General features: G+C 51.1%; 1 protein-coding gene across 1 annotated transcript; it reads right to left on the bottom strand.

The window, feature by feature from the left end:
* Positions 1-14,512: 14,512 nt before the first annotated feature.
* Positions 14,513-42,337, bottom strand: LOC149427413 (mitochondrial inner membrane m-AAA protease component AFG3L1-like). Its single transcript, XM_089668067.1, is given in 10 exon segments — positions 14,513-17,499; positions 17,963-18,157; positions 19,836-20,036; positions 23,999-24,114; positions 25,426-25,536; positions 28,953-29,078; positions 35,557-35,664; positions 41,869-41,934; positions 41,937-42,021; positions 42,317-42,337. Coding segments are annotated over 10 exon segments (1,233 nt in total). The 3' UTR covers positions 14,513-17,295.
* Positions 42,338-53,897: the final 11,560 nt, after the last annotated feature.

The raw sequence follows: 53,897 nt of genomic DNA, 5'->3' as shown, positions 1-53,897 counted from the left end.
CCCCCACCTCCATCAATGAGCCTTCCCTCCCCACCTCCATCAATGAGCCGCCCCCCCACCTCCATCAATGAGCCCTTCCCTCCCTCCACCTCCATCAATGAGCCTTCCCTCCCCACCTCTATCAATGAGCCTTCCTTCCCCCACCTCCATCAATGAGCCTTCCCTCCCTCCACCTCCATCAATGAGCCCCGCCCATCAATGAGTCTGTCCTCCCCCCACCTCCATCAATGAGCCTTCACTCTGCACCTTCATCAATGAGCCCCCCCCCACCACCATCAATGAGCTGCCCCCCTCCCACCTCCATCAATGAGCTGCCCCCCCTCCCACCTCCATCAATGAGCTTATCCTCCCCCCACATCCAGTAATGAGCTGCCCCCCCTCCCTCCTCCATCAATGAGCCTTCCCTCCCTCCACCTCCATCAATGAGCCTTCCCTCCCCACCTCCATCAATGAGCCTTCCCTCCCCCCACCTCCATCAATGAGCCTTCACTCTGCACCTTCATCAATTAGCCCCCCCTCCCACCTCCATCAATGAGCTTATCCTCCCCCCACATCCAGTAATGAGCTGCCCCCCTCCCTCCTCCATCAATGAGCTTATCCTTCCCCCACATCCATCAATGAGCCTTCGCTCTGTACCTCCATCAATGAGCCCCCCCACCTCCATCAATAAGCTGCCCCACCTCCATCAATGAGCTTATCCTCCCCCCACATCCATCAATGAGCCCCCCCACCTCCATCAATAAGCAGCCCCCCCTCCCCACCTCCATCAATGAGCTTATCCTCCCCCCACATCCATCAATGAGCCTTCGCTCTGTACCTCCATCAATGAGCCGCCCCCACCAATGAGCCTATCCTCCCCCCACATCCATCAATGAGCTTTCCCTCCCCCCACCTCCATCAATGAGCTTTCCCTCCCCCCACCTCCATCAATGAGCCTTCCCTTCCCACCTCCATCAATGAGCCTTCCCTCCCCACCTCCTTCAAAGAGCTTTTGACCCCCTTGGTCATCCATGACCCTGTCTCTGGTTCTCCAGTTTTCCTTCCTTGGACCACTTTTGGTTGGTCCTGACCACTGCAGACTGGGAACATCCCACAAGAGCTGCAGTTTTGGAGTTGCTCTGACCCCGTCATGTAGACATTACCATTTGGTTCTTGTCAAAGTGCCCCCATTCTGGAGGAAGGAGCACAGGGGGCACCACTGAACAGGAGCATGTCAGTCTGGGAGTGTTAGATGGACTAGCAGATTTAGATACACTAAACACATTGAAGCCGAACTCCAGATCACACTTTACCATCCGTTACAGCAACAGTTTTGTTCCTTTTGGGATGAAAGTTTTCCATCAATAGATAAAATCTGATCATTGTAAGCACCCCTGTCAGTGGGAAATGGTTTGTCTCATCCCTCTAACTGATACACATGCAGGACAGATTGTTCTTTTGAAAAACAACAGACTTATGCAGGCCATAGATGGATCGTAATTCGGCCGATTTTTCGTCCGGAAGAAAAATCTACCGATTATCTTATCGTTAGTGGACGATTTCGTCGGCCGTTTTTCGTGTATTTTGGCCTTTCAGATTATCGGTGATGTTGGAAAATTTTCGGAAAACGCCCGACTTTATCCTCATTGATGGTCAAAAACGGACGATCGTTTTCCGAAAATTTTATGCGCATGTGCAGTGACCTGGAAAGAGAAGTTTGCAGCGTACAAAGTTTCGTTTCCGGTACAAATTAAAAATAAAAATGACATCATTTCCCGTTATAGGTTACTCATTAATCGGCCGATTTTCGTAATAATTGGTGGTCAGGTAGGTTTTTTAGACCGACCGATAGTTCGTTAATCGACCGAAAATCGGCCGAATTACGATCCATCTATGGCCTGCATTAGTCTATATAATTTCTCTCTGTGTCCTTTATATTGCAGCTTACCAATTCTCAGATGTGATTTTGTTTTTTAGGCTTTCTTTCTTTTCTTTATTTTACCTGGTGATCCTGATAGTAATGCAGGCCATAGATGGATCGTAATTCGGCCGATTTTCGGTCGATTAACGAACTATCGGTCGGTCTAAAAAACCTACCTGACCACCAATTATTACGAAAATCGGCCGATTAATGAGTAACCTATAACGGGAAATGATGTCATTTTTATTTTTAATTTGTACCGGGAACGAAACTTCGTACGCTGCAAACTTCTCTTTCCAGGTCACTGCACATGCGCATAAAATTTTCGGAAAACGATCGTCCGTTTTTGACCATCAATGAGGATAAAGTCGGGCGTTTTCCGAAAATTTTCCAACATCACCGATAATCTGAAAGGCCAAAATACACGAAAAACGGCCGACGAAATCGTCCACTAACGATAAGATAATCGGTAGATTTTTCTTCCGGACGAAAAATCGGCCGAATTACGATCCATCTATGGCCTGCATTAGGCCCCCTTAAGACGGGTGGGGGGGGACGACTCCATCAAGGGGGTCTGCCTGCTCAGTGGGGGGGATCTCTCCGATGCAGACACACCCGCTGACCTCTATGGGGCGATCGGATGGAGACGGGCCTCCTTTCTGCTTCCACCCGACTGTCATCTGAAGCGCCGGACGGCTGGGGAACGGATCTCCAACTGTCTGTTTTTAGTGGACAGGATCGGATCGGATGTCGGCGGGTGTCAGTGGACACGTCCGCTGACACCCTCCCCTCTATACAGAACTATGGATGGTATGATAGGGTCCGCCTGAAAAACTGACCCAATCAGACCGTCAGCTACAGACTGATTGCACTGTTGGGGGTTCAGGAACACATTAATAACGTGCAGCAACAGCCCTGAAGAAGGGGAGTCTTTACTCCTGAAACGCGTTGGCTCCATGTACTTGTTATTCTCAATAAATGCCTCCCAATCCTCCCTCAAAAGTACGTTCGTCCGGACATCGGGCGCTCCTTGTTATCTACTATTCCAAGTCTGCGTGATATTCGGCACAGAGGAGCAGGAGGCAGACGACCCGCAGGAAGAACAGACACAGGAGCGGGAGGCAGACGACCCGCAGGAAGAACAGACACAGGAGCGGGAGGCAGACGACCCGCAGGAAGAACAGACACAGGAGCGGGAGGCAGACGACCCGCAGGAAGAACAGACACAGGAGCGGGAGGCAGACGACCCGCAGGAAGAACAGACACAGGAGTGGGAGGCAGACGACCCGCAGGAAGAACAGACACAGGAGCGGGAGGCAGACGACCCGCAGGAAGAACAGACACAGGAGCGGGAGGCAAACGACCCGCAGGAAGAACAGACACAGGAGCGGGAGGCAGACGACCCGCAGGAAGAACAGACACAGGAGCGGGAGGCAAACGACCCGCAGGAAGAACAGACACAGGAGCGGGAGGCAGACGACCCGCAGGAAGAACAGACACAGGAGCGGGAGGCAGACGACCCGCAGACCTGCAGGAAGAACAGAGACAGGAGCGGGAGGCAGACGAGCCGCAGGAAGAACAGACACAGGAGCGGGAGGCAGACGACCCGCAGACCTGCAGGAAGAACAGAGACAGGAGCGGGAGGCAGACGAGCCGCAGGAAGAACAGACACAGGAGCGGGAGGCAGACGACCCGCAGGAAGAACAGACACAGGAGCGGGAGGCAGACGACCCAAAGACCTGCAGGAAGCACAGACACAGGAGCGGGAGGCAGACGACCCATAGACCTGCAGGAAGAACAGATACAGGAGCGGGAGGCAGACGACCCATAGACCTGCAGGAAGAACAGATACAGGAGCGGGAGGCAGACGACCCAAAGACCTGCAGGAAGCACAGACACAGGAGCGGGAGGCAGACGACCCGCAGGAAGCACAGACACAGGAGCGGGAGGCAGACGACCCGCAGGAAGCACAGACACAGGAGCGGGAGGCAGACGACCCATAGACCTGCAGGAAGCACAGACACAGGAGCGGGAGGCAGACGACCCATAGACCTGCAGGAAGCACAGACACAGGAGCAGGAGGCAGACGACCCGCAGGAAGCACAGACACAGGAGCGGGAGGCAGACGACCCGCAGGAAGCACAGACACAGGAGCGGGAGGCAGACGACCCATAGACCTCCAGGAAGCACAGACACAGGAGCGGGAGGCAGAGGACCCGCAGGAAGAACAGACACAGGAGCGGGAGGCAGACGACCCGCAGACCTGCAGGAAGAACAGAGACAGGAGCGGGAGGCAGACGACCCGCAGGAAGAACAGACACAGGAGCGGGAGGCAGACGACCCGCAGACCTGCAGGAAGAACAGAGACAGGAGCGGGAGGCAGACGACCCGCAGGAAGAACAGACACAGGAGTGGGAGGCAGACGACCCGCAGGAAGAACAGACACAGGAGTGGGAGGCAGAGGACCCGCAGGAAGAACAGACACAGGAGCGGGAGGCAGACGACCCGCAGGAAGCACAGACACAGGAGTGGGAGGCAGAGGACCCGCAGGAAGAACAGACACAGGAGTGGGAGGCAGAGGACCCGCAGGAAGAACAGACACAGGAGCGGGAGGCAGGCGACCCGCAGGAAGAACAGACACAGGAGCGGGAGGCAGACGACCCGCAGGAAGAACAGACACAGGAGCGGGAGGCAGACGACCCATAGACCTGCAGGAAGCACAGACACAGGAGCGGGAGGCAGACGACCCATAGACCCGCAGGAAGAACAGACACAGGAGTGGAGGCAGAGGACACATAGACCTGCAGGAAGCACATACTCAATGTAGCTGAGGATGCAGGAAATAATCTGCCGTCTGTCTCCGTTCACATCTCTGCGTTTCCCCCCGCTGCATTTTTTTGGAAAGGGTCGGGGACTTTTTTTAAATGCAAAACATTGCGTATTTGGTTCAATAGACTTCAATAGAGACTGTGCAGAAATGCTTGTAGTGTGTTTTTGATGCATTTTTTATGTGTTTTTGACACGTTTTGTGTTTGAATCTGCCCAGCAAGTTGAAAAAATAAAATGCAAAATGCTTAAAAAACGTGGCAAAACCGCACCGCAGAAACGGATCAAACGCAAACTCTAGGTGTGACGCTAGCCTTACACAGTTCCTGCTCCATCCTAAACTGAAGAAAATGTTCCATCTGGAGAGGAAGAAGAATCTGTATGAACAATCGGAGTTCCGTTGAAGGACCGTTCATCTTCCACAGCCGCTGGATGAAACGTCTCTTTGGCTCCTCGGCAATTGTTACCAACGCATGTCCTTCTCCTCTTCCGACTCGGAGACTCTTGACGCGGCCTCCCTGGACGCTCGCAGCCAAAGGCGGCGCATTATTTCCGGGCGCGTTGAGGCTCTGTGCGCACAGGGACGTCACCGATGCATTAGCAGCCCTCCTGGCAGTGATGTGCTGAACTGTGGCATCTCCGCAGGGAACCATCACTTGCGTCAGCTCCATCTTCCCTCCGCCTGCAGCTGAAATGACGGTGAGAGCGGCAAAACGCGGAGGCTGACGAATATTCCACTAATCGCCGGGATTTACATGCTTATTAAAATCTGCCAACTTAACCTCGAAGCCGCAGACATCTATAGGAAGCAGATTGAGGGGGGGGGGGAGGGGCGCTCATCGCTGATCTGATTCACGTTGCATGAGCCGTCCCCAGCAAAGCGGTTCATGAAATGTCCAATCGATGTGACAGACGCCTGAATCAGCAGTTTGATCCGCGAAAGGACTTTCCCAGCAAGCAAAGGCCAAAAGCTCATCAAAGTGACTCACGGTGTCACCAAGGATGGGAAAAGCCGATTTCTGGGGTCAGGGGGGAGCGGGGGCTCCTGCTGCGGCCATCGACTTCTTGTATCTCCGGAGAGGTCCTTCAATTAGACGGAATGTCAGGACAGAAGAGCGGGAGTGATAGGAGTCACCAGTATGATCCCACACCCACTTCTTAGGCCCCTTTCCCCCAGGTGTTCCGTATGTCCGTTTATATCTGTCCGTTTACGGATGAAAACCAGACCCCCACGTATTTCTATGGACTTGCAGATGTAAACGGATGATCGTCTTTTTACATCTGTTAATGTCCACATCTGTTGACATCCGTTTTTTGAATGGAAGAAAACCCTATTTTTCTTCCGCAAAAAAACCCGGAATGGACAAAAAACTGATATCATCGGATGTAAACGGACCAAAAACGGATGTAGATGGATGAAAATGGATCTAAACGGATGTAAACCAATGTAAACGGATGACAAAACAGATGTGTATTCATACGTTTTTTTTTTCTTTGAAACTTTCTTTTGAGACTGAAGAAGAAAAACGGAGCGCCCGTGTGAACAGACCCTTAGTGTGCATTGTGTTGAGCATAAAGCCACGGAGCCACGGAAACAGGACAGCAGCCCTTTAAATATGATGACATCCATTAAAAGAAAAGAGCAGGAATATAAACAAACATCACCTATGCGGACGAATCGTTGATCCAACGCTGCAGCTGTACACCAGGAACTGAGCGATCAGAGAACACAGACTGCTCAGGTCTTGGGTCCACTCTGAGCACAGAGCTGGGACTGTCAGCCACCGGCTCTCTACTCCTCCAGTGCTCACTGGAGCGCAGATCTGTGATGGGGGTGGCTGGCTCAGGCTCTCAGCAGCACAGAGCCAGCTGCCGTTCAGGAATCTGGGTGGATCCTGACACTATTGTCAAGATCCTTGCAGAGTCTGGACCGTCTTTGTGACATCAGCCAACAGCAGACTTTAGCCCGCTGTGAGCTGAATCTTGGTCAGAGGAGTGCAGAACAAAATGCAATCTTGTGACCCACAGATGTATGGCCAAGAGAGCTTTGCCCAAACTTCTCCTTTAAACTGGTGCCATGGCCGCTGCCCCAGGTTTCCTGTCTCAGGGTGGCTCCTGTTTCTGGCAGCATCCTATGAAGCCACCTTTGTATGCAGGGACTACATTGGTGTCTCCCTGCACTGTGTGCATCAATAGAAACACAGCCCATAGCCTAGGATAGCATAGCAATCCCAACCCTTCTCCAAGCAGACAGATGGGCTTCAGCTCGCACTGTGCACTGTTAGCTCTTTCCTGTGAAAACTGGAAGTTCAGGGAAGCAGCAGTGAAGGCCCTTTTCACATGGGGCTGATCTGTCAGCATGATCTGCCTGCTCAGTGGGGGGGGGGGGGATCTCTCTCCACTGATCCCCACTGAGCAGGCAGATTCCAGGTCTCTGTCCACTCTGCCTGCTGATTTCAATGGGACCGACTGTCCGTCTCCACCTGGTTGTCATCCGATCCGATCTGCTGGACAGATGAACAGATCTCCATCCGTCTGGATTGGATGGGATGCTGGTGGGTGTCAGTAGACTACTGTCCGCTGGCACCCGCCGGTCCATAGAAGTCTATGGATGGACTGATCGCGGTCCGCCTGAAAAGCGGACAGGCGGACCCCTTCGCTCCGCTTGTGTGGAAGGGGCTGAAAAGCTGCAATTGCGGGGTAAGAATTCTAACACATTGTTTACTGCAGAATGTTTATTGCGCCCGGTGTGCAAGGCTCTGTTCCCACGAGTGCAACTCCAAAGTTGGGCAATTTCGAGTGCAACTTTGGAGCCACTTTGACGTAACTTTACACTCTCTGCCACTCAAGTCGCATCAAAGTAGTGCAGGAAGCTTTCCAAAGACACTGCGACTTTAAGTCGCATAGATTGGAACGGGTGTCATTGAGATCAATGGCCTGTGACTTGTGATAGGATGTTGTGTCCGAAGTCGCATGAAAAGTCGCATTAGTGGGAACGGAGCCTTCAGCTAAAAACACTGACGGCTGAAAATAAAATGTTAATAAAGAAATAATCGCATTGATTGGTGTTTTCTTGTCTGGAGGTTTCTCTAGGAATTGGAACATCCCCACAACACAAATCGGAAGCCATCCAATGCCAACTGGCCTGCCATAAAAAGCATCTGCAATCCCGGACTTGGCACCTCTCCGCGGCCAGCTTGGAAGGGACTTCTCTCTGTGAATATTAAGAGCTCACAAATCATTTGATTTCCAGCAGGGTCGGCCAGTAACAGTCGCAGCTTGGTATTGATACAATGCTTGTCTTGTGGAAGCTTCAGAGCGCCATTCCCTTCCTCTCCGAACCGCCACCGTGTTGCTGTGAACGACCGGGATAGCGGCTTTTGTTCGCGCTCAGCCACACAGAAGCAATACGAGGCAAAAAAAAGAGCTTTTGGGTCTTATAAATAATTACTGGCAATGTTGTGAGGACAGGAGCAGTTCTTGGATCCGGAGGGAGGGGGGGGGACATGACTTATTAATGGATGACTCAACAGGAGAGGAAGGTTGTGTAAGGCCCAGGCTGGGGGCTCAGATTCGAGTGACACCACCATAAAGGAAGCGCTCTCCTCTTACAAAGTGGAGATGAAGAGTTATCAGAGGAACTCATCTCAACGCTGGGAACTCTTCTATGTATAATTCACAAGATCCTACAGGCTCATGCATGATAAAGGCCAAGCTTCGGGGACCTGTTCTGTATGAGCGGCTCGTTCCTTCCATGGAGGGGGACTTCTTCAATCCTCTCAAACTCAGATTGCCTGGTTATGAAAATAATCCACTGCGCCGGGATTTATGGGGTGATGGGGAGTAATGATGACATTCCAGAGAGAGCTTAAAAGGCTTTTGGTTTGCGACGGCAAATTAATCATGGATGACTCTGTCGGAAGTGGAGTGGGATTAGGTGAGGGGTGATGGGATGCAGAGCTGAACGATGGGGGCTTCTTATTGTGCTGGTTGGACAGCTGTGTGTCTAAAGAAGAAGCGAACTTATACATTCAAAATCATTCTGCTCTCTTCCCCGGCTCTGTGCTCTACTAAAACACAGCCTGGGCCACGATGACCCAGAGATGTGAACACGCTCCTGATTTCTGAAGTATACTGGTGACGCAACAATGTAGCATAGAAGAACCTTCAGAAAGGTATTCACCATAACATACAAAGATATCTGAGATAACTGGGAGCTTCCCGTCTTGTGGAAAGTTTGGTGAAGACCCTTTTCTGTCCCCTGTACAAAGCCAGCTCCATAAAGACATGGTCTGAGAGTTTGGTGTGGAGAAAGTAGAGTGGCCTGCACAGAGCCCTGACCTCACCCCACTGAACACCATTGGGGTGTATTGGAAAGCCAATGATGATCCAGGCCTTCTCATTCAACATCATTACCTGACCTCACAAATATTCTTTTGGCTAATTGGACACGATTTCCTACAGACAGACTCCAAAATTTTGTAGGAAGTCTTCAAGAGTTAAATCAGCTCCATAAAGACATGGTTTGACCAATTTGGTGGGGAGGAGCTTGAGTGTCCTGCACATTTCCTACAGACTCCAAAATTTTGTAGGAAGTCTTCTCATAAGAGTTGAGTCAGCTCCATAAAGACATGGTTTGACCAATTTGGTGGGGAGGAGCTTGAGTGTCCTGCACATTTCCTACAGACTACAAAATTTTGTAGGAAGACTTCTCATAAGAGTTGAGTCAGCTCCATAAAGACATGGTTTGACCAGTTTGGTGGGGAGGAGCTTGAGTGTCCTGCACATTTCCTACAGACTCCAAAATTTTGTAAGAAGTCTTCTCATAAGAGTTGAGTCAGTTCCATAAAGACATGGTTTGACCAGTTTAGTGGGGAGGAGATTGAGTGTCCTGCACAGAGCCCTGACCTCAATCCTACTGAGCACCATTGGGATGAACTGGAACACCAACTGCAAGTCAGGCCTTCTGCATACAAAGCCAGCTCCATAAAGGCAGGTGGAAATGGATGCTGTTCAGACCAACCAACATGGATTCAATGATGAATGTCCATGTTGGCCTCAGCCCTCGATCCGGCCATGCCCTCTGACACATTTCACCCTTCCCATCGGGGCTTGGTCAGAGTGAGGGCTGAGGCTAACATGGACATTGCTCATTGAATCCATGTTGGTCGGTCTGAGAGGCATCCATTTCCCTGTCTTCACACTCCTGGATTAGTATCAGGATGCCCCCTCCCATCTTCAGAGTACCGTTGGGGTTATCCCACACTGCCCAACTGTGAGCGGTGCCACAAGCGTGTCACATCTCCATCACATCTCCATATAGACATGGTTTGACCAGATTGTTGTAGAGAAACAGAAGTGTCTTATACAGGCCTTGATCTCAACCCCACTGAACACCTTTGGGATGGATTGGAAAGCCAATGATGATCCAGGTCTTCTCATCCAACATCAATACCTGACCTCCCAAATATTATTTTGGCTCACTGGACACAAATGCCTACAAATGGACTCCAAAATGTCGTACAAGTCTTCCCGGATACGTCAAGCCAGCTCCATAACAACGTGGTTTGGTGTAGAGGGAGTGTCCTGGACAGGGCCCTGAACTCAACCCTACTGAACACTGTTGGGATGGATTGGAAAGTCGATGATCAAGTTTTTTATTTTTATTATTACAGGTACTTATATAGTGCCGTCACTTTACATGTATGTACACACGGCGCACAAAAATGAAAGGAAGACTTGGAAAACCCATCAGATCTCAATGGGGAAAAATCTCCTGCTGGATCTCTGAACTGACATGGACGGGGGATGGGTGAGGAACGTAAGGATGCCCCATTGTTTGATGGAAATGAAAACTATCAACCTACACCTGCCTGGAGTTTGTATGTTCTCCCTGTGCCTGCGTGGGTTTCCTCCAAGTACTCTGGTTTCCTCCCACACTCCAAAGACATGCTGGGAGGTGAATTGGCTCCTGTCTAAATGGTCCCTAGTATGTGTATGTATGAATGTGAGTTAGGGACCGAAGATTGTACGTCCCTGGAGGGTTAGGGACCGTAGATTGTACGCCCCTCGAGGGTTAGGGAACGTAGATTGCACGCCCCTCGAGGGTTAGGGAACGTAGATTGCACGCCCCTCGAGGGTTAGGGACCGTAGATTGCACGCCCCTCGAGGGTTAAGGACCGTAGGTTGCACGCCCCTCGAGGGTTAGGGACCGTAGGTTGCACGCCCCTCGAGGGTTAGGGACCGTAGGTTGCACGCCCCTCGAGGGTTAGGGACCGTAGATTGCACGCCCCTCGAGGGTTAGGGACCGTAGATTGCACGCCCCTCGAGGGTTAGGGACTGTAGATTGCACGCCCCTCGAGGGTTAGGGACCGTAGATTGCACGCCCCTCGAGGGTTAGGGACCGTAGATTGCACGCCCCTCGAGGGTTAGGGACCGTAGATTGCACGCCCCTCGAGGGTTAGGGACCGTAGATTGCACGCCCCTCGAGGGTTAGGGACTGATGTGAATGTACAATATATATGTAAAGTGCTGCGTCAATTGATAGCGCTATATAAGTACCTGAAATAATAATAATAAATCCTATGAGAGCCTGCAGCCCATCCCCGGGATCTGTCGCCTCTCCCCTACGTGTGCCTGCAGCCCATCCCCGGGATCTGTCGCCTCTCCCCTACGTGTGCCTGCAGCCCATCCCCGGGATCTGTCGCCTCTCCCCTATGTGTGCCTGCAGCCCATCCCCGGGATCTGTCGCCTCTCCCCTATGTGCCGGGAATCACTGAGGTAATATGGAGAGGAGAGCTTCCAATATGAGGAACCAAGCTGAGCGCTCATCTTTTTTAACACCAAAAGGGGTCAGCGGGGAGCAGAGCGCCTTCACTAGCCGCCTGCTGGAGTGGAATCACGCCGAGCATAATTATAAGTAAACGCCAACCATTAAATGGAGCAGCTTCTCGCCGAACGCCTGCGGGGTGTCTAATGATGGGCTGGACGACCTTCAAAGAGCAACTTCAAGCAACCAATAAAATCATTTAATAAATTGCCAATTGATAAACATGTGAGCGGTGCTGCCGGGTCCAAGTTCCGAAGTTGGAGAATCCACTGAATATACATTAACCCCTTCAAGTCCGGACACTCCCCCCCCCCCCCTTCCAGTCCGGACGCTTCCCCCCCCCCTTCAAGTCCTGACGCTTCCCCCCCCCCCCCCTTCCAGCCCGGACGCTTTCCCCCCCCCTTCCAGCCCGGGCGCTCCCCCCCCCCCTTCCAGCCCGGACGCTTTCCCCCCCTCCCCCTTCCAGCCCGGGCGCTTTCCCCCCCTCCCCCTTCCAGCCCGGGCGCTTTCCCCCCCTCCCCCTTCCAGCCCGGGCGCTTTCCCCCCCTCCCCCTTCCAGCCCGGGCGCTTTCCCCCCCCCCCCCCTTCCAGCCCGGACGCTTTCCCCCCCTCCCCCTTCCAGCCCGGACGCTTTCCCCCCCTCCCCCTTCCAGCCCGGACGCTTTCCCCCCCTCCCCCTTCCAGCCCGGACGCTTTCCCCCCCCCCCTTCCAGCCCGGACACTTCCCTTCCAGCCCGGACGCTTTCCCCCCCCCCCCTTCCAGCCCGGACGCTTTCCCCCCCTCCCCCTTCCAGCCCGGACGCTTTCCCCCCCTCCCCCTTCCAGCCCGGACACTTTCCCCCCCTCCCCCTTCCAGCCCGGACACTTTCCCCCCCTCCCCCTTCCAGCCCGGACACTTTCCCCCCCTCCCCCTTCCAGCCCGGACACTTTCCCCCCCTCCCCCTTCCAGCCCGGACACTTTCCCCCCCCCCCCTTCCAGTCCGGACACTTTCTCACCCCCTTCCAGTCCGGACACTTTCCCCCCCCCCCCCTTCCAGCCCGGACACTTCCCCCCCCCCCCCCCCCCCTTCCAGTCCGGACACTTCCCCCCCCCCCCCTTCCAGTCCGGACACTTTCTCACCCCCTTCCAGTCCGGACACTTTCCCCCCCCCCCCCTTCCAGCCCGGACACTTCCCCCCCCCCCCCTTCCAGTCCGGACACTTCCCCCCCCCCCCCTTCCAGCCCGGACACTTTCCCCCCCCCTTCCAGCCCGGACACTTTCCCCCCCCTTCCAGCCCGGACACTTCCCCCCCCCCCCCTTCCAGTCCGGACACTTTCTCCCCCCCTTCCAGTCCGGACACTTCCCCCCCCCCCTTCAAGTCTGGACACTCCCCCCCCCCCCCCTTCCAGTCCGGACACTTTCCCCCCCCCCCTTCCAGCTCGGGCCAATATTCAGCTTTCAGCACTATCACACTTTGAATGACAATTGCGCAGTCATGCAACACTGGAACCAAAGGAAAATGTATAACTTTTCCCGCACAAATAGAGATTTCTTTTGGTGCTATTTGATCACCACGGGGTTTTTTATTATTTTTTGTGATATAAACAAAAATTGAAAAAACAAAAACTTTTTACTTTTTGATGCAAAACATATCCAATCAAAAATTTTAAATAATCAAATTTCTTCATAAATTTTGTCCAAAATGTTTTCTGCTCCGTGTCTTTGGTTAAAAAAAAAAAAATCCCGAGAAGTATATATTGATTGGTTTACATGAAAGTTACAGCGTCCACAAACTATGGGGTATATACTGGGATTCTGTTATATATATATATGCTACTAATGGTGGTGATCACTGACTTATAATGGGGCTGCAATAGTGTGGCGGGCAATCTGGCACAAAGTGACGCTGGGGGGGAACAGGCTAACTGCCACTGACATCACCAGTCCTGTACACGGTCACTGTACTGATCACACTGGCTGGAAAGGGGTTAACGTCTAGAGGCAATCAAAGGGTCAACTGTGCACCTAACTACGTATAATGTGCGTATTTTGTGCTGCTTTTACTATCTCATCTCTTTGTTTCTTATTGCTGCTTTGCAGGGATGAGAAACAGAGAGATCATTCCCTCTGTACAGAGCCCTGTGTTGACTGACAGCACAGAGCTCTGGGCTGTGATTGGACACCGCCAATCAGCAGGTCCCACCCATGAATTGTTGTCTGGGACTTGCCTAAAGTTTGCTGTCAGTTGATGTCATTCCGCCAGTCCAGCCTCTGAATGCATCCCGACTTTAATGTCAGGATCCACCCAGATTGGCAGCAGGCTCAACCTCAAGTGTGCTGCTGAGAGCCCTGAGCCAGCCGCTCCTGCCCCCTGCACAGCCCGGAGCTTCAGTGAGCGCTGGAGGGGAGAGCAGAGAGACAGAGACTGACACGGCTCTCTGCTCACTGAAGACCGGGAACTGAGCGATCAGCAGTCATGTGATCAGCAGTCTTCCATCACTCATTTCTCGGTCTTAGAGGCAGCGGGGGACAGATTCCACAGCCACCTAGATGAGTAAAAGTCCGGGTTCACATACATGCGGTGCGGTATATCGCGTGTGATTTGCAGAGGAACCGCACCGCATTCCCCGCAGATCACGTGTGTGCGGTGCGATCGGAGGCGTACATTTTCTATGGCTCTATTTGCACCAAAAACATGCGGGGCCCTTTTCTGGGTCCGCACTAGAATCGGATCACACGGGTATTCACACCTCTGGGATCCGATTCTGCACATGGCACCGCGTTCTGCGGACCGATTTCGGGGTGTTAACATTCACACCCGCAGCGTTTCGCAGGAACGGGGTGCGATTCTGATGCGGTGCGGAAGTCGCACAGAAAACACTGAGAATTCCGCCCCTCATCCGTGTGAACCCGGGGGTCAGTGTTTTTCCCATCCCCCAATACTTCTCTTTTCAGCGTTCACTTTGAACAGAAACACTTTTCAGATAAATAATGATTTTAATAGGAAGTGAACCCCGGCCCCTCCCCCAACAACATCATTACATAGAAGGTCACAAGAAACGTCTGCGGCGCCGTCCGATTCACACGCCATTTTGTGGTTCTATCCAGCATTGGGGACACCCGTGATATCAGGACAATCCCGGCACACATTTCCATGATGGGGACCTGGAAAGGCATTTGGTAAATAAATACGTCCTGACGCCAAGCTGAGCTCCAGGCGAATACAAAGACGCAATTATTCCAGATCTGCGTTCAGATTGTTTTTAGATGCCACAAGTTTTACATTCCTGAATTTGATCTGATATCGGCCTCCTGCAGGCCCCCCCCCCCCCCCCCGTACAGCAGAGCTCAGACGGGGAAAGGGGGAGCTGAACCCGGAGCTACATGCCAACAAGGACCATGCTGATAGGAGGTGAGAGCAGAAACAGGAGTCTGCAGCTGCTCCTTCACTGTCCAATCAGAAGCCGATCACCAATGTGTACGGTCATCGTATGCCGTGTCACCCACCCAGCTGTGATGTGTAAATCTCAGGACTGGATGGACAGAAACAGAAATTCTTTGTCAGTTAAAGCGGAACTAAACCCTCCTATCCTTTACAGCCAAGCAGGCCGCTGTCTCAGCCTCTGTTCCATCCGCAGTGGCCGTCGTGCTGCACATGTGATCAGTGAGGACACTGGCCATTTGGTGGATTGACATTTCAGTTGAGAGCACAAGCAACTGTGACAGTTCTCATTCACAGCATGCCTGGAAGGAAACAGTAAATCGGGGGGTTTAGTTCCTCTTTAGAGCAGCCGCTTCATTAGCATTTTGTTGGTGTGTTTATCCGCTTGCCTGGAGTTCAGCTTTAAGCATTTATCAGAAATATCCGCCATTCGCCAGTTTCAATCACATGATTAGCGAGGAGGCGGGACCACTGCAGAGACACTCCTCCAGCCGCCTGCCTGTGTGAACCGGTCTTGGAGCTGCACAGACATCCTGGGTTGTGCTGAAATCTGCAATATATGTGAAGCACAAACACCTCATTTATCAAAGTCTGGATCTACAGCAACCAGAGTCCCCGCCCCCCGAGAGATGGCAGATGGAATCTGATTGGTTACCACGGGCAATGCCACCCACCAGAGAGATGGCAGATGGAATCTGATTGGTTACCACGGGCAATGCCGCCCCCAGAGAGATGACAGATGGAATCCGATTGGTTACCACGGGCAATGCCACCCCCAGAGAGATGACAGATGGAATCTGATTGGTTACCACGGGCAATGCCACCCCCCCCAAGAGATGGCAGATGGAATCTGATTGGTTACCATGGGCAATGCCACTCCCCCGAGAGATGGCAGATGGAATCTGATTGGTTACCACGGGCAATGCCACCCCCCCCGAGAGATGACAGATGGAATCTGATTGGTTACCAAGGGCAATGCCGCCCCCAGAGAGATGACAGATGGAATCCGATTGGTTACCACGGGCAATGCCGCCCCCCCGAGAGATGACAGATGGAATCTGATTGGTTACCAAGGGCAATGCCGCCCCCAGAGAGATGACAGATGGAATCTGATTGGTTACCAAGGGCAATGCCGCCCCCCAGAGAGATGACAGATGGAATCTGATTGGTTACCAAGGGCAATGCCGCCCCCCAGAGAGATGACAGATGGAATCTGATTGGTTACCAAGGGCAATGCCGCCCCCCAGAGAGATGACAGATGGAATCTGATTGGTTACCAAGGGCAATGCCGCCCCCCAGAGAGATGACAGATGGAATCTGATTGGTTACCAAGGGCAATGCCGCCCCCCCAAGAAATGACAGATGGAATCCATTTGGTTACCACGGGCAATGCAGTTCTTCCATGTTGGATGTGTTCTCAAAGTATCTAATTGGTGGATATCAATGGGAGGAGTGGCAGGGCCTCCATGTTGGATTTGATCTAGAAGTATCTAATTGGTGGATATCAATGGGAGGAGCGGCAAGGCCTCCATGTTGGATGTGGTCTAGAAGTATCTAATTGGTGGATATCAATGGGAGGAGCGGCAAGGCCTCCATGTTGGATGTGGTCTAGAAGTATCTAATTGGTGGATATCAATGGGAGGAGCGGCAAGGCCTCCATGTTGGATGTGGTCTAGAAGTATCTAATTGGTGGATATCAATGGGAGGAGTGGCAAGGCCTCCATGTTGGATGTGGTCTAGAAGTATCTAATTGGTGGATATCAATGGGAGGAGTGGCAGGGCCTCCATGTTGGATTTGGTCTAGAAGTATCTAATTGGTGGATATCAATGGGAGGAGCGGCAAGGCCTCCATGTTGGATGTGGTCTAGAAGTATCTAATTGGTGGATATCAATGGGAGGAGCGGCAAGGCCTCCATGTTGGATGTGTTCTCGAAGTATCTAATTGGTGGATATCAATGGGAGGAGTGGCAAGGCCTCCATGATGGATGTGTTCTCGAAGTATCTAATTGGTGGATATCAATGGGAGGAGTGGCAGGGCCTCCATGTTGGATGTGGTCTAGAAGTATCTAATTGGTGGATATCAATGGGAGAAGCGGCAAGGCCTCCATGTTGGATGTGACACCAGACTGAAGTCCTCACCCCATGATTGGTCTAGTATGGAGAAGCCCCTTTTCCCGGCCCTAGCTCAGGCACTCTTGGTAAGGTTCATCACAGACACAATGGAAGAAATTTGGTCCACGGTTGTCTGTCCTCCCTGAGACTCTGCCTCCATACATGAGCAGATCATACCCAAAGATCCATGTCTGAAAAGCTCCCTCCTATGGCGTCTTCTCTGCATCTCCGTCTGTCTTTTCCTGATTCCAGTCTTTAAGACCCTCAGGTAAGGTGATGTCCTCCTCAAAACTGCCCGTCCCTTCTACAAACTCTTCATAGGTGGACTTCTCAGGGAAAGGTCGGGGGCCCAGCAGCTCGATCATGTCCGATTTCTCCAGGACTTCCTTCTCCAGCAACAGCTTCCCAACCTGTTCGTGACAAACGCCAGAGTTATAGGATGATCACCTGAATGTATTCTCTGCATTAATGTAAGGAAACCTTCTGCGTACAACTACCCCCCCCTCCCCCCAGCTCCCCTATACCTACCTGAGCCCAATCTCCATTCAGCGCTCTGCACGATGGCAGTAGCTCTCCTGGCTCTCTCCTTTCTCATTTGCTCAGAGACAGCAGTGGAAGCTCTCTGTTCTAACTTGCTGCCCGTGATGAAATATCAGACGTGGTAATACAAGTGGTCAGAATAGCACCAGTTGCACAGCTCCCGATGTACACAGGACGATGTCTTTTGGCACACTGACTTATGAAGGTCAGTTCTCCCTGTGACTGTGCGTGCAGCCTTGTACTGCCATCAGTTAGCCTGTGACAGAACTGGAATCTATTTGATACCTCGTATAGGAAAGCAAAGAAGTAGAATAGATGTAAGGAGAGCGTTACCTTCTCCACCTGATCCTTGCAGCGTGTCAGCAGCTCCAGGGTTCGGTCATAGGCGGCACTGATCAGGTCTCTGGCTTCCTGGTCAATCAGCTCTGCTGTAGCTTCACTGTAAGGTTTATCGGCAAGTATGTCCCCTTGGCGGCCAAGATCGAAGGACACCTGACCCAGCTTCTTGCTCATTCCAAACGTGACAACCTGAAGGAGGAAAAGTGTTGGTGACAACCAGTGACTAACATACAAGTGCTGCTTACTAGTCCTCCGATGTGGCGGCTGCATGCATTTCCTGAGATTTTCTGCTAGTGATCCTGCCAGGGACACCTGGCCTGGAGTGACAACACTTGCTCAATGTACTATATCAGAGGAGGAGTGTTGTCACCGTAGGGCAGGACTACATAACACCCCTTCTCTGCTCTACAACATAACGGGAGGTGTTTTGTAGTCTCCAGAGGTAGCTGGGAACATAACTGATATTAATACAGTAGAGGCAGACAGCACAGGAAGTACTCAGCTCACATCATTTCTGGCGGGATCAACTGTTATCTTTTTGCACTTATGGAACAGATATTACAGACACTTTCAATGACAGTTCATTGCCGGAGTTTATATACATTGTAGAAAAGTGTTTCTCAACCTTTCTTTGGTCCAGGTGCCCTTTAAAATGGACAGTCCCGAGGTCCCCTTTAAAATGATGGGCAGTCCCGAGGTCCCCTTTAAAATGGACAGTCCCGAGGCCCCCTTAAAAATGATGGGCAGTCCCGAGGCCCCCTTTAAAATGATGGGCCGTCCCGAGGCCCCCTTTAAAATGATGGGCCGTCCCGAGGCCCCCTTTAAAATGATGGGCAGTCCCGAGGCCCCCTTTAAAATGATGGGCAGTCCCGGGGCCCCCTTTAAAATGATGGGCAGTCCCGGGGCCCCCTTTAAAATGATGGACAGTCCCGGGGCCCCCTTTAAAATGATGGGCAGTCCCGAGGCCCCCTTTAAAATGATGGGCAGTCCCGAGGCCCCCTTTAAAATGATGGGCAGTCCCGAGGCCCCCTTTAAAATGATGGGCAGTCCCGGGGCCCCCTTTAAAATGATGGGCAGTCCTGAGGCCCCCTTTAAAATGATCGGCAGTCCTGAGGCCCCCTTTAAAATGATGGACAGTCCCGGGGCCCCCTTTAAAATGATGGGCAGTCCCGGGGCCCCCTTTAAAATGATGGGCAGTCCCGAGGTCCCCCCATTCTAAAATATGAGAAACTATTCTAATAGTTGTATATAACGCAGCGACACCCCCACATGGAGGACCCCCAACGTTGGAGGGATCTATTCTTCCCTACCAAATACACTTCTGCACACTGGTACTGACTAGTATCCCCATGACAGAATCCAATCAGAAGAGTGAGCAGCTATACATACGTCGTGTTGTGAGCCAGAAGTGCCCTGTACTGCGACCTACAATAAATACTCCTGTAACCCCTCCCCCTCCAGAGGATTCCCCCCCCCCTCCCCCTCCAGAGGATCCCCCCCTCCCCCTCCAGAGGATCCCCCCTTCCCCCTCCAGAGGATTTTCAAATACAAATCCCGGATACACACATGACTTTGTGCAGCCTTGCCCCCCTGTAGCAGTATTTCTGATTTAGGGCGGAGGGCTTCTGATTAATTAGTGAGCTCCACCATGTAACACCCAGTGGGGGAGATTTACTAAAACTGGAGAAGGTAAAATCTGGGGCAGCTCTGCATAGGAACCAATCAGCCTCCAGGTTTTATTGTCAACGCTTCATTGAGCAAGCTGAAGCTAGAAGCTGATTGGCTGCAGCAGATTTTAGTAAATCAACCCCCGAGTGCCTTGGTTGGAGTAACACCAACACAGTATGAATCCTTCCTGCCTCCTCACCTGTGCATACGCGGTATGTGTGACCTTCTTCAGGTCATCCTGTGCTCCGGTTGTGATGCGCCCAAAGAAGATCTGTTCTGCCACACGGCCGCCCAGCATCATGCACATTCGGTCAAATAACTGCTCTTTGGTATACAGGTACTGCTCCTTGGGGAGGTACTGGGCGTAGCCGAGGCCCTTACCGCGAGGAATGATGGACACCTAGACAAAAAGCAGACATGAGTATCACACACCCAAAAAGAGAAAAACTGTCCGTTACTTCCTCCTCTCCCTGAAAAGACGGGGAGAGAAGACCAGAGAATAATGAAAGTCTACAATGACCAATCATGAGCTCTGGCCCAGCGCACAAATCACTTCTGACTGACAAACTTGTTTATTATTCTTCCTTATAGTACCAACATGTGGCCCTCTATACTGTACATAATATCCGGGATTACTGGTGTCCGGAGAATGAGGGAAAAGCGGAGAGTGCGGGAAAAGCGGAGAGTGCGGGAAAAGCGGAGAGTGCGGGAAAAGCGGAGAGTGCGGGAAAAGCGGAGAGTGCGGACAAAGCGGAGAGTGCGGGAAAAGCGGAGAGTGCGGGAAAAGCGGAGAGTGCGGACAAAGCGGAGAGTGCGGACAAAGCGGAGAGTGCGGACAAAGCGGAGAGTGCGGACAAAGCGGAGAGTGCGGACAAAGCGGAGAGTGCGGACAAAGAGGAGAGTGCGGACAAAGAGGAGAGTGCGGGGAAAACGAAGAGTGCGGGGAAAACGAAGAGTGCGGGGAAAACGAAGAGTGCGGGGAAAACGAAGAGTGCGGGGAAAACGAAGAGTGCGGGGAAAACGAAGAGTGCGGGAAGTCATGGGTGACAAAAACCAGCAAGCTTGGAGGGAAGCTGAAGTACATTATTACTGACAGGCAGCATCATGGAGTCATCATATGGTATAGGGCAGCGCGGCAATAGAAATCCACTCAGAATTTGGTATGCCTGACATCTGCAGCCCAATGTGGTGTCACCTGGGACAAACATTGCTCCACCACTCATATACCGCCTTAAAGCAGAACTTTAGGCTCCCTACCCTACACCCCCCCCCCTTTTTTTGTTTACCCCCACTTACCTGGTTGCAGGTCCTGCACATTACTACAGAGGTGATCCTCCCTACCCCAAGTGACCCCAAAAACAAAGTGTTCGCATGCACTATGTTCCAGACATGGGACTGTCATATTTATATATCTTTTTTGGGACAGATTTACTTTTTGATTTTTCTGGATTGAGTCACTTATCCATCATTTTTTGACTGATCATTTGGGAGTCACTTTTTTATACATCAGCAATATGGATTCATTCACTTGTGTCACCAACACTTTATAGCTGTTTGTTTGCGGCTGTTACTGTCACTTGGCATTGTTTGCACTTATTTATATGTTTCTATACGGTATGTTGACACTTGGATGAGGACATATTTACATGGAGTTCATGTCATGTATGTTTCCACTGATCATGCACCAAGCAGCGCAGCACCCTTTCACGCCTTTATTGTCCTGTTGGGATCCGGCGTGGTCCTGTCGGGATCCGGAGTGGTCCTGTCGGGATCCGGCGTGGTCCTGTCGCGATCCGGCGTGGTCCTGTCGCGATCCGGCGTGGTCCTGTCGCGATCCGGCGTGGTCCTGTCGCGATCCGGCGTGGTCCTGACGCAATACGGCGTGGTCCTGTCGGGCTCCGGCGTGGTCCTGTTGGGGTCCGCTTCTTCTCTGCACCCCTCTCGGTCCTGCACTGCCATCTTCTGTGACATCATTGGTAAGCTGCCTGCCTTTCCGGGTTGGGCCGACGGCTACACTGATGGGGTGCTGGCCAGCCACGCCCTCTCACCTTTTCCCAGTGAAGGACTATGCCTCCTGGGATGGACAGGAGGCAACATATCCCAGGAGGCGATGCGGGCAAAGTGCACATCAGTCACCTAGAAAAAGGCCTTTTTTTTCTACCAAAAAAAATTTAAAATAAATACTTTAGCTTGACATATGTTGATGCGCTCGGCCCCCGGTGAGCTTCCCAATCTCCGTAATAATTGCTCCAATAAGTTGTGTTGAAGGACAAGCAGTGACAATGAGCACCGTTTTGTGCAGGTTCCCTTTTGTTTGGGGCTGAAGTCCCATATACCTATATATTCGGCCCCTGATGACGTTACCTGTGACAAAACACGTAGGGTGGAGCCCTATGGCGGCCATAATGATGCTTGCTTACATCTACCCTAATTAACCTCCCTGGCGGTATGATTATTTCAGATTTTTGGTGCTGAAAGCGGTACCATTTTTTTGCATGGAAATATGTATTTTTTTTATTGTAGGCTGTAATTTTTAGGAAAAACTCACTGAAATCTGTCCGAACAAGAGTCTAGTAAACATCCCGGGTATGATAAAATTTAAAACACAAAATCATAAATTATAATTTAATAAATAATCATAAAAATAATATCAAAATAATAATAAATTTAATTCAATAATATAATCAAACCAAAAACACTGAAATGTGAAATATAGCGCCAAGTTGGCCCATCGCTGAGCTCAGTCGCAAAATCGTTTTCAGTTTCTGATGAGGAATTTCCCCCACCAATCATTATCACTCAATTCTGCAAGTGGTTCTGATTTACTATCGCTGTTCTCTAGCTGATCTAAACCGCGTCTGACCTAAAGGGACACTTTTTGGACGCCATGGACGTTTCTCAGTTTCCAGGCAGAAAGAACAGACAAAATGCAGGCAGGGTGCAGGACAAAGCACTCGGGACAAAATGTATGTGAAATAGGTTGAAACAGCAATGTTTTACTATGTAAAATGAAAAAAAAAAAAAAATGACATTTTTTAAAATTTTTAAATTTCCCGCCGGCGGCGGCGCCCGTACGTCCCGACGTCACAGGGACAGGACACAGAAGCCGGATGCCGGCATCGGCCGGAGGAGATGGCCGGGGACGCTGCAGGGGACACATCGTGGGAGCGCAGGGTAAGGTAAGTGAAGAACACATGCCGGAGCAACGCCGCATGGTATTCCCGAGTGTAGCTCGGGGTTACTGCTCTTGGTACTGAAATGTTACCCCGAGCTACACTCAGGAATACCGCCAAGGAGGTTAAGGCCCATTGTTTGGAAGATCCTTACCTGCTGTTTTGGTGATCTGGAGGCGGATTCGAGTGACCGGCTTTCTGGATTGTTTAATAAAGTGTGACTGACCGCTCCTAACGGGGGGGGGGGGGGGGGGGGGGGTCACGCCTTTCTGGTAAGCCTTCTGTAGTGGTTGGTGACACGACAACTTGGTTTGATTTTGTTTCCACACAGCTTCTGGGACTTTTCTTTTATTTTTGGATGGACTATTTTTGTGACACGTTTTCCACTGTTTTCTTATGATTATTTGTAACTTTTCTGTATTTATTGCTGATTGCCTAATATCAGGTGTTTGTGTTCAGCTGCTATATGTGTTACACCTCATGTTTGATTATTGATTATCTATTGCAGTGGTTCTTAACCTTGTTGGAGGTACTGAACCCCACCAGTTTCATATGCGCATTCACCGAACCCTTCTTAATTGGAAAAATAAAATATGATTTTTAAAATTCAAAACATCGGTATATACAGTATTTATACATAGGTGCGCAAAATGAACAAAACCGTTAAAACATGATTTTCACAGAAAAACAAAAACATAATAATGAATATTTACTGCACGAATCATATGAGTCGGGTGTGGGTCTTCACCTCCACCGAACCCGTGAGACCGACTCACCGAACCCCTGGGGTTCCATCGAACCCAGGTTAAGAACCACTGATCTATTGTGTTCTTATTAGCGCAGGTTTATATATATATATGTATCCTTAGTCCCATATACCTACCAGGTCTCTATTCACACTCCAGCAAGAAACTCTCAATGGGTACGGGGTTGCTATCCAGACAGGGATTGGCTGGAGCCAGTTGGGCAGACAGAGTACTTCTCAGACGTGGCCTGATATCTGGATGCTGTGTGCAGACACGTGGCATTGTATACGAAGGATACGATTGGTGACACGGACAGAACAAAGCGATTTGGGGAAGATCATTCTCTGATCTGGATTTTATGATTTTATAATTATTTCTATTCTGGGTGGAAACCGGAACAAAGACACACAGAAGACAGACGGGGGAAGGTTTCTGCACATTACCTTTAGTAAAGGATCTGCATGTTCCAAAAACCAACCAACCACAGCATGGCCGGCTTCATGATAAGCCACTGTGCGCTTCTCTTCAGGCTGAAGGACCTGAGTCTTCTTCTCCAATCCTGGGAACAGAGGGTCAGTATAAGTGAATGTGATGATAAAAAGGATCATTTTAAAAAAAAATTATTTTTTTTTTTTTGAAACACCAAATCTGTTATACTGTACTTACCTTGTTTTTAATGGTGGGCCAGATCCTCCTCCTGTGGGGTCCCCTGCTGGTGGTCCTGGTGCCTCACCCTGCCAAGTGCTCCCATAACAAGCCACTTGCTATGGGGGCACTCATGCGGGCTGGACCCCAAGACGTGCTCTGTGTCCATAGACACACAGAGCGCAGCTTAGCCCCCCCCCCCCCCCCCCCGCCTCACTAGCTGTGAATAGTAGCAGAAGGAGTTGATGTGTCCCAATGCTGCCTCCCTGTCCAGTGATGAGAGAGAGCCAAGAGAGAGCTACTGCTCTTGTACACAGCGCTGGATTGAGAGCAGACTCAGGTAAGTAGAGCGGGGGCTGGGGAGGGGGCTGGGGGGGGGGGGCTGGGGAGGGGGAGGGGGAGCTGCATGCAGGTATTTTTCCTTAATGCACAGAACTGCTTTTACCTTTAGAGCCACTTTAGCCAAATACCTTTCACTTTGCTGTTAGCGGAGTATCAAAAAAGCTATTTAGTGTGAAGAGTCTGGACTATGGCTGTGTGAAGAGCAGATATGGAGAGGTAATACATAGTGCAGGGTTGCTCGTGTACCCCCCCCCCCCCCATGACAGGGTAACAAGGTAGGTGACATTCTGCAGCAGAGCCACCACTCCTCTGAATCAGGAGCAAGTCTGGACGTCTTACATAGATGTCCCTGGGGGTCTCCTGCTGGAACCAGGAACATCCCGCAGGGAAGGGGCCCCACAGGAGAATGGACCCCCCCCCCCCCCCCCATGACAGGGTAACAAGGTAGGTGACATTCTGCAGCAGAGCCACCACTCCTCTGAATCAGAAGCAGCCGGCTGAGCAAGTCTGGACGTCTTACATAGATGTCCCTGGGGGTCTCCTGCTGGAACCAGGAACATCCCGCAGGGAAGGGGCCCCACAGGAGAATGGACCGGACCCCCCCCCATGACAGGGTAACAAGGTAGGTGACATTCTGCAGCAGAGCCACCACTCCTCTGAATCAGAAGCAGCCGGCTGAGCAAGTCTGGACTTCTTACATAGATGTCCCTGGGGGTCCCCTGCTGGAACCAGGAACATCCCGCAGGGAAGGGGCCCCACAGGAGAATGGACCCCCCCCCCCCCCCCCGATTGTGCTTTCTTCATGTCTTCAAACAAGTGGCACACAAGAACACATATGGGAAGCTTTACATAGTAATATCCGGATGTTTCACCAAATTCTCACCTCCAATTACACGTTCAATGGCTTGCTCAAAATTCTTCTCCCGAACAAACTCATTCAGGTGCCTGGCTGCGATGAGGGCGGCCTCGTTACATGCGTTGGCGATATCGGCCCCTGCAACACGGACCAGAGTCACGGCTCAGAACAACACGGACCAGAGTCACGGCTCAGAACAACACGGACCAGAGTCACGGCTCAGAACAACACGGACCAGAGTCACGGCTCAGAAACCAAAGAGAAGCCATCACTGAACACCAAGGGGGCTTATTTACCAAAACCAGAGAGTGCAAAATCTGGTATATACAGTGCAGGAAATGCGTATTTACCCCCCCCTGATGGTGAATGTTCGCCCCTCACACAGAAATGATCGGTCTAACAATGGAATGTTCCCCCTCACACAGAAACGATCGGTCTAACAATGGAATGTTCCCCCTCACACAGAAACGATCGGTCTAACAATGGAATGTTCCCCCTCACACAGAAACGATCGGTCTAACAATGGAATGTTCGCCCCTCACACAGAAATGATCGGTCTAACAATGGAATGTTCCCCCTCACACAGAAACGATCGGTCTAACAATGGAATGTTCGCCCCTCACACAGAAACGATCGGTCTAACAATGGAATGTTCGCCCCTCACACAGAAACGATCGGTCTAACAATGGAATGTTCGCCCCTCACACAGAAACGATCGGTCTAACAATGGAATGTTCGCCCCTCACACAGAAACGATCGGTCTAACAATGGAATGTTCACCCCTCACACAGAAATGATCGGTCTAACAATGGAATGTTTGCCCCTCACACAGAAACGATCGGTCTAACAATGGAATGTTCGCCCCTCACACAGAAACGATCGGTCTAACAATGGAATGTTCGCCCCTCACACAGAAATGATCGGTGTAACAATGGAATGTTCGCCCCTCACACAGAAATGATCGGTCTAACAATGGAATGTTCCCACTCACACAGAAATGATCGGTGTAACAATGGAATGTTCGCCCCTCACACAGAAATGATCGGTCTAACAATGGAATGTTCCCGCTCACACAGAAATGATCGGTCTAACAATGGAATGTTCACCCCTCACACAGAAACGATCGGCCTAACAATGGAATGTTCGCCCCTCACACAGAAACGATCGGTCTAACAATGGAATGTTCGCCCCTCACACAGAAATGATCGGTCTAACAATGGAATGTTCGCCCCTCACACAGAAATGATCGGTCTAACAATGGAATGTTCGCCCCTCACACAGAAATGATCGGTCTAACAATGGAATGTTCGGTGTAACACTGAAAGACAGAATACAACAACAAATTCAGCAGAAATGCGTCTAACAAATGATGACTGATCTGCATGTTCATGAGGGAAAGAAGGATTGGATCCCCTTCACAAAACATGACTTAGTACTTGGTGGCCAATCCCTTGTTGGCCATCACAGAGGTCAGACGTTTCCTGGAGTTGGCCCCCAGGTTCGCACACATCTCAGGAGGGATTTTGGCCCACTCCTCTTGGCAGATCCTCTCCAAGTCATTAAGGTTTGGTGGCTGACATTTGGAAACTCGAACTTTCAGCTCCTCCACAGATTTTCAATCGGATGAAGGTGTGGAGACTGGCTAGGCCACTCCAGGACCTTAATGTGCCTCTTCTTGAGCCGCTCCTTTGTTGCCTTGGCCGTGTGTTTTGGGTCATTGTCATGCTGGAACACCCATCCACCACCCATTTTCAACGCCCTGGCTGAGGGAAGAAGGTTCTCACCCAAGATTTGAGGGTACATTGCCCCATCCATCGTCCCTTTGATGTGGTGCAGTTGTCCTGTCCCCTTAGCAGAAAAACACCCCCAAAGCAGAATGTTTCCACCACGTTTCACAGTTGGGATGGTGGTCTTGGGGTCATAGGCAGCATTCCTCCTCCTCCAAACACAGCAAGTTGAGTTGATGCCAAAGAGCTCAACTGTTGTCACCTTCTCACCAAGCTGCTTGGCCATAGTTTGGTAGCCCAGTCCAGCCTTGTGTAGGTCTACCATCTTGTCCCTGACATCCTTGGACAGCTCTTTGGTCTTTGCCATGGTGGAGAGTTTGGAATCTGATGGTTTGATGGCTCCTGTGGACAGGTGTCTTTTATACAGGTGACACAATGAGATTAGCAGCACTCCCTTTAAGAGACTGCTTCTAATCTCAGCTTGTTACCTGTATGAGAGACACCTGGGAGCCAGAAATCCTGCTGAATGATAGGGGATCAAATCCTTCTTTCCCTCATGAACATGCAGATCCGTCATCATTTGTTAGACGCATTTCTGCTGAATTTGTTGTTGTATTCTGTCTCTCAGTGTTACACCGAACATTCCATTGTTAGACCGATCGTTTCTGTGTGAGGGGGCGAACATTCCATTGTTAGACCGATCGTTTCTGTGTGAGGGGCGAACATTCCATTGTTAGACCGATCGTTTCTGTGTGAGGGGCGAACATTCCATTGTTAGACCGATCGTTTCTGTGTGAGGGGCGAACATTCCATTGTTAGACCGATTGTTTCTGTGTGAGGGGCGAACATTCCATTGTTAGACCGATCGTTTCTGTGTGAGGGGCGAACATTCCATTGTTAGACCGATCGTTTCTGTGTGAGGGGCGAACATTCCATTGTTAGACCGATCGTTTCTGTGTGAGGGGCCAACATTCCATTGTTAGACCGATCGTTTCTGTGTGAGGGGCCAACATTCCATTGTTAGACCGATCATTTCTGTGTGAGGGGGGGAACATTCCATTGTTAGACCGATCGTTTCTGTGTGAGGGGCGAACATTCAGCATCAGCCAGGGAGCAAATACGCATTTCCTTCACTGTATACGTGACTTTGTGCAGCCTTGCCCCCCTGTAGCAGGATTTATGATTTAGGGCGGAGGGCATCTGGGTAATTAGTGAGCGTCACCATGTAACACCCAGTGGGGGAGATTTACTAAAACTGGAGAAGACAAAATCTGGGGCAGCTCTGCATAGGAACCAATCAGCTTCCAGGTTTTATTGCCAAACCTTCACTGAACAAGCTGAAGTTAGAAGCTGATTGGCTGCCGTGCTGAGCTGCACCAGATTCTGAATGCTAAAGTCTTATGCAGGCCACACACGGGTCGAACTCCAAACTAATTTTCTTTAGAAAATCTGAAATTTCGTGCATTTTGTAATCCGATGGCGCCACCATTAATTTCGAAATTCAGCCAACCGCACCTTCAATTTCTGCTCATGTTGCTACAGAAAAGAACTTTCATTTCTTTCCAGGTCACAGCTTTAGATTTCTCGCACGATTCTCCCATCGATTCGAAATTCGTTCGTTTTTCAAAGAATTTCCAACATGCCTGATCACTCAAATTCAATGGTCACACGAAAATCGTCCATTTCTGTGATCCACTAATGATGCGAAATTCGAACAAAAATTCTTAGAAAAGATTTTTAAAAGAAAATTCTTTCGGAATTGGACCCGCGTATGGCCGGCTTTAGGAAACCTCCCCCTATGATCACCTTATGGCAAACCAACGTCACCTGTGAATCCAGGAGTCAGGGCTGCTAACTTCCGGGCCAAGGAGTCCTTGCTGAGGCTCTCAGGCAGCTTTAAAGGACGAAGATGAACCTTGAAGATGGAGGCTCTGCCTTTTATATCAGGGGGGCCTAAAGGGGAGGAAAAAACAATGTTACAAAAACATTCACCCTCCAAAAAATATATTCCTTCACTTTTTTTGGGAGCTTGTGACCTGTATGACTGCGACCATGTATGACTGCGACCATGTATGACTGCGACCATGTATGACTGCGACCATGTATGACTGCGACCATGTATGACTGCGACATGTATGACTGCGACATGTATGACTGCGACATGTATGACTGCGACCATGTGTGACTGCGACCATGTGTGACTGCGACCATGTGTGACTGCGACCATGTGTGACTGCGACCATGTGTGACTGCGACCATGTGTGACTGCGACCATGTGTGACTGCGACCATGTGTGACTGCGACCATGTGTGAATGCGACCATGTGTGACTGCGACCATGTGTGACTGCGACCATGTGTGACTGCGACCATGTATGACTGCGACCATGTGTGACTGCGACCATGTGTGACTGCGACCATGTGTGACTGCGACCATGTGTGACTGCGACCATGTGTGACTGCGACCATGTGTGACTGCGACCATGTGTGACTGCGACCATGTATGACTGCGACCATGTATGACTGCGACCATGTATGACTGCGACCATGTATGACTGCGACCATGTATGACTGCGACCATGTATGACTGCGACCATGTATGACTGCGACCATGTATGACTGCGACCATGTATGACTGCGACCTGTGTGACTGCGACCTGTGTGACTGCGACCCTGTGTGACTGCGACCATGTATGACTGCGACCATGTATGACTGCGACCATGTATGACTGCGACCATGTGTGACTGCGACCTGTGTGACTGCGACCTGTGTGACTGCGACATGTATGACTGCGACCCTGTGTGACTGCGACCCTGTGTGACTGCGACCTGTATGACTGCGACCATGTATGACTGCGACATGTATGACTGCGACCATGTATGACTGCGACCTGTGTGAATGGGGCTTCTGTATGCCCCCAGCTTCTCTCCCTGCAGAATAAAATACAACTCCAGGCATAAACAGCAAGATAAAAACTACGAAACTATTAAAAGCTGAACTAAAAAAAAAACCATTTTGCTGCAATACTCACCTTCAGCCCAGAGCTGTGCGGGAAATAGAATTACAAGACGCACTGGATTTTTCGCTCCATAAGACGCACTTTTTCCCCCCAAAAAATGGGGGAAAATGTCTGTACGTCTTATGGAGCGAATGTGGAATGACCGGCCCGGTATTCCTGCCGCCGCCGTTCCTATCTGTTCCTCGGTCCAGCGTTGTCCTCACCGTCTTCTCTCCCCGGCGCCGGCATCTTTAGTGTGGGCACCCGGCGGGGTACAGCTTGCGGCTTCACAGCCAAGTACCCACTGAGCATGTGCGAGAAGCGCTGCGCTTTGTGAATGGTCCTGTAGTCTTCTGGGACCTGTCACATGTCCCAGAAGACGGGGAGGGAGGACAACTCTGCAGAGGTACCTGTCAAATTCGAGTACCCACTCCCCCCAGGTCTGCAGTCTCTGGTCATCTCCTGTACTGTGTCCGCAGTCTCTGGTCATCTCCTGTACTGTGTCCGCAGTCTCTGGTCATCTCCTGTACTGTGTCCGCAGTCTCTGATCATCTCCTGTACTGTGTCCGCAGTCTCTGGTCATCTGTACTGTGTCCGCAGTCTCTGATCATCTCCTGTACTGTGTCCGCAGTCTCTGATCATCTGTACTGTGTCCGCAGTCTCTGATCATCTCCTGTACTGTGTCCGCAGTCTCTGGTCATCTCCTGTACTGTGTCCGTAGTCTCTGGTCATCTCCTGTACTGTGTCCGCAGTCTCTGGTCATCTCCTGTACTGTGTCCGCAGTCTCTGGTCATCTCCTGTACTGTGTCCGCAGTCTCTGGTCATCTCCTGTACTGTTTCCGCAGTCTCTGGTCATCTCCTGTACTATGTCCGCAGTCTCTGGTCATCTCCTGTACTATGTCCGCAGTCTCTGGTCATCTCCTGTACTGTTTCCGCAGTCTCTGGTCATCTCCTGTACTATGTCCGCAGTCTCTCGTCATCTCCTGTACTATGTCCGCAGTCTCTGGTCATCTCCTGTACTGTGTCCGCAGTCTCTGGTCATCTCCTGTACTGTGTCTGCAGTCTCTGGTCATCTCCTGTACTGTGTCCGCAGTCTCTGGTCATCTCCTGTACTGTGTCCGCAGTCTCTGGTCATCTCCTGTACTGTGTCCGCAGTCTCTGGTCATCTCCTGTACTATGTCCGCAGTCTCTGGTCATCTCCTGTACTGTGTCCGCAGTCTCTGGTCATCTCCTGTACTATGTCCGCAGTCTCTGGTCATCTCCTGTACTGTGTCTGCAGTCTCCGGTCATCTCCTGTACTGTGTCCGCAGTCTCTGGTCATCCCCTGTACTGTGTCCGCAGTCTCTGGTCATCTCCTGTACTGTGTCTGCAGTCTCTGGTCATCTCCTGTACTATGTCCGCAGTCTCTGGTCATCTCCTGTACTGTCTGCAGTCTCTGGTCATCTCCTGTACTGTGTCCGCAGTCTCTGGTCATCTCCTGTACTGTGTCTGCAGTCTCTGGTCATCTCCTGTACTGTGTCCGCAGTCTCTGGTCATCTCCTGTACTATGTCCGCAGTCTCCGGTCATCTCCTGTACTGTGTCTGCAGTCTCTGGTCATCTCCTGTACTGTGTCCGCAGTCTCTGGTCATCTCCTGTACTATGTCCGCAGTCTCCGGTCATCTCCTGTACTGTGTCTGCAGTCTCTGGTCATCCCCTGTACTGTGTCCGCAGTCTCTGGTCATCTCCTGTACTATGTCTGCAGTCTCTGGTCATCTCCTGTACTATGTCTGCAGTCTCTGGTCATCTCCTGTACTATGTCTGCAGTCTCTGGTCATCTCCTGTACTGTCCGCAGTCTCCGGTCATCTCCTGTACTGTCCGCAGTCTCTGGTCATCTCCTGTACTGTCCGCAGTCTCTGGTCATCTCCTGTCTGCAGTCCATTGGTTCAGAATATTTGTTTCCTTGTTTTCCTCCTCTAAATCCTAGGTGCATCTTATGGAGCGAACAATATGGTATGTACCTGCCCCCACCCTGAAGTAACTGAGCCAATTAACTGACAGATGGGCGGTTCAAACCGAGGCGGAGCAGATTGGCTGAAACTCGCACTTTATTACATTTCCTGGCTTACGGGGTATTCTGCCAGAGGCGGGCATGTCGCTCTTCCATGTTCAGCTACTGAGATAGAATGGTGAGCTTGTCAATGCAGCTTAATCCCCTCAGCATGTCCACTAATCAGCGAACATATGGGCCCCGACAGAGGATAGTGGGGGGGGATGAGCTCAGGCGGCCCCTGAACATCACAAGTCATTATTTGTTTACTCCAGTCAGCTCAGGTCATTCCCTGACCCGCAGCGCATGTAAACAAAGGGACGGAGTGCTGGGGACATTAGTGCCCCAATTCAGCCAATGACACTGAACATGGGCATGTGTCCATACATGGGCATCACCAGCACCCCTTTGTTTACGTGTGATGCAGGGGGGGGGGGAATGACCCGGCCTGCAGCTGAATGGAATAATAAAAAAAAATAAAAATAAAAAAAGCATGATTTGGATGTTCAGCTAGAGAAGAATTCAGAGGAAGTCTGAGCTCATCTGTAGTAATGGGCAGATGCATTGACTGGGACTGCGCTGAGTACAGGACTTCCTCCACGGGAGCCTAGATGGTCAGATATCGATATGTCAGCGGCCACCAGATTGGATGAGTTCAGTTAGGAAGACCGTGGCAAAAATCGGAGTTTATGTGGAAAATAGGTGCAGCACTTGGGCTCGTGTACACTTCTGAACGATGGAAACCGGGAGGTTAAAAAACAGCAGTTTAGCCGCGTTTGCACACCGCGTTTATGAGCGTTTGCATTTAGAAGCGTTTTTTAAAGATAACCTCAGGAGACCCTCCCAAATGCCCAGAATGCACTGAAAAAGAGTAAAAGATTAACTATTTCAGACATTTTGAGAGGAATGGAGAGAGCAGAAGCCGGGGAGAGCAGACGCAGGGAGAGTAGTATGTGTTGAGATTAGCTGTCTTTTTTTCTTTGTGGTGTTTGGATGTTCCGGCTCATTTCTGTGCAGAAATTATTGCAGCCGTGTCCAACACAGGGGCGGACTGACCATTAGAGCACTCGGGCACTGCCCGGGGGCCAGGGTCAGTAGGGGGCCCCATGAAATGCCCCTGGTGCCTTTTATAGGCTTTTTTGGGTGTGCTTTGAGTGTGGTCAAGGACACAGGGGCCCCATGATCCCCTATTGCCCGGGGGCCCTACGAGTTGTCAGTCCTCCCCTGGTCTAACATATTTTCTTTCATCTCAACGTACGGTGTACCGGGTCCATCTGAGTACCAGGAAAACGCTTTGCATGCATTTTTCATGATGAAAAAAGGCTTTGTACAGCATCTGGAAATGGAAGTGTTTTCCAAACGCAAACGCTTATAAACGCGGTTAGCCGCGTTTACAACGCTGATAAAATCTACTCCTGAACGCAAGTTTGGTGCGTTCAAAAAACAACTGTAAATTCAGCTGCCCGTAAAGGACTGTAAACGCAGCTGCCCGTAAAGGACTGTAAACGCAGCTGCCCGTAAAGGACTGTAAATGCAGCTGCCCGTAAAGGACTGTAAATGCAGCTGCCCGTAAAGGACTGTAAACTCCACTGCCCGTAAAGGACTGTAAACTCCACTGCCCGTAAAGGACTGTAAATGCAGCTGCCCGTAAAGGACTGTAAACGCAGCTGCCTGTACAGGACTGTAAACTCCACTGCCCGTAAAGGCCTGTAAATGCAGCTGCCCGTAAAGGCCTGTAAATGCAGCTGCCCGTAAAGGACTGTAAATGCAGCTGCCCGTAAAGGACTGTAAACGCAGCTGCCCGTAAAGGACTGTAAACGCAGCTGCCCGTAAAGGACTGTAAACGCAGCTGCCCGTAAAGGACTGTAAACGCAGCTGCCCGTAAAGGACTGTAAACGCAGCTGCCCGTAAAGGACTGTAAACGCAGCTGCCCGTAAAGGACTGTAAACGCAGCTGCCCGTAAAGGACTGTAAACGCAGCTGCCCGTAAAGGACTGTAAACGCAGCTGCCCGTAAAGGACTGTAAACGCAGCTGCCCGTAAAGGACTGTAAACGCAGCTGCCCGTAAAGGACTGTAAACGCAGCTGCCCGTAAAGGACTGTAAACGCAGCTGCCCGTAAAGGACTGTAAACGCAGCTGCCCGTAAAGGACTGTAAACTCCACTGCCCGTAAAGGACTGTAAACGCAGCTGCCTGTACAGGACTGTAAACTCCACTGCCCGTAAAGGACTGTAAACTCCACTGCCCGTAAAGGACTGTAAATGCAGCTGCCCGTAAAGGACTGTAAACGCAGCTGCCCGTAAAGGACTGTAAACGCAGCTGCCCGTAAAGGACTGTAAACGCAGCTGCCCGTAAAGGACTGTAAACGCAGCTGCCCGTAAAGGACTGTAAACGCAGCTGCCCGTAAAGGACTGTAAACGCAGCTGCCCGTAAAGGACTGTAAACGCAGCTGCCCGTAAAGGACTGTAAACGCAGCTGCCCGTAAAGGACTGTAAACTCCACTGCCCGTAAAGGACTGTAAACGCAGCTGCCTGTACAGGACTGTAAACTCCACTGCCCGTAAAGGACTGTAAATGCAGCTGCCCGTAAAGGACTGTAAATGCAGCTGCCCGTAAAGGACTGTAAACGCAGCTGCCCGTAAAGGACTGTAAACGCAGCTGCCCGTAAAGGACTGTAAACGCAGCTGCCCGTAAAGGACTGTAAACGCAGCTGCCCGTAAAGGACTGTAAACGCAGCTGCCCGTAAAGGACTGTAAACGCAGCTGCCTGTACAGGACTCTGTGTACACGGACACATAGGAGGACATTAGGGAGAGTTCAGGAGCTGCTGGGAAAACGCAGAACATCTCCCGAACGCCCGTTTATCGGCTGCAGTGCACATGGAGCCTTAGATTGCGGATTTAGGACGTGTTCTGGGTTCATTACAATATTGATTTTTGAAACAAAGCTGCAGATTTGTTTTCATGAGACATCCTCTACCGTCTCGAATAGCTAAAACCTGCGCTAGAGAGATCTTTAGATTGCCAATAAGAACCTCAAGCTCTGTATACAGTGACAGATTTTTTTTTCTCATTCAACCAGCAGATTGAATGAAGAAAAAAAGCTCAAAGATCCCAACCTCCATGTAAACCTCCATGTAAACCTCCATGTAAACCTCCATGTAAACCTCCATGTAAACCTCCATGTAAACAATGTGGAATCAGGGATCTCCCTCGCCGCACTATAGTATTCTGATAGCGGGGACCCATCAGAATACACGGATCAGCACTGAAGACATTGGCTGCAACGGCTGTTCAATTGCTGGTTGTCCATCAGGACGATCATTCGACAGAAGCCAGTCCATAAACCGCCACTTTACACAGCGAACGTTACCAGCGTTATTAAACGCCCCCCCCCCTCCCCCGCTTTACCTATGTAAATTTGACGATCGAATCTTCCCGGTCTCATCAGAGCTGGGTCCAGGATGTCCGGTCTGTTCGTGCCGGCCAGAACAACCACATTGGTATCAGTACTGAAACCTATCGGGGTGAACAGAAAGGAAATGTCAAGAAGCTTTGCACAGACAGACAGACAGACAGGCAGACAGAGACAGGCAGACAGACAGGCAGGCAGACAGAGACAGGCAGGCAGGCAGACAGACAGACAGGCAGACAGAGACAGGCAGGCAGACAGACAAACAAACAGGCAGACAGACAAACAAACAGGCAGACAGACAAACAAACAGGCAGACAGACAAACAAACAGGCAGACAGACAGACAGGCAGACAGGCAGACAGACAGGCAGGCAGACAGACAGGCAGACAGACAGACAGGCAGGCAGACAGACAGGCAGACAGACAGGCAGACAAACAGTCAGACACGCAGACAGACACGCAGACAGACAGACAGACAGGCAGATAGACAGACACGCAGACAGACAGACACGCAGACAGACAGACAGACAGACAGGCAGACAGACAGGCAGACACGCAGACAGACAGGCAGACAGACAGGCACACAGACAGGCAGGCAGGCACACAGACACGCAGACAGGCAGGCAGGCACACAGACAGACACGCAGACAGGCAGGCAGACAGGCAGGCAGGCAGGCAGACAGACACGCAGGCAGACAGACACGCAGACAGACAGGCAGGCACACAGACAGACACGCAGACAGGCAGGCAGACAGGCAGACAGACAGGCAGACAGACAGGCACGCAGACAGACACACAGACAGGCAGACAGACAGGCAGGCAGACAGGCAGGCAGGCAAACAGGCAGGCAGGCAGGCAGGCAGACAGACAGACAGGCAGACAGACAGACAGGCAGACAGACAGACAGGCAGACAGACAGACAGACAGACACGCAGGCAGACAGACACGCAGGCAGACAGACACGCAGGCAGACAGACACGCAGACAGACAGACAGGCAGACAGGCAGACAGGCAGACAGACAGGCAGGCAGACAGACAGGCAGGCAGACAGACAGGCAGACAGACAGGCAGGCAGACAGACAGGCAGACAGACAGGCAGACAAACAGTCAGACACGCAGACAGGCAGACAGACAGACAGACAGGCAGACAGACAGACACGCAGACAGACAGACACGCAGACAGACAGACACGCAGACAGACAGACACGCAGACAGACAGACACGCAGACAGACAGACAGACAGGCAGACAGACAGACACGCAGACAGACAGACAGACAGACAGGCAGACACGCAGACAGACAGGCAGACAGACAGACAGGCACACAGACAGGCAGACAGACAGACAGGCACACAGACAGGCAGACAGACAGACAGGCAGACAGGCAGGCAGGCAGGCACACAGACAGACACGCAGACAGGCAGGCAGACAGGCAGGCAGGCAAACAGGCAGGCAGGCAGGCAGACAGACACGCAGGCAGACAGACACGCAGACAGACAGGCAGGCACACAGACAGACACGCAGACAGGCAGGCAGACAGGCAGACAGACAGGCAGACAGACAGGCAGACAGACAGACACACAGACAGACACACAGACAGGCAGACAGACAGGCAGGCAGACAGGCAGGCAGGCAAACAGGCAGACAGACAGACAGGCAGACAGACAGACAGGCAGACAGACAGACAGACAGACACGCAGGCAGACAGACACGCAGGCAGACAGACACGCAGGCAGACAGACACGCAGACAGACAGACACGCAGACAGACAGACACGCAGACAGACAGACAGGCAGACAGACAGACAGGCAGACAGACAGACAGGCAGACAGACAGACAGGCAGGCAGACAGACAGGCAGGCAGACAGACAGGCAGGCAGACAGACAGACAGACAGACAATTTATTTTGCCCTCCGATGTATTGAACAGACAGACGACTTCGAGAAATGTTACCACCCACCTAACTCTGATTTTGTGATTCTCTCCATTAGCACGCTAAAAATAAATGAAGGAATTCAATAGTTCCCCCCCCCAGCCCAGAGCTGCCCCCGACATGTAAATGCAGTTTTTGGCCCCCACATACGTTAATGAAGGAGTCATCTGGGGTAAGGGGCCCTGCGGATGATCAAAGCATACAGCTGGATTCTGTGTTTTGGATCAATGAAGGATCCACGTGGCCCGTGCGCCGTGGCCCGGGATTGCCTGCGTATTGCGGCAGTAAATGAACACAGAAAACTAGTTTTGTAAATGAATTGTTTGCCGTGTTCTGACAGAAATCACACAGAATCGTGACTGGAAATTCTTTTCTGCACAGATCTCCGGCTCGTCTATAGGACCATTTTCTTGCAATGACCTGAATGAGGATTTATTCTGTTCCATCAATTAGCAGGAAAGGTTATTAAACATGGCTGACTGCACAGGGAACGGCACTCTCCTGCCCCCTGCTGGCAGCACAGAATCATGCAACGTTCACATACCCTGACAGCTTTGGAGAAGCGTTTCCACTCATATCCACCATCGCTGCCTCTCCTCCCAGCTCCAGACTCTGGGACTAGGGAAGGACTCTGCATCATGGGGTGGGGTTCCTGCAAGGATTGCAGAGGAAAGGCAAGTCGCCTATTTTGCCCTATGGGGGCCACAGCATTCCCTGCAATAAACACACCTGGACTGGAAACATCCACAGCCATAGGCCTCAGCTCCCATCTGTCATCAGTGGAGACCAGTGCTGGAGTATGGGACCATGTGATGGAGATACAGGGACCATGCGATGGAGATACAGGGACCATGCGATGGAGATACAGGGACCATGCGATGGAAATACAGGGACCATGCGATGGAGATACAGGGACCATGCGATGGAGATACAGGGACCATGCGATGGAGATACAGGGACCATGCGATGGAGATACAGGGACCATGCGATGGAGATACAGGGACCATGCGATGGAGATACAGGGACCATGCGATGGAGATACAGGGACCATGCGATGGAGATACAGGGACCATGCGATGGAGATACAGGGACCGCAGGAGCTCTACATCTGGGCAATCCCTCCTCAAATGCAGTCAGCTCCTCACTTCCTGTACTTAGATGACAACGCTGCCTCTGCTGCACTGCTCTCCCCTGCTGGATGACAGAACATCACTCCTTATGTCCCGGAACCTGCAATCCCTATATCTGCTCTCCCCGGACCCCGCATTCCCTGTACCCGCTCTCCCCGGACCCCGCATTCACTATATCCGCTCTCCCCGGACCCCGCATTCACTGTATCCGCTCTCCCCGGACCCCGCATTCACTATATCCGCTCTCCCCGGACCCCGCATTCCCTATATCCGCTCTCCCCGGACCCCGCATTCACTATATCCGCTCTCCCCGGACCCCCCATTCACTATATCCGCTGTCCCCGGACCCCGCATTCCCTATATCCGCTCTCCCCGGACCCCGCATTCCCTGTACCCGCTCTCCCTGGACCCCGCATTCCCTATATCCGCTCTCCCCGGACCCCGCATTCACTATATCCGCTCTCCCCGGACCCCGCATTCACTATATCCGCTCTCCCCGGACCCCGCATTCACTATATCCGCTCTCCCCGGACCCCGCATTCCCTGTACCCGCTCTCCCCGGACCCCGCATTCACTGTATCCGCTCTCCCCGGACCCCGCATTCCCTGTACCCGCTCTCCCCGGACCCCGCATTCCCTGTACCCGCTCTCCCCGGACCCCGCATTCACTACATCCGCTCTCCCCGGACCCCGCATTCACTGTATCCGCTCTCCCCGGACCCCGCATTCACTACATCCGCTCTCCCCGGACCCCGCATTCACTACATCCGCTCTCCCCGGACCCCGCATTCACTATATCCGCTCTCCCCGGACCCCGCATTCACTACATCCGCTCTCCCTGGACCCCGCATTCACTGTATCCGCTCTCCCCGGACCCCGCATTCACTATATCCGCTCTCCCCGGACCCCGCATTCACTTGGGGTCCCCGCAGACAAAGGCTCCATGATGAGAGACATGGAGGAAGTGGCCATGAAGGAACATTAAAGTTACATTTTTTTCCCCTTTTTAAATAACAAACGTTCTACTTACCGGCTCTGCAATGATCCTCCTCTTCTGGGGTCATCCACCGGAGCTCCTGGCTCCTCCTCTTTAGCGAGTGCCCCCCACAGCAAGCTGCTTCCTATGGGGCACTTTAGCAGGCTCGCTCCTGAGCTACCTTGTCTGTATCCATTGACACAGACAGGGTGGTTCAGCCCCTCCCCCCACCACAGAATTTGATTGACAGCAGCGGGATCTGCTAGGAGTCCCCCCTCCGCTCGGAGAGGCATGCTGACAGACGTCTGTATGGGGGGCTGCAAGAAGTGGAAGGAGAGAGCCTGAGGAGCTGAGTAGTGCAGCAAGCAGCCTCGGATCTGGTGGGAGAGCGTTGCATTTGCAGCGCGGCCTTACTGAACTCAATGGACGAGTATGACAAGCATTGCTGCTCGCCAATCTCTGCCTCCCAAGTCAAAAATGCCGCGACAGCTCCGTTCGGCTGTTATTTTATAGTTCAGGAGGGGGGTGGTAAAATCACTGCTCGGCCCCCATTCTTTACCACACCTAGACTGTCTTGCTGAAAGAGACCTACTTCATGGGCAGTTGTACCGATTATTCCTAGTGCCAGGTATTGGATTTCTGTTCACTGTGACAGACCCAAACCGGGACGGGGCATTGGGGACTATGCTTTGGGAGGGGTGTGCCTGGCGGGACCTTTGGAGTAGTTTCACTTCAGGTTCAAGCCCGTGTCTCCCCAAAAACACACGGATTCTGAGAACTGAGGACCAGGAGACAGATTTGGGGTCTCTGTGCCCAAACCAGCATTGACTGCTTCAACTCCCCCCCCCCCCCCCAAACTCAGAGCGGATGGTAATATAATCAGCTCAAAGCCACCCAATGCCGAGGCCTCCGGCTGTGATCTGTTTATTAGGGTGTGATGGGTTTACCGTTGTTTTTGTTCCATTGTTAATGGAGTCACCTATAGTTTTCTGTCTGTTGGCTGGTCCTCCTGGAGGTTCCTACATGATGGGATTAGTCTGGTGTCAACTTTACCTCGCTATGTAATCAGTGTGGGATGTTTATGTGTAATATTTGTTTTTATTGTTCACGTGGGGGCTGCCCTATTTCTGGAGTGTATAAAAACCTGTATTTCTGTTCAATAAACAGTTCCAGTTGCACCTAAGCAAGTGTCGTCTAGTTTCTTGGGTGCAATGCCTGCCTAGAATACCTTGTTCCTGCGTCCCAGCAGCAAGGAAGCACCCAGGCGGGGTGACAGGCGTCCACATTCACATACTTACAGACGTTCCCAGGTCTGAAAATATTGAGATTTAAGCTCGGCCCTCATCAACAGTCCCAGTTTCTCAATTGCCCAATCCCTGATGAGATCTCCTTTAAAGTGGTTATAAACCTCAGACATCTAACAGAGCACATCCCTCTATAGCGTGTACTTGCCTCTCTCCAGAGCACTGGGTGTCATTTCTGTCTGCTGCCTCCTTCCCCTGCTATCTGCACGAGTCACTTCTGACAAGTTTTCCTGACACCAGGAGAAAAATGGTGACAGGGGAGGGAGCTCCAGCACACAGCCTGTGATTGACAGCCTCAGCTATGTTCCTGTATGCTGTCTGAAGGAGGTGTGTCCCTTCCTTCCAATCAGCTCTCAGAGCTCTTGTACAGTATGTGAATGCAGCTCCCTGCCCCCTACGTCTGTGAAAAATCCTTTTCATCCCTGAGTTTTACAAGGATGCACAGGACCAATGGCTGCAGATAAACAGGTACAACTTATGTAGGAGGATTTGTATCACCTGAGGCCATTCACTTCACTGGATATATGGAGGGTTTACAACCACTTTAAAAGTGTTGTTGTGGTTGTGTTTGCTGCGTGTTAGGAGGAGTGATGCCTCTAAGTCATTCCATCCTGGAAGATGATGGAGGAAGCAGTAACCTAGTACAACACTGACAGCAGGAACACAACCTACCAACGTTTCGTTCTAGAAGACGCCGTACGAGGCTCCAATCACACTTGTACGACTGATCATGTGACTTTGGCCACATAAACAGTCCAGTTGGCTCCTGCTCAGATCAGTGCGACAGAACAAAGGTCCCTGCTTTGGTGTGACTTAGTCCCAGATGGCGTAAAGATGGATTCAAAGTCGCCCTCCATAGACCACTGGAAATCGTGTGACTCTGGAGCAGCACAAGTGTGAATGGAGCCTGAACCTAACACAAACCTGCCTCTGATTACGTCCCATAATGCTGTGCGGGTTTTGCTCACCGTCCATCTCCACCAGCAGCTGGTTGAGGGTATTTTCTTGCTCGCTGTGCCCTCCGAAGCTGCCTTGCCCCTCTTCCTTCCAACAGCATCGATCTCGTCAATAAAGAGGATGCACGGTGCGTTCTTCTTCGCCATGGAAAACATGTCTCGTACCTACAGATACAACGCAGACAACATTCGTAAACAGAATTACGACGGAAAGCGGTTTTTTGTTACCGACAATAGCATTCGTCTTTTTGTTTTTCCTATGTATTCCAAGAAGAATCGGGAGAGTCTGGTTGCTATGGGCAACATGTAAACGTTCGTCCTGTTAGACGGTCGTCCCCAGCCGCTGGATTATGAGCCAATTATGGGCCTTTGATGTGTCCCCAGCAGTCTCTCAGCTGGTGCTCATTGCTGCACTATACGGCTCACATAGCCAACACAACCACAGAACGCACTTCATTACATTCCTCCAGTTATTCCCCATTTCCTTTTCACTTAAAGCAAAGTTCCTCTCACTCTGTAAAAAAATAAAAGTCAGCGGCTACAAAAACTGGACAAAAACTGTATCTGATGACTTTTAAAACACAACACTTACCTGTCCCTCGGTCCCACGTTGCCCCCGCCGCAGCCCGTTTCACCGGCCGTCCTGTATTCCTGGCGCCGGCATCTTCAGTGTGGGCACCCGGTGGGGACAGCTTGCAGCTTCACAGCCGGGTGCCCACTGAGCATGTGCGAGAAACACTGCGCTTTGTGAATGGTCCTTTAGTCTTCTGGGACCTGTCACAAGACTTCAGGGAGGGGGGGTGGGGGGGACACAACTTCCATTTCCGATCACCTAGGCCAGGGGTAGGCAACATGCGGCTCTACAGCTGTTGCAGGACTACAAGTTCCCATCATGCCTCTGCAAGTCATGGCTGTAACTGCCAGTTTTGTAATGCTGCAATGCCTCATGGGAAATGTAGTTCCACAACAGCTAGAGAGCCGCAGGTTGCCTACCCCTGGCCTAGGCGATTGCAGCGGAAGTGGGAGCGGGTACCTGTCAAATTTGGGTACCTGTCCTCCCCCCCCCCCCCCCCCAAAGGTACCAATCCTTAATGGGGAGCGGGGGACCAATCTTTAAAGCGGAACTTCCCCTTTTGGGTGGAGCTCTGCTTTAATAAGGACTACAGTGATTCTAAAGGTTGTAAGAAAGAAAAAAAAACACATTCTACTTACTTTCTCTGTAATGGTTTTGCGCAGAGCAGCCCCGATCCTCTTCTTTTTGGGTTCCTCGTTGGCGGTCCTGGCTCCTCCCCCCTGCTGAGTGCTCCCCCCCCTCCAATAGCAAACCTCTTGTTATGGGGGCTCGCAGGATATTGTCCATTCACGACTCAGCCCACCCACGGCTCTCTTGCCACGATTGACACCAGCCGGAGCCAATGGCTCCCGCTGCTGTGCGAGCCAATGAGGAGAGAGAGACCCAGGAGAGGGGCGGTTCTCATGCACAATGCTGGATCGAGATTGGGCTCAGGTAAGTATAATGGGGGGGGGGGGGGGAAGCTGCACCCAGAAGGTTTTTAACCTTAAAGCGGAGCTCCACCCAAAAGATGAAGTTCCGCTTTAAGGACAGCTCCCCATTAAGGATTGGCACCTTTGAGGGGTGTGGAGCGGGTACCCAAACTTGACAGGTACCCGCTCCCTCTTCCAGTCCGGAAGACCTAGGCGTTCGGAAGCGGAATGTGTTCTCCCTCCCTGTAGTCTTTTGGGACACCTGACAGGTCCCCGAAGACTACAGGACCATTCACAAAGCGCAGCGCTTCTCGCACATGCTCAGTGGGTACCCCGTGTGAAGCTGCCACAGCCGGGTGCCCACAATGAAGATGCCGGCCTCCTGGAATACAGGACGGCCGGTGAAACGGGCTGAGGGGGACACACCACAGGACCGAGGGACAGGTAAGTGGCTGTTTTTTAAAAGTCAGCAGCTAGTTTTTGTCCAGTTTTTGTATCTGCTGACTTTTATTCTTTGATAGGTGAGTGGAGCTCCACTTTAATGCAGAGAATGTATGAAGGTAAAGAAACCCCTTATGCCTTTACAACGACCTTCACCATTGGACAGCAATTACATAGGAGCTCCGCATACCGGGGCCTAGCGAGAAGGAACCACAAACCAGCCCGTGTCCTACCTCACCACCGTCCACAGACCAGCCCGTGTCCTACCTCACCACCGTCCACAGACCAGCCCCGTGTCCTACCTCACCACCGTCCACAGACCAGCCCGTGTCCTACCTCACCACCGTCCCAGACCAGCCCGTGTCCTACCTCACCACCGTCCACAGACCAGCCCGTGTCCTACCTCACCACCGTCCACAAACCAGCCCGTGTCCTACCTCACCACCGTCCACAAACCAGCCCGTGTCCTACCTCACCACCGTCCACAGACCAGCCGTGTCCTACCTCACCACCGTCCACAGACCAGCCCGTGTCCTACCTCACCACCGTCCACAGACCAGCCCGTGTCCTACCTCACCACCGTCCACAGACCATCCCGTGTCCTACCTCACCACCGTCCACAGACCAGCCCGTGTCCTACCTCCACCACCGTCCACAGACCAGCCCGTGTCCTACCTCACCACCGTCCACAAACCAGCCCGTGTCCTACCTCACCACCGTCCACAAACCAGCCAGTGTCCTACCTCACCACCGTCCACAGACCATCCTGTGTCCTACCTCACCACCGTCCACAGACCAGCCCGTGTCCTACCTCACCACCGTCCACAGACCAGCCCGTGTCCTACCTCACCCACCGTCCACAGACCAGCCCGTGTCCTACCTCACCACCGTCCACAGACCAGCCCGTGTCCTACCTCACCACCGTCCACAGACCATCCTGTGTCCTACCTCACCACCGTCCACAAACCAGCCCGTGTCCTACCTCACCACCGTCCACAAACCAGCCCGTGTCCTCCCTCACCACCGTCCACAGACCAGCCCATGTCCTACCTCACCACCGTCCACAGACCAGCCCGTGTCCTACCTCACCACCGTCCACAGACCAGCCCGTGTCCTACCTCACCACCGTCCACAGACCAGCCCGTGTCCTACCTCACCACCGTCCACAGACCAGCCCGTGTCCTACCTCACCACCGTCCCACAGACCAGCCTGTGTCCTACCTCACCACCGTCCACAGACCAGCCCCGTGTCCTACCTCACCACCGTCCACAGACCAGCCCGTGTCCTACCTCACCACCGTCCACAAACCAGCCCGTGTCCTACCTCACCACCGTCCACAAAACCAGCCCGTGTCCTACCTCACCACCGTCCACAAAACAGCCCGTGTCCTACCTCACCACCGTCCACAAACCAGCCTGTTTCCTACCTCACCACCGTCCACAAACCAGCCCGTGTCCTACCTCACCACCGTCCACAAACCAGCCTGTGTCCTACCTCACCACCGTCCACAAACCAGCCTGTTTCCTACCTCACCACCGTCCACAAACCAGCCCGTGTCCTACCTCACCACCGTCCACAAACCAGCCTGTGTCCTACCTCACCACCGTCCACAGACCAGCCCGTGTCCTACCTCACCACCGTCCACAAACCAGCCCGTGTCCTACCTCACCACCGTCCACAGACCAGCCCGTGTCCTACCTCACCACCGTCCACAGACCAGCCTGTGTCCTACCTCACCACCGTCCACAAACCAGCCCGTGTCCTACCTCACCACCGTCCACAAACCAGCCTGTGTCCTACCTCACCACTGTCCACAGACCAGCCCGTGTCCTACCTCACCACCGTCCACAGACCAGCCCGTGTCCTACCTCACCACCGTCCACAGACCAGCCCGTGTCCTACCTCACCACCGTCCACAAACCAGCCTGTGTCCTACCTCACCACCGTCCTATGAAGGTCATCCACGCCATTCTGTTACAGGGAACAAAAGGGAAGATTCCTGATAGTAAATCACATCCCCAAAACAACAATTGGAAAAAGGAGGAACCCCCTAGGACTGGGACTCTGAGGGCTTAGATAGTACCAAAAATATGAAAGTAAGAATTTGTCAAAAATTGTTATGACACAGAGACATACAAAACAATACATCATACAGAGTCATCGTACAGAGCCATCATACAGAGCCATCGTACAGAGCCATCGTACAGAGCCATCATACAGAGTCATCGTACAGAGTCATCGTACAGAGTCATCGTACAGAGTCATCGTACAGAGCCATCGTACAGAGTCATCGTACAGAGTCATCGTACAGAGTCATCATCATACAGAGCCATCATACAGAGTCATCGTACAGAGCCATCATACAGAGTCATCATCATACAGAGCCATCATACAGAGTCATCATCATACAGAGCCATCATACAGAGTCATCATACAGAGTCATAATACAGAGTCATCATACAGAGCCATCACACAGAGTCATAATACAGAGTCATCATACAGAGTCATCATCATACAGAGCCATCATACAGAGCCATCATACAGAGTCATCATACAGAGTCATCACACAGAGCCATCATACAGAGCCATCACACAGAGTCATAATACAGAGTCATCATACAGAGTCATCATCATACAGAGCCATCATACAGAGTCATCATACAGAGTCATCATCATACAGAGCCATCATACAGAGTCATAATACAGAGTCATCATACAGAGTCATCATCATACAGAGCCATCATACAGAGTCATCATACAGAGTCATCATCATACAGAGTCGTCGTACAGAGTCATCGTACAGAGCCATCGTACAGAGCCATCGTACAGAGTCATCGTACAGAGCCATCATACAGAGCCATCATACAGAGCCATCATACAGAGTCATCATACAGAGTCATCATCATACAGAGTCATCATCATACAGAGTCATCATCATACAGAGTCATCATCATACAGAGTCATCATACAGAGTCATCATACAGAGTCATCATACAGAGTCATCATCATACAGAGTCATCATCATACAGAGTCATCATCATACAGAGTCATCATCATACAGAGTCATCATCATACAGAGTCATCATACAGAGTCATCATACAGAGCCATCATCATACAGAGTCATCATACAGAGTCATCATACAGAGTCATCATCATACAGCACTGAAATCAGAAGATGAAATGACATGAGGATACCCCGTATGACTGGCCATAGAAGACAGGAACTGGTATCCTCATAGATGTACAACTCTGCAGAGATACTATTCGAATTATTCCAATGCGTTTCGGAGGATTCCACTCCTTCCTCAGGGGAAAAGAGAACTCTGCTACAATCATTCATTGGTTTTATAGGAGGATACCAGTCAGTCCCACGCCGGGGCTAGAAATGTCCGCTATGGATTACCTAATCAATTCCGCGACTGTAGTGAGACTGTAGTGAGAAGCCAAGGGAGGCACACGGAGGTGTAGAGGGCATTGGGAATCTTCAAAATAGAAATATTGAATCCTCCTGCACAAGTGTGAAGGACTGGGGACCGCTCCCTATAGGGGTGTTAGGGGGTACACCAACAGTAAAGCCTTGCTGCTCTCTCCAAAGGAAATGACAAAACTAGACTCAATATATATATATATACTCACAAACAATACGGAAAGGATCGCATATCAAGTAGCAGCCTCAGGTACAATGAGTACTAAGACCTGGTGGACCCTCAGATACCAGAGAGGTGCCTCCCAGGACCCCGAGATTGGCTTACACGTTTCCAGGGCAACCCTCTTGGCTCACAGCCAGAAAGATAGGATCTCTCCATCACTCTTTATATCTTCTACTACCCTGACACATTGACCAAGTCTCCTCCCCACCAACAAGGGAAGAATGGTCCAACCTTCCCATAGACACCCTCCTAAACCTTGTGGACGGCCTTCCCAGAAGAGTTGAAGCTGTATAGCTGCAAAGGGCGGGGCCAACTCAATATTGAACCCTACGGACTAAGACTGGGGGGCCATTAGAGGTCATGTGCGTGGAAAGGGCGGGGCCAACTCAATATTGAACCCTACGGACTAAGACTGGGGGGCCATTAAAGGTCATGTGTGTGGGAAGGGCGGGGCCAACTCAGTATTGAACCCTACGGATTAAGACTGGGGGGGCATTAAAGGTCATGTGTGTGGAAAGGGCGGGGCTAACTCAATATTGAACCCTACGGACTAAGACTGGGGGGGGGCATTAAAGGTCATGTGCATGGAAAGGGCGGGGCCAACTCAATATTGAACCCTATGGATTAAGACTGGGGGGCATTAAAGGTCATGTGCGTGGAAAGGGCGGCCAACCAATACTGCAGGCAATATAGTGTATATATGGGGGGTGGGGACAATACTTGGGGCAATATAGTGTATATACAGGGGGCGGGGACAATACTTGGGGCAATATAGTGTATATACAGGGGGCGGGGACAATACTTGGGGCAATATAGTGTATATACGGGGGGGGGGGACAATACTTGGGGCAATATAGTGTATATACGGGGGGGTGGGGACAATACTTGGGGCAATATAGTGTATATACAGGGGGGCGGGGACAATACTTGGGGCAATATAGTGTATATACAGGGGGGGCGGGGACAATACTTGAGGCAATATAGTGTATATACGGGGGGGGTGGGGACAATACTTGGGGCAATATAGTGTATATACAGGGGGGGGGGGCGGGGACAATACTTGGGGCAATATAGTGTATATACAGGGGGGGCGGGGGACAATACTTGGGGCAATATAGTGTATATACAGGGGGGGCGGGGACAATACTTGAGGCAATATAGTGTATATACGGGGGGGTGGGGACAATACTTGGGGCAATATGGTGTATATACAGGGGGTCGGGGACAATACTTGGGGCAATATAGTGTATATATGGGGGCGGGGACAATACTTGGGGCAATATGGTGTATATACGGGGGGGGGGGGGACAATACTTGGGGCAATATAGTGTATATATGGGGGGGCGGGGACAAAACTTGGGGCAATATAGTGTATATACGGGGGGCGGGGACAATACTTGGGGCAATATAGTGTATATAGGGGGGGCGGGGACAATACTTGGGGCAATATAGTGTATATACGGGGGGGGCGGGGACAATACTTGGGGCAATATAGTGTATATACGGGGGGGGCGGGGACAATACTTGGGGCAATATAGTGTATATACGGGGGGGGCGGGGACAATACTTGGGGCAATATAGTGTATATACGGGGGGGGGCGGGGACAATACTTGGGGCAATATAGTGTATATACGGGGGGGGCGAGGACAATACTTGGGGCAATATGGTGTATGAAGGGAAAGGTTACAATCTGTCAGTTTTTTATCCTGTGTTCATTTAGGGAGATTCTCTCTCGCTTTGTTCCCAAAGTATGCAAAACTACCCTGTGCAGAGCTGTCACCGGACACGTATCACGAGATTTAGCCTCACTTCTGGTTACATGATAATTCTCACACACGTACATACATACACACACACACACACACGTACATACATATGCACATACATACACATGTACATACATACACACACACGTACATACATACACACATACATACACACGTACATACACACACACATTAATTATTTATACATACATATATACAGGGGGGAGGAGATATATATACAGTGGGGATGGAAAGTTTGGGCACCCCAGCTAAAAAATGTGTATTAATGTGCATAAAGAAGCCAAGGAAAGATGGAAAAATCTCCAAAAGGCATCACATTACAGATTAGACATTCTTATAATGTGTCAACAAAAGTTAGATTTTATTTCCATAATTTACACTTTCAAAATAACAGAAAACAAAAAAATGGCGTCTGCAAAAGTTTGGGCACCCTGCAGAATTTATAGCATGCACTGCCCCCTTTGCCAAGCTGAGACCTGCCAGTGTCATGGATTGTTCTCAATCATCGTCTGGAAGACCAGGTGATGTCAATCTCAAAGGTTTTAAATGCCCCGACTCATCTGACCTTGCCCCAACAATCAGCACCATGGCTTCTTCTAAGCAGTTGTCTAGAAAACTGAAACTGAAAATAGTTGACGCTCACAAAGCTGGAGAAGGCTATAAGAAGACAGCAAAGCGTTTTCAGATGTCAATATCCTCTGTTCGGAATGTCATTAAGAAATGGCAGTCATCAGGAACAGTGGAAGTTTAAAGGCAAGATCTGGAAGACCAAGAAAAATATCAGACAGAACAGCTCGCAGGATTGTGAGAAAAACAATTGAAAACCCACGTTTGACGGCACGATCCCTCCAGAAAGATCTGGCAGGCACTGGAGTTGTGGTCACTATTCCACTATAAAGAGATACTTGTACAAATATGGTCTTCATGGAAGAGTCATCAGAAGAAAACCTCTTCTACGTCCTCACCACAAAAATCATCGTTTGAACTTTGCAAATGAACATATAGACAAGCCTGATGCATTTTGGAAACAAGTTCTGTGGACCGATGAGGTTAAAATTGAACTTTTTGGCCGGAATGAGCAAAGGTACGTTTGGAGAAGAAGGGGCACAGAATTTAATGAAAAGAACCTCTGTCCAACTGTGAAGCATGGGGTTGGATCAATCATGCTTTGGGGTTGTGTTGCAGCCAGTGGCACAGGGAACATCTCCCGAGTAGAAGGAAAAATGGATTCAATAAAATTTCAGCAAATTTTGGATGGTAACTTGATGCCATCTGTGAAAAGCTGAAGTTAAAGAGAGGATGGCTTCTACAAATGGATAATGATCCTAAACACACCTCGAAATCCACGGGGGATTACATCACGAGGCGTAACTGAAGGTTTTGCCATGGCCTTCACAATCTCCTGACCTCAACATCATTGAAAATCTATGGATAGACCTTCAAAGAGCCGTGCGTGACAGACAGCCCAGAAATCTCAAAGAACTGGAAGACTTTTGTAAGGAAGAATGGCAAAGATACCTCAAACAAGAACTGAAAGACTCTTGGCTGGCTACAAAAAGCGTTTACAAGCTGTGATACTTGCCAAAGGGGGCAGTACAAGATATTAACTCTGCAGGGGGCCCAAACTTTTGCAGACGCCATTTTTTTGTTTTCTGTTATTTTGAAAGTGTAAATGATGGAAATAAAATCTAACTTTTGTTGACATATTATAAGAATGTCTAATCTGTAATTTGATGCCTTTTTGGAGATTTTTCCATCTTTCCTTGGCTTCTTTATGCACATTAATACACATTTTTAGCTGGGGTGCCCAAACTTTCCATCCCCACTGTACATCTACTGACAGTCCAGGAGACCACAGCGCACACTAACCCGCCATGAATACAACCACCGTCTGTAGCCCCCCCTGGAGCTCTCTGGATATAGTATATACAACATCAGAGGTGAGTAAACTGGCAATCAAATGTAAAAAAAACCAAAACAAACAAAAAACATGTTTTTTTCCAGCAGACGGCCTTTAATCTCATTTGGAAGTCTTGGTATTTTGGATGGAATATTTTTTGGCTGCTGTATACATCTTTTGCAGGTGTTGCTATGGTAACAGGTGGATTTCTGCCTGTCCCGTTTATCTCTGAAATGTAATAATGAGTTATTAGTGTGACATGTTTGCTCACAACTGTTGCTGCCGATTCTCTACTTCCTACTTACATCCACAGAAATGCTTCGGCGATGGGCTGCAATCCTTTGTTACACACTTTATACATACACTCCCCGGCCTCTTTATTAGGTCCACCTGTTCAATTGTGAAGTATCACAGATTGCTAATCAGCCAATCACATGGCAGCAGCTCAATGCATTTAGGCATCTAGACGTGGTAAAGACGACTTGCTGAAGTTCAAATCGAGCATCAGAATGGGGAAGAAAGGGGATTTAATGACTTTGAAACATGGCATGGTTGTGATGCCAGACAGGATTTCTGAGGATTTCACAAACTGCTGATCTCCTGGGATTTTCTCGCACAACCATCTCTAAGGTTTACATAGAATGGTCGTAAAAAGAGAAAATATCCAGTGAGTGGCAGTTGTGTGGAGGAAAATGCCTGGTTGAGGTCAGAGGTCAGAGGAGAATGGGCAGACTGGTGGGAGATGATAGAAAGGCAACAGGAACTCCAATAACCCCTCGTTACACCCAAGGTATGCAGAATACCATCTCTGAACACACAACATGTCAACCTTGAAGAAGATACACCGGGGGCCACTCCTGTTAGCTTAGACCACACCAGGGGCCACTCCTGTCAGCTAGGACAGGAAACGGAGGCTTCAATTCACCAAAATTGGACAACAGAAGATTGGAAAACCATTGCCTGGTCTGATGAGTCTGGATTTCAGCCGTGACATTCAGATGGTAGGGTCAGAATTTGGCGTAAGCAACATGAAAGCATGGATCCATCCTACCTTGTATCAATGGTTCAGGCTGGTGGTGGTGGTGTCATGGTGAGGTGGATCCATCCTGCCTTGTATCAATGGTTCAGGCTGGTGGTGTCATGGTGAGGTGGATCCATCCTGCCTTGTATCAATGGTTCAGGCTGGTGGTGGTGGTGTCATGGTGTGGGGGATCCATCCTGCCTTGTATCAACGGTTCAGGCTGGTGGTGGTGGTGTCATGGTGTGGTGGATCCATCCTGCCTTGTATCAATGGTTCAGGCTGGTGGTGGTGGTGTCATGGTGTGGGGGATCCATCCTGCCTTGTGTCAACGGTTCAGGCTACTGGTGGGTGTCATGGTGTAGGGGATCCATCCTGCCTTGTATCAATGGTTCAGGCTGGTGGTGGTGTCATGGTGTGGGGGATCCATCCTGCCTTGTATCAATGGTTCAGCCTGGTGGTGGTGGTGGTGTCATGGTGTGGTGGATCCATCCTGTCTTGTATCAATGGTTCAGGCTGGTGGTGTGGTGTCATGGTGTGGGGGATCCATCCTGCCTTGTATCAATGGTTCAGGCTGGTGGTGGTGTCATGGTGTGGGGGATCCATCTTGCCTTGTATCAATGGTTTCAGCCTGGTGGTGGTGGTGTCATGGTGTGGGGATCCATCCGCCTTGTATCGATGGTTCAGGCTGGTGGTGTCATGGTGTGGGGGATCCATCCTGCCTTGTATCAACGGTTCAGGCTGGTGGTGGTGGTGTCATGGTGTGGTGGATCCATCCTGCCTTGTATCAATGGTTCAGGCTGGTGGTGGTGGTGGTGTCATGGTGTGGGTGATCCATCCTGCTTGTATCAATGGTTCAGGCTGGTGGTGGTGGTGTCATGGTGTGGGGGATCCAATCCTGCCTTGTATCCACAGTTCAGGCTGGTGGTGGTGGTGTCATGGTGTGGGGGATCCATCCTGCCTTGTATCAATGGTTCAGGCTGGTGGTGGTGGTGTCATGGTGTGGGGGATCCATCCTGCCTTGTATCCACAGTTCAGGCTGGTGGTGGTGGTGTCATGGTGTGGGGGATCCATCCTGCCTTGTATCAATGGTTCAGGCTGGTGGTGGTGTCATGGTGTGGGGGATCCATCCTGCCTTGTATCCATGGTTCAGGCTGGTGGTGGTGGTGTCATGGTGTGGGGATCATCTAGCCTTGTATCAATGGTTCAGGCTGGTGGTGGTGGTGTCATGGTGTGGTGGATCCATCCTGCCTTGTATCATTGGTTCAGGCTGGTGGTGGTGGTGTCATGGTGTGGGGGATCCATCCTGCCTTGTATCAATGGTTCAGGCTAGTGGTGGTGGTGTCATGGTGTGGGGGATCCATCCTGCTTTGTATTAGCGGTTCAGGCTGGTGGTGGTGGTGTCATGGTGTGGGGGATCCATCCTGCCTTGTATCAATGGTTCAGGCTGGTGGTGGTGGTGTCATGGTGTGGGGGATCCATCCTGCCTTGTATCAATGGTTCAGGCTGGTGGTGGTGGTGTCATGGTGTGGGGGATCCATCCTGCCTTGTATCAACGGTTCAGGCTGGCGGTGGTGTCATGGCGTGGGGGGAGATTATCATGGCACTAGCAAGGTGGACCTCATAAAGTGACCGGTGAGTGTACACACCAGGGGCGGACTGACCATTTGGAAACTCGGGCACTACCCGAGGACCCGGGGTCAGTAGGGGGCCCCATGAGATGCCCCTGGTACCTTTTTCATAGGCATTTTTGAGTT

This window comes from Staurois parvus, unplaced genomic scaffold, assembly GCF_062004578.1.
Source record: "Staurois parvus isolate SC_StPar_1 unplaced genomic scaffold, SC_StPar_1.0 ptg003789l, whole genome shotgun sequence".
Taxonomy (NCBI): Eukaryota; Metazoa; Chordata; class Amphibia; order Anura; family Ranidae; genus Staurois; species Staurois parvus.
Note: the sequence above shows the minus strand (reverse complement) of the source record. Positions and strands in the feature narration are given on the sequence as shown.